At 37.8% G+C, this 72,089-nt stretch overlaps 1 protein-coding gene across 1 annotated transcript; it reads right to left on the reverse strand.

Annotated features, from left to right (window-relative positions):
* Positions 1-21,807: 21,807 nt before the first annotated feature.
* SMIM44 (small integral membrane protein 44) lies at positions 21,808-58,418 on the reverse strand. The gene is made up of 2 exons (XM_053700108.1): positions 58,217-58,418; positions 21,808-22,016 (listed from the first exon to the last, which is right to left on the reverse strand). Exons 1-2 carry the CDS (start codon positions 58,416-58,418, stop codon positions 21,808-21,810), a joined length of 411 nt encoding a protein of 136 aa, XP_053556083.1.
* Positions 58,419-72,089: the final 13,671 nt, after the last annotated feature.

The raw sequence follows: 72,089 nt of genomic DNA on the forward strand, positions 1-72,089 counted from the left end.
AGGGGCTTTTTGAGACGGTCACAACAGACAATAAGTAACCAGAGGACGCAGCAGTTAGATGAGTCAGTGCCAGGACCATATGGGCAGAAACAAAGTGGGGGCTGTTCAGTCTATAGGAAGGAAACATTTCAGTTATCAGCTCCCAGTACAAGAGATGAGGCAGTTTCCGTACCATAAATTAAAGGTGGCACAGGTTTGATGATCAGTCCGTTTGATACTGAGGATGCAATTATGGGATTAGTCCCCAATATACAGACTGAAAGAGCAGCTTGCGTAGGTCGTATATGAGATCTTTACATAGAGATGCCCAGGTGATATAAGCTCAGTTCATACTTTGCCAAACGCGCTAGGCATTCTATATAATGCCCAAGTTTTGCACTTTTCCTGTAACATATGCATGAATTGCAATACAATGCAACGTTTGAAGATATTTTGTGTGTATATATCAACATTATTATAATTAGTTTATAAAATTAATTCATTATATCAATTCTGTTCACCCACTGGTTTAATCAAAATTGAACAGCATCAATTGTTTGCTTTCTCTTTATTTATTATTTGCATTAAAGGGATAGGAAAGTCAAAATTAAACTTGCATGATTCAGATAGACCAGGTCACTTTTAAATTCACTTCTATTTTCAAATGTGCTTCGTTCACTTGGTATCCCATGTTGAAAAAGAATACTCACATATCCTACACTAGTGGGAGCTAGCTGCTGATTGGTGTCTGCACACATTTGTCTTTTGTGATTGGCTAACTAGATGTGGTCATCTAGCTGCCACTAGTGCAATGCTGTTCCTTCAGCAAAGGATAACAAGAGAATGAAGCAAAGTTGATAATAAAAGTAAATTGTATGTTCCATCCAAATCATGAAATAAAATGTTGGGGTTTCACTCTTTATATAGACACTGTATATTATATGAAAATCAAAATGAATCTTTCATGGTTCAGACAGAGCATGCAGTTTAAACAACGTTCCATTTCACTTCTATTGTCAAATTCATTTTGCTTTCATGGTATTCTTTATTCAAGAGCATGTCTGGGTATACACAGGTCAGGTAGGTTCAGGAGAGTGCACGTGTCCTGAGCACTTTATGACAGCAGTGTTTGCAGCAATCTTTTTAACAATGTTACACATTGTTGAGCACTATAGAGCAACAATATATGCAAGAATATATAACATTGTTACACATATTTTTTCAAACCCTGCTGCCATATAATGCTTATTGCTCAGTCACATAAAAGCTACTATGTCTACCTAGGTATGCCATTCAATAAAGAGAATAATGTAATTCAGATAGGGAATGCAATTTTATACAACTTTACAATTTACTTTTATCATCAAATTTGCTTTGTTCTATTGGTATTTTTTGTTGAAAGCTGAACCTAGGTAGCCTAATATGCTAATATCTAAGACCTTAAAGGTCGCCTCTTATCTCAGTGCAGGGTTTTTTTTACAGCTAAACAGTACTAGTCCATGCCATATAGATAACATTGTGCTCACTTCCATGGAGTTACCTAGGAGTCAACACTAATTGGATGAAAGCAAAATAACTTAAATAATGGGGCATTCTGCAGAGGTTTAGATAATCACAGAGGTTAAAAGTGTATTAATATAACTGTGTTGGTTATGCAAAACCGGGGAATGGGCAATAAAAGGATTATCTATCTTTTTTATACAATAAAAATTCTGGAGTAGACTGTCCTTTTAAGAGACATTCTAGAAAAAATTGCAATCCACATGGATCCATTTCAGTGTTGAATAGAAGCAGGTAGCTATGCTTCACATGCACGTGCAGAGACAAATGTTAACACTAAAACAGGGATAACTGTTACTAGAAGCATTTTGCCAATATATGTATATTGCAAATATGTTTCTAGTCAAAGATGTAATTCATCTATGACTGTGCATTTAAATTTTAACCAGAATGTCCCTTTAAATCTTAACTTATAGGTCTAAACTATCTAAACTATTGAGTGAGGTACTGTCAGAAAACATAAACCTGACAATGTCTCAAGCGCTGTTAAATGAACATATAAAACCCTTTAACAAGGCCATAAATACATTCATACGCACTCTATGGACTGCTACTAGGATATGCGTGGCCCGACATTGGAAAACAGGGATACCCACATGGGGAGAAGTAATGGAAAAGATCAAAAACACATATAGGATGTCTGAGTCAGCATTTTTTATACAAGCAAACCACGATCAGTTCTTGAGGGTATGGTACTACTGGATTCTGAAAGGATATTAATAAATTATAAAAATAGAAAATATGGTACATAGACACTACAAAATATAGACATGAAATAAAGATTACATGGGGACATGAGACACTGACTGATTATAGAGACCCATGTTCGGCTTGGGGAAAAGGAACTCCTTTCCCGGATCTGCGATAAGAAAATTATTGAGACAGGCAAGTTAATGTTTAAGTTTTGTTTAACTGTTTATTTTTTATTGTTATAATATACAGTTGGGGGGGAAACAGAGTCTAAATAATATATTTGAGAGATACAGAGAGAGGGGGGAGGTCAAAAGGTTTTATAGACTCTTCTTGTTTGTTGTACACTCCTCTCTCCTGTGGAATGTTCAGCTATGTACTCAGACACACTGAATGGCAGGCCTTTCTGGTCTTATCTACGTAATGATACATGTACTCTCAGAAGGTCCTTATTTTTCTTTTGGACATCACTCTAATTCAAGCACAATGGACATTGGACTGGAGATCTCTTCTTGAGGGAGGGGAGGGGTAAGGGATCTTCCTTGAATGAATAATATGTGATGTAATTTCTGTGTGTTCTGCAATAAAAATAATTTCAACTAAATCTTAACTTATATACCTATAAGTATACCTGGGTTTTTCTTTATTTAAAATTAAGAGCAACTCACTAAAGTAACCTATGTTCTTCCTATTGTTATCTGTATGGTGAAAAAAAGGGAAACTGAACAGGCAATTAACATTGTCAGTGCTGACATTTTTGTGATAGCTTAAAGGGACATGAAACCCAATTTTTTTCTTTCATGATTCAGATAGAGAATACAAATTTAAACAACTTTCTAATTTATTTCTATTATCTAATTTGTTTCATTCTCTTAGTATCATTTGTTGAAGGAGCAGCAATGCACTGCTGGTTTCTAACTGAACTTATGGGTGAGCCAATCACAATCAATATATATATATATGCTGCTCATGAACTTGCCTAGATAAACCTTTCAGCAAAGGATAACAAGCGAAGGAATCAAATTAAATAATAGAAGTAAATTGGAAAGTTGTTTAAAATTGAATTCTCTATCTGAATCATGAAAGAAAAAATTTGGGTTTCATGTCCCTTTAAATCCCAAATATTCTTAAAATGACCTTACAGTATTTGTGAATAAAACCTTCTCTGTAAAGCTATACCACCGTTCCATTAACCTTTCTGACCAACACTCTAAATTGTATACTAGTATGTATATGTTAAAGGGACTTTAAACACTAAATAAATACTAAATAAGATGATGCTCAAGCGTATACTTTCAACTTGTAATAAATATGCTACTTCCGACAAGCTCAAACAAGCGCGGCAAACCCAATATCGTTTGTGCGCAACTGTTAGCACAACACTCGTGAGCTGGTCCTTTATGGGGAATTACATTTTGAGTATAATGTCCTTTTAATACAACTGAAGTAGCACAATACAAAAAGTCAAAAGGTAGAGTATTTATAAATAAATACTAAATAAGATGATGCTCAAGCGTATACTTTCAACTTGTAATAAATGTGCTACTTCCGACAAGCTCAAACAAGCGCGGCAAACCCAATATCGTATTATAAATACTCTACCTTTTGACTTTTTGTATTGTGCTACTTCAGTTGTATTAAAAGGACATTATACTCAAAATGTAATTCCCCATAAAGGGCCAGCTCACGAGTGTTGTGCTAACAGTTGCGCACAAACGATATCGGGTTTGCCGCGCTTGTTTGAGCTTGTCGGAAGTAGCACATTTATTACAAGTTGAAAGTATACGCTTGAGCATCATCTTATTTAGTATTTATTTAGTGTTTAAAGTCCCTTTAACATATACATACTAGTATACAATTTAGAGTGTTGGTCACAAGTGTATAGTTACTATGAGCAATATACAGTGCAAAGTTAAAAAAATATAAATTATCTAGATACTCTGCACAATTCTACAGTGCAATTTCTTTATTATCTATCTAAAGATACTTATGACAATGATACAATGCAGATTGTTTATTATTAGAGTATACTTACGCAGAACCACTATAAAGAACATGACGTTCACTGTGGACTTTGCCTAGTAAATGAATAACGATAACAGCAGCGTAAGCTATTGTTAATTTTATACTCATTAGCTCAAATTACTCTGCCTCATGTTTACCTGGAAAACCAAACAAGATTCAGTGCTCATTAGTGCCTAGAAATGATCTCCCCACCTGTGTCCAGAAACTCTTCCTCATTTTAAAGCTAAATTCATCCCACTTTTCATATGGAATGTATGAGAATTACAGACAGACAGAACTTTATCAGTGTTCCCAGAATTCATTTTCATCATTCACAAAGCCAGATGGGCCTACCAAGGATACCAGGAGATTTCCCAGTGGGCTGCAGCAGCTGGGGCTGGAAAGCTACAATTTCAAAGGGGTGGTTAAAGGGATACTAAACCCAATTTTTTTATTTCATGATTCAGATAGAGCATGAGATTTTAAGCACCTTTCTAATTTACTCCTATTATCAATTTTTCTTTGTTCTCATGCTATCTTGATTTGAAAAAGCAGTACTGTAAGCTTTAGAGCCAGACCATTTTTTGTTCAGCACATGGGTAGAACTTGCTGATTTGTGGCTAAATGTAGCAAACCAATTAGCAAGCTCTACCAAGGTGCTGAACTAAAAATGGGCCGTCTCCTAACCTTTTATTACTGCTTTTTCAAATCAAGATAACATGAGAACAAAGAAAAATTGATAATAGGAGTAAATTAGAAAGTTGCTTAAAATGGCATGCTCTATCTGAATCATGAAATAAAAAATGAGGGGTTACTATCCCTTTAATGGATGAAATTGGGCTTTAGAGAGCAAATAACAACAATCTGGAACTTTTTTTTAAATAAAAACTAATATAATATAATTCTGAAACAAAATATTGGGGGAAGGAGTATCCTAGTAATTTTCTTTGAGAAAAATGGGGTGTGCGCATTATACTGAGTGAACAGAAAATAGGGCTGGTCTCCATATTTTCCAGGGCTGCTTTATATTCCCAGTCCGGCCTTGATCATTCCCATGAAAGAGAAGCATTTGTACATATCAAATTTTATTGTAGTTTGTGTAAAAACGACTAATAATACTTATTGACCCTTTGGCCAATTAGATTTAGGAGAAAGCATACAGCAGTCAATGAGAATTAGGAGGAAGATTTGCAACTTTCAATTCACATTTTGTAAGGCAAAAAAACCCAGCGTATTTAAATGCTTTATTATTCTAAGAATTAAAAAATATTTTTATTATGTTATTACAGCATGATGAAACAACATTGTTGAGAAACTCATTGCTGTGACTTTTTAAATAAATCAATATTTTTATTATATACCCCATTGCTCATTCCAATCCTTTTTTGAGCTTATTTATTTCTGCAGTTTTACAATAACAGCACTTTCTCTTATAGTCCGCACTATATTTATCAAAGGTCTGTCGGACCTGATCCGACAGTGCGGATCAGGTCCGACATACCTCGCTGATTGCGGAGAGCAATACGCTCTCCGTATTCAGCATTGCACCAGCAGCTCTTGTGAGCTGCTGGTGCAACGCCGCCCCCTGCAGACTCGCGGCCAATCAGCCGCCAGCAGGGGGTGTCAATCAACCCAATCGTACTTGATCGGGTTGAATTCCGGCGATCTCTGTCCCCCTCATCAGAGCAGGCGGACAGGGTTATGAAGCAGCTGTCTTTAGACCGCTGCTTCATAACTGCTGTTTCTGGCGAGTCTGAAGACTCGCCAGAAACACGGGCCCTCAAGCTCCATCCTGAGCTTGATAAATAGGCCTCTGTTTGTGGATTCGAGGTGGAGTGATCCAATGACGTCAGAGACAACTGTCGAGACACAACAGTGTGTTCCAATTTGAGATGGAGGAAAGTCGGCTGAAGTTATCTGGTTCCAGCCTTGCTAGGTTGAGTTTGCTGGTTCACTCTGAGTTTCCAGCCGGCATCACGAGCACTACAAGTGGTGCTCTAATTCATGTGAGTGGTTTGGTGCATACTATACATATGATCTTTAAACCTGACATTACTACCCTTTGAGGCGTCTCTTTCTTCTTCTTAAAGGGACAGTCAACACCAAAATTGTTAATTTTTAACATTTAAACCTCTAAATTTCTGCCTGTTTCTAAGCCACTACAGACAGCTTCTTATCACATGCTTTTTTATTAGCTTTTCACAACAAGAGACTGCTAATCCATGTGAGCCATAAAGCTAATATTGTGCTCTCTCCCATGGAGTTGTGGCTGACACTGCACTGCCACTAATTGGCTAAAATGCAAGTCAATAAATAATGAATAAATAGCCATGTGATCAGGGGACTGTCAAAAGAGGCTTAGATAAAAGGTAATCACAGAAGTTAAAAGTATATTAATATAACAGTGTTGGTTGTGCAAATTTGCTTTGTTCTATTGGTATCTTTTGTTGAAGGGTACATGTAGGTAGGCTTAGGAGCTCAGGAGTGGGCATGTGTGTTTACTACTATTTCAGCAATATTTTGCAACATTGTAGCAGTGCTATACATTGTTGTAAACACTGTTGCCATGGAGTAGTAAACACACGTGCACACTCCTGAGAACAACGCAAATTTGACATTAGAAGTAAGTTTTAAAGTTTTTTAATGATGCATGTTTTTCAGAATCATAGAAGTTTAATTTTAACTTTTACTGTCGTTTTCAGGCAAGATCATATTTGAAATTCATTGAGGCTCATTTAACCCATCTTTTTTACCTTATCACCTGTGGGTGTTACTGAAAATAACATCTATAGTTATGTTAAATAGTAAAATACATAATATATATCAAACATCAAACATGATCCACTAGAAAGACGAGAAAAACAATAAATAAACCCATAACACTTTAGAAGCATGTTTGCTAACTGGGATCTGTAAATGTAATTCTTAAATATTCTCGTGTCTGTGTCATTATGTTAAAGGGTCTGAATAGAACAGTATTTGTTTAACCCATTAGCTTGAAAAAGGAAACCATGTGACCGTTGATGTGATCACATGATTTAAAGGCTGGGATTGGATAAAGGGGTAATGAATGTCTATGATGCTAAGCAAGCCCCCTAAGTCAGATTTTCCATTGCCTAAAAGCAGGAGGGAGCAGGACGCTGACAAAGTTAGAACGTTCCATGCTATCCTAAAGGCGTTTTAGCCCAGCGCTTTTTAGGATGGCATGAAACGTCCTAACAACATCTAGTGGTTAAACAATCTTGCAGATTTGAGAAAGGGGTTCAACGTGGCTGTTTCGGGACATTCTTGAGAGGTGGTCAGGATTTTTCAACTAAACAGAAACTCAGCATGTGATTGCCAATGAGAAACATCTCATCTTGTAGTTGTGCCTCACTATATCAAAGTTGACAGGGTTGTCTCTTTTATTTTTATTATATTTTTAAGTTTTCTCTTTTGCACATGTTAGAGCTGGCTGTTTATACACACTTTTTTTATTTATTCTTTTCTTTAATGATCAAAGGAATGTAAACAACACCAAACCTCAATCTCTAATCCATAGAGTGGACAGGGGATGCCACCCTCCCAATGACATTGAAAAAAACAAAGCAGTCTAGCTAAGCAATATGTCTAAAAGGACCCTTATTTGTCCATAGGGGTCCTAAACAAACAATGTTTCCAGCCAATACCTGGTCCTTAATCATGCCTAAGGATTTATTTTTTGTAATGTTTTAAAAACATTTTTGTAATACCAGTATTCTTGACAGTGGAAGTGGTTCTATGCTGCATAAAAATGAACGGCTACATGACAGAAGCAGCTCTATTGATTTCAATTGAGCTGATTGAGCACCTCGCTGCTTTGAATAGCGCCGGTTACACAATCTCTTAGAATGCACTACTGGGTGCTACGTGAACAGATTGGCTAAGCTATTAACAAAAGGCATATATATGCAGTCAGCTAGCTTCCCAGTAGCACACTGCAGCTCCTAAGCCTACCCCGCTGTGCTTTTCAACAAAAAAAATTGTTTAAAATTACATTATCTATCTGAATCCTGAAAGTGACATTTTTACTTTACTGTCCTTTAACATTAAGCAATTATTGCTGCTACTAAACCTCTATACTTACAAAGGGACATGCTATACTAAACTTGTGATTACATACACCATCTTGCTGACTACATACGGTATTATCTACTCCTCTATCATACACCACCTCTATCTATTTCATATCACCTTTTTAGTCTAGTAAAACTACTTGAAAACATAGCAAAACTAACACTATAATGACCACAAGGCCACAATTTGTTTTTCTTTGTTGCATCTAAAAGAGATCATTTTAAAATGTAGTAAAGTATTATTATTTTCATTTGCATTTCTGTTTAACAGATATTCCTGTACTTAGGAAAAAAGAACTGTTTTTATGCTTGTGATGTGAGTCAATGTCCACCAATATAGCAGTGGCAGTTCCTTCTATCAGCCAATGAGGAGTTAGTCCTTAAGGAACAGGTGCACTATATGTTAGTATTAAATTAAAATAAACCACTATAACATATTTATGTTAACGTGTAACATTTAAATAGTATTATTTTATATGCATGCTATAAATACTAAGGGGTATATTTATCATAGTGCGAGCAGACATGATACGATGTAGTGGATCATGTTCGCTGCACATCGATAAATGCCGACAGCATACACTGTCGATATTTATCATTGCACCAGCAGTTCTTGTGAACTGCTGGTGCAATGCCGCCCCCTGCAGATTTGTGACCAATCGGCCACTAGCATGGGGTGTCAATCAAGCCGATCGTATTCGACCGGGTTGATTTCTGTCCGCGGCCTCAGAGCAGGTGGACAGTTTATGGAGCAGTGGTCTTTAGACCGCTGCTTCATAACTTCTGTTTCCGGCGAGCCTGAAGGCTCACCGGAAACAAGGGGCATCAAGCTCCATACAGAGCTTGATAAATCGGCCCCTTAGAGCTTTCTGTACTTTTAATTAATTCCATAACAAGGAACGCTGCAGATATTATAATAATATAATGTAATGTGATCAGACTGACATACTTTAGGAAAGTTCTCCTCTGTAAAAAAGCATAATTGGGCTAGAAGAACCTATAAAAAGAAGGCGCCCATAGCGTAATAAGTTCAAACAGATGGCAAAGTTAATGCAAGGTGGTAGAAATGCACTCACATTTGGGAAAGCACTATCAAGTGCTATACAGGCAGGCCAGAACTTTAGGAGTATGCTGGCTAACTCTCTCTCTCTCTCTCTCTCTCAAAGGCAGCGAACATTATGTGGTTGTTTCTTCCTTGAAATGAATTAAAAACAAACTACCATAGCGTAATATGTAAGGGCATATAGTAGTGTAAAGTAGAAATATTCAACTCACATTTGGTGATGCACTGTCAAGTGCTATAAGTGCAGGCCAGATATTCAGGAGTAGTCTGACTAACTCATTTACTGTGTCAGGAGCATCGGTAGGGAGTGTCTCAATCTTAGAAGCAATAGGATCCACACGATAGCCAAAGTGTTTTCCAAATTGGTGTCAATCAGATAGTGCAGTTTGGAGGGTCCAGCAGTTCTACAGTAAAGTCTCATCGCTAGCTGTCCTTTGGCTTCTGGGTTTGCTACTTATATTCTTATATTCTTATATTTTGACTTCCTAGTACAAGCTGCCTACGAGGAGCCTCGTAGGCAGCTTGTACTAGGAAGTGAAATATATAAGAAATGTTCAGAGTTGCTTGTTACTATAATACTTACTGGAACAAGTAGCAAACCCAGAAGCCAAAGGACAGAGAGAGAGAGAGAGAGAGAGAGAGAGAGAGAGTTAGCCAGCATACTCCTAAAGTTCTGGCCTGCCTGTATAGCACTTGATAGTGCTTTCCCAAATGTGAGTGCATTTCTACCACCTTGCATTAACTTTGCCATCTGTTTGAACTTATTACGCTATGGGCGCCTTCTTTTTATATATTTTTTTATAGGTTACCGTAAGAGTGAGCGGCCATCTCACTTTATGAAGAGATGCCTGCAAACCATTGCTGTATACGCTGTACCTGAGTATTTGATCTTGTGATCACAAAATAACTAAGAGACATTCGCTTTTATTTCCGCTAGGGAATTTATTAATATTGGGACTCTTTATTTGCCCTACTATATCCATTCAGTTTTTGAATTGTGTTAAAATTGTGTTTTTTTAGTGTTGCAACACTATTTGTTATACAGTACTGTATTCACTTATTTTGGCGCACCTATTCACTCTTCTTGTTTTTGGTTGAGCTAGTTTTTGGGCTTTAAGAAGCTACTCGCAGGTAGCCACTGAGCTGTTGTTCATTCCTGGCAGGCTTCTTCTTTTTCTGTTTGTATTTGTTTTATGACCCTGGGGAAAGTCTCCCTAAGGTTGATGGGGGAAACCAGACGTGGTCTCCTTGCCCAATGTGCTTAGATGGATATGGCTGCAGCTCACTGATGAGGCCCAAAGGAGGCTGAAACAATGGTCTGGGGATGTCATGTTCCTTTTTCCGAGGAGAATTGCCTGGTATAATGACCTTTTAGGTGGGATCAGACTGATATACTTTAGGAAAGTTTTCCTCTGTGAAAAGCACATTTAGGCTAAAAACTCCCAGGTGGTAACAAGGCCATAGAACAAGCCAGTGAGCTGTTGTATGTTCCTGGCAGACTTCTACTCTGTATGTAATGTGATTTCTACATTAGTAAGTGTCTTTATGATAGATCCAGACTTATGTGACTTCATTGTAAAATATGTCACTGAAATCATAGGTGCTTAAAGGGACAGTCAAGTCCAAAAAAACCTTTCATGTTTCAAATAGGGCATGCAATTTTAAATAACTTTCTAATTTACTTTTATCACCAATTTTGCTTTGTTCTCTTGATATTCTGAGTTGAAAGCTAAACCTAGGTAGGCTCATATGATAATTTCTAAGACCTTGAAGGCCGCCTCTAATCACATGCTTTTGTATTTGCTTTTCACAACAGGGGAGAGATAGTTCAGGTAAACCATATAGATAACATTGTGAGCACGTCCGTGGATTGTGGCAGACTCTGCACTAATTGGCTAAAATTAAAGTCAACAGATCATAAATAAAATGTCATGTGATCAGGGGGCTGTCAGAAGATGCTTTGATACAAGGGAATCACAGAGCTAAAAAGTATATTAATATAACAGTGTTGGCTGTGCAAAACTAGGGAATGGGTAATAAAAGTATTATCAAGCTGCTGCAGTGCTGGGTTTTCTGCTGACTGATATCTGGCTGGACTTCCGGGGCAGGGCTTAGAGAATCAGGCAGGTTGGAGGCCGACTCGCCAACTAAGCGTTGCTATCAAGCCGCAGTGCCGCTATCCTAGCCGGTAAGGAGGACCTATTACCGAGCGGATACTGAGCTGGGATTTGGCTCATTGGCACAGAAGTCCTAGAGTGGCGTAAGGCCGATTCGCCACGGCCACAGCTTGTGTGCTGGAGACCTTCGGGTCCAACGGAGACACTCCGACGAAGGCCCCACTGCGTCTGGAGTCATCAGACAGACGCCACACTGAAGCGAGCCTAACCGCTGTAGTATTAGAGAAAAGCGCTCTCTACAGAAAGGAGACTATAGCTACAACACTGGTCGGCAGAGCGGTAACAGCCGCAGGGTCGCTAAAGATTTGCAGGTGCCGTATACTCAGCCTATGATGCCTGATGCGTTGAAGACTCACTGCCTGTGAGTATAGAGCTGGAAGATACCCTGCTCTGCGGCTCCCTCGAGGAGGAGGAGAAAGGACGAGAGACGGCTCAACACAGTGCTCATAATGAGCCGGAGACACGGATGACCCGTCAAGAAACCTTTTCTACCTGCTGCCCATTCTCAAGCATGCAAAGCTTTCTCTCCTGAACAGAGTAGCCGACGGATCGAAGAAAGACGCTGGGCAGGGAGACATCCTGTAAAGGAAAGTTGTAATCTGCTGGCCTGGGTCGGTTCTCCCCACTCTATCACGAGGCAGTGGTAATTTTGTTTCCCATCAACCGGCTATCTGTGTATGAGTGCAAGATATTCAGCTCTCCCTATATGATTCCATCAACTGGACATAATCTACCCTCACCACAAAAGGAGGTGTTCCTGTATCTATCTTGGGCTACGCAAGTATTTGGGCCTGTCTGGCCTTTTATTTCTCTGTCTTTGCTTGCTCCTATGAAACACTCAGCATAAACTGAATTGACTATAGTTCTTGCTCTTCCTTTGCATTGGGACATTACCTTCTAAGATTTCTATTGCATTTTCTTGTTGTCAGATACTTGAGTTAAAGTGTCTCATAGAAATCATGTACATAATCATATTGTTCCTATAGGAATTGATACATTACTGTAATAGAATCTATATACAGGTGTTAAATAATTTGTTCTGATCATATTTAAGGTATATAGTAATTTTGGATGGGAAACTAATGATATACTAATATAGAAGCTGAAGGTGTTAGATCTCAGCAGTCTCTGTCTGGGTTTTGTATTTTCTTGCACCCTTTCATTTTTTTTCCCCCTGCTTTATGCAAACATTAACCAGGACCGTCTTTAACACAGGGCAAAAGGGGCAGCTGCCCTGGGCCCAGTCTCTGTTGAGGGGCCCAAGAGTCCTAAAAAAAAAAAAAATTTTTTTTTTTTTTTTTAATGGTTCATACCAGACTGCTGATGTGACATGGGGAACACACACATTCAGTCCTAATACTGTCACAGTCAAAAGTACTGTGCTTATATTTTTTTTAAAAACTGTGCCAGACCGTGCCGGTGTCATGTGACATGCCAAGCTAGTGCCATGTGCTGTTTTAGATGTGCACTGTGCAGCACTGAATGCAAAGCCCTAACTCGGCATCCAGCCATTTCCCACTGCATCAGAAAAGGTCCTACTGGGGTTACCACTGTTACCAGGTAACTGCTCTGGTGGTGGGGATTGTTTCTGGGCTGACTGTAGGTGCATGCAGCAGAAAGCTGGAGCGGCAGGCACATGAGGATTTGAGCATCTGTGCAGCTGCATACACTGCTCTCTTCAGTCTTGAGGCTGTGTGACTCATCTCACACTGTATCCATGCAGCCTTGGACAGACAGCATCCAGTCTACTGGTCCCCTTAGCCCTGCTCTTTCTGCTGTGGCCCTAAGATCAACTAACTGAAGTTTGTTAGGGGAATAGTGCTTTGTAGAAAGGTGTCAGTGGAAAGAATAAGTTAGTGCACACACGCCCCTCCCCATGCAGCATTGTCTAGTTCAGGGTGAGAGGGAACTTGTTCCTAGCAAAGAAGCGACATGTGCTGGTGTGGCTGATGTATAGTGTCCTGCTGATACTTCACACATTAATGTAAGGTTTATTTTTATAGTTTTTATTTTCTCTCTGTCTCAGATTTTACAGCTTCCCATAGTAGTTCTGCTGTTCCAGTCAGTAAACTTATATTTGTCTGCACCTCCATGCTTCCTCCTTTACCTTGCTTTGCTCCTGTTGGCTGCCCTAAATCTCTTTAACCAGCTAACCTCACACCAGAATCACATTCAAAAGAATATTAAATTAATCCACAGTGGAGGAATTTATATATTTATTTACTTATTAGTACTGCTTAGGTCCAGTTTCACATATTGCATTTTTTTTAAATGATTAGCCCAGCAGTGGATGATCCACCGCTGGGCTAATAATAATAAAAAAAATTGATTTAGTTGTTTTTTGGGATGTTGGGGTGGAGAGCAAAATTGCATGGGGTGGGGGGCCCAAGAAAATTTTTGCCCAGGGTCCAATCAATATTAAAGACGGCCCTGACATTAACTATAAGGATAATCAATATATTGCTAATGTATATGCTGTAGATCTACTGCCAATTGTTTTACACAGCTTTCCCAAATTATCAGACATATTGAGGTTCCTAATCTGAAAACATTTGTACTTGTTATATTATAAGTGGTAGCAGATACTCTACCACTCTCATTATTTGCATCTTTCCACTGCTAAATTAAGCCTAGATTTGACAGTTCAGTGGATATTGATGAAACCTAGCAAAATGTATTGTTCCTCTGTTAAATGATTCCACTCAACTCTAGCAGGCTTTAGAAACACTCAACTTGAAAAAAAAAAAAAGATAAGAACACGTGCACTTAATTTTTTTTCTGTATATAACTATTTCTTTTTTTTTTTTCTCTAATATTTTTTGATATTACCTCTCCTGTATAGGGTATTACACGTTTTCCTTTTTTTTATGCACAATAATACTTAAAATTATTTACAAGATTGTATATTGGATAGCTATTTTCACTTAATGGAAAGATTTGTCACTCAGGTGAAACAAAATTCACCCATAATGCCTGCTAAAACTAAAGAGAAAAAAAGTAAACTAATGGAGGTTAGCTCAGACTCTACCTTAGAAACCCAGATCAACCCTCTTGACACACAATCATTAATAACCCAGCTGAGTCAATTGTTCATACCCCAATTTGATGTTATTAAAAAAGATCTATCAAATATTACATCTAGGCTTGAGGTAATCTCTTCAGAGGTTAAACAGTTTGCTTCAAGAATCACTGATGCTGAAACTAGAATTTCAGATTTAGAAGATCTGGTAAACACACAAGAAAGTACCCTACAAAAACAAGGGGATAAAATTTGTAATCTACAAAATCGCCTGGAGGATCTAGAAGATCGCTCCAGGCGTAATAATATTAGAATTGTCGGCTTACCCGATACCCCAGAATTTGAGGATTTGTTGCATTTTCCCTCAACGGTCATTCCACAAGCATTAGGGTTTCCCTCTCATCTTCTCCCTCTTTCAATAGAAAGAGCTTATCGAATAGGCCCCAGAAGGGTCAATCAAGATGGCACAGTTAGAAATAGAATTTGTATCTTTAAAACCCTCAGATTTCAGGATAAACTTCAAATTCTTAAACTATTTAAGAAAATAGAAACATTCACTTTAGCAAGTAAGAAGATTCTGTTATTTCAGGATTTCTCTAATGAAACTGCTCTTAAGAGAAAAAATATGGCCCCCTTTTGTACCCAGCTGATTAATAAAGGAGAAAATGCACGTATGGTTTATCCTGCAAGAATCATAATAATGAAGGAAGGTAATAGGATATCTCTTGGCTCTGTAGAAGAAGCGCAGAAATATTTAACAGATGGCTCCTAATGCTAATTTTAAGTTCTGTATATTGTTTGTTTTGGCTTGTTTTGTTTTGTTTTGTTTTTCTCCCTCCCCCCCCCATCCTATAGCTATTGGGTTCTATATGTATATGCTTGAACTCAAATATCTCTATCTTAGATAATTAATCCTATGGGACTTAGTTTAGTTGAGGAGTTTAAGCTCCTCTCCTGGAATGTAGGAGGAATAACCTCACCAATAAAACGTAAAACAGTTATTCAAAGAATGGGGAAATTAAATCCTACTATTGCTTTCCTCCAAGAAACCCACCTTAAAGATACTGAAATATCCAAACTTCAGTCCAAATGGGTAGGGGAAGTTATAGCTACCCCCTGCTCCTCCAGAAAAAATGGAGTTGCAATCCTAATTAATAAAAACCTGACATATAAGATCTTGAATATAGAAAGAGATCCAGAAGCTATATTCCTTTTAGTACAAATTCAAATTCAAGATGCCAGAGTGTTTCTATGCAATATATATGCTCCTAACAAATTTTCATCTAAATTTTGGAAGCTAATCCAGTCTAAATTATTTCCCTACATTAACCAGAATGTTATAGTTGGGGGTGATTTTAATATGTCCTTATCTACTGAACTTGATAGGTTTGATATTAGAAATAAAAAAGAATATGATCGACAAGCCAAATATTTTAGATCCTTTTGCAATAAGATGAAACTTGTCGATATTTGGAGAATTAAAAATCCTGATTCTCGGATTTTTACTTGTGAATCTAAAACATATAAGACTTTTTCGAGAATTGATTATATTCTAATATCAGAATCATTATCTATACTTAGGCCAGTTCCCCAGATATATGATATTGTCATATCGGACCATGCTAGTATATCGATTATGTTCCCCTCTTTGACCCGATATAAGAGTAACAATTATACGTTTTATTTCCCCAGATATCTGTATAATAACTCCAGATTTTCTATATGGCTGAGACAAATCTGGAAAGAATATTGTGTAAATAATATAGCTTATTTTAATAAAATAGAGATTTTCTGGGAAACTGCTAAAGCAGTCATAAGAGGAGAGATAAAGGCCTATTTGGGTATCATAAAAAAGAAAGCGGTTGCTCAAGAGATTCTTCTAGCTAACCAAGTTAAGACTGCCTATGAAAGATATAATAATCTGCGTAATGATCAAAATTGGAAATAATTTACAGAAGCTAGACAGGAAAGGGATATCTCAATAAAGCAAAAAATTCAAGAGGAAGAAACAAGAAATAGTCTTCATTTTAAAAGCTTTCATGGCTGTTCTGCCAAATTTCTAGCTAAACTAACCAGAAATAGAAAAAAGAAAAACTATATCTTGGCTATAAGGGCAGGGAACAAAAGATAATCAGATCCCCATGAAATTGGTAACTTTTTTCATGCTTATTATCAACAACTATATACTGGAACAGAATCAGATACAATTCAGGAAGAAATGTTCTGGTCTAGGATTAATCCTCCGAAAATGTTAGATACAGATATATCAATATTAAATGCTCCTATAACCCAAGATGAAATCAGAAAAGCCATAATTAAAACTAAATTAAATAAGGCAGCAGGTCCCGACGGCTTCCCAGACGAATTTTTCAAAATCTTATCGAAGGAGATATTAGAAACCTTGGAAAAACTTTTTAATAGCTATTTCATTAATGATCAACCAATTTCAAAAAATTTCACTGCGGCGAATATCTCTCTAATTCTTAAAAAAGATAAAGACCCGGAAGACCCTGCGTCTTACAGACCCATATCTGTTCTTAATACAGATTACAAAATCTTAACTTCAATTATAGCTTCTAGGCTCTCGATTTCTTTCGATAAAATAATTCATCCCGATCAAACGGGCTTTATGAGTACTAGGAATTCCTCAAAAAGTATACGCAAAGTTTTAACATGTATAGATTATATACATAATATTGATCAAGCCCAACACATACAATTAAAACAAGATACAGCTTTAATTAGTCTTGACGCCGAAAAAGCGTTTGACGCAATTTCATGGATTCACTTATTTAGAGTGCTTGAACAATTTGGTTTTAGAAATCAATTTATCCGATTCATACACAATATCTATAGAAATCCAATCTCATATTTACTAGTTAATTCTAAGGTTTCTCCATCGTTGACATTAGGTAGAGGTACCAGGCAAGGTTGCCCACTGTCACCTTTTCTTTTTAATATAGCTTTAGAACCGCTAGCAATCTGGCTTAGAGATACAATTGATGGTATTAGATTTGGCTCGCAAGTCTTAAAACTTCTAATCTATGCAGATGATTTATTGATATTCTTGGGAGATCCTGCTCAAGAAATTTCTTTGGTCTTAAATAGTCTTAACATCTTTAGCTCCTTCTCTGGCTACAAAATCAACTCAAAGAAAAGTGAATTAATGTGGATTAAAAAGGATAGTCTTGCTAAGTTTAATTTTCCGTTCAAAACATCGGAAACATTTAAATATTTAGGTATATATATTCATGCTAATCCCAATTTCTGGTATAAGTTAAATTTCCCCCCTCTTATCCAGAAAATTCAAACTGATCTAGAAAATTGGACTCCATTACCTATTTCAGTATCAGCCCGTGTTAGTATCATCAAGACAATTATATTTCCTCGTTTATTATACCCTTTACAGAATTTACCCCTATTAATTTCCCCGACGGACCAACGTAAACTATATTCTATTTTTTCCAGATTTATTTGGAAAAATAAGAAACCACGTATTGCGCTCAAAAAACTAATGAATTCACGTGATTCTGCGGGACTCGCGTTACCAAATAATCAACTTTACAATATTGCCTGCTTAACTAAAATTGCCATAGACTGGTTAGCTGACACAAATATTTTCTCGTGTTCGATTATGGAAAATTATATGCTATCCCCCTTTTCTGTCAAAGCTAGTTTGCACTATGCACCAAGAGATTTACTCTATAATATTAAGGGAATGATAACTATAAATAATATTATTAAAGCTTGGCAGAAATTCTGCTCAATCATAGGTGTTGATTACTCTTTCTCTGAATTTCTTCCAATAATTGGTATGATTGACTTCTCTCTAGGTTATTCCCAGGCAGTTTTCCAGAAATGGGCAGATAAAGGACTCATTAATTTATATCAAATCTTTCATGATGATGGTTATATACGCACATTTGAGTCTCTTGTTACACAATTTGGCCTACCCAGACAGGATATGTTTGCTTATTTTCAGATAAGACACTATCTTAATAATCATAACTGGGAGTCGAGTCGATGTCTAGCATGGTCTGATATCAAAAAATGTATTTTGAAATTCAAAACAGGATTATCTTCAATCTCTCTCATGTATGATATTATGCTCAATAAACAGAACCTACTCAGCCTTAATAATATTTTTGTTTCATGGTCGCAGGACTGCTCAAATTTGGAAGATGGAGAAATAAAAGCCAGTTGCATCTTAGTAAATAAATGTCGAATTCCATCTAGCTGGAAAGAGTCTCACTTTAAAATTATAAATAGGTCATATATAACACCTGTTAGGCTGTCAAAAATGTATATTTCACAATCTTCTAAATGCCCTCGTTGTGCATATCCCAGGGCTGATCTATTACATATGTTTTACTATTGCCCGAAATTAAAACAAATTATGGAACAAACTCTCTTTCTGGTTAAAAAACTTTTTTGATACTGAGGTTTTATTTAATCCAGAAAACATCATCTTCCTAAATATTCATGTTACTGATTCTCCCCTGAGACCAAAAACTCTAGTATCCATTATTATGTCAATTAGACATCTTATCACAAAAAATTGGAAATCAAAATTTGTTCCACCTTTTTCTAAGGTTATACAGGAAATACAGAATCAAATAATCTTTAAATCTTTTCACCTCAAATCTGCTAAAGAAAAAAAAAGTTTATTTCAGATTGGTTACCTGTAATTAAGTCTTATACCCCGCATATTCAAAAGCGTATTTTGTCCCCATTTTTAAGTTCAGATAGCTTTGCAGAATTTGTATTACATAATGAATTCCCAGCTTCTTGGATCTCCTGTTATAGAGAATAGGAGCCCTATGAACAAAGGTTAGGATTAACTACTATGATAGTATCAGGATGTGGAGAAAGGGGGGAGGGCGATTTTGGTTTCTTTTTTTTTCTTTTTTTTTGTGTTTGACAGGGAATTTGAATTAAGTAAAAGGTAAAAAATTTAAGTAAATTTTGTCTAGATATTTATTGTGTTAAAATGGCAAATTCAAGGTTGTTAAGGTATTTATATTTTGGCATTTATGACTCAAGTTTATTAAGCTAAGATGGTATTTATGTGCTATAGACCTTAACTGTGGCCAAGTTGTCTTCTTGCCTGATTCAGTTTATATTACCTGAGTTGTGATTTCGTGCCCATTGACTTTTGCAATTTATAAGTTTAGTCATTATTTAAAGATGGCTGAAACATTTAAGGTTATCAAGCTTAGGTCATTAACTCAACATTATAGACGGCAATTTCATGTCAATTTCATGCGTATGATACCAATTTTCTTTTTGTTTTATGTGATATATATTTTGATCAAACCTGTCATCTCGCCCTGCGTGGCATATTTGAGTTATGATTTTTCTTTCTTTTTCTTGTTTTGCTTCCTGATTTATTCTCAATAAAAAGAAAAAATTATGTAAAAAAATAAATAAAAGTATTATCTATCTTTTAAAACAGCAAACATTCTGGTGCTGACTGTCCCTTTAAGACAAGTGAATGTTCTGAGCCTATATAAGTATGTTGTTACGGGAAAGAGATATATTTTAACTAAGGATTCAAAGAGAAAAGGGTAAATTTGATAACAAAAATTAAATTGGATTTTGTTTATTATTATACTACTTAATGAATCATAAAAGTTTAATTGTGTCTTCTACATCCCTTTAAAAAGAACTTTAGGAATGTGTATCAATCCAATATGATGAAATGCTTAAAGGGATATTAAACAGTGCTCCTTTGGTAAAAACAAATATGTTAAATCAAAGTAAACATAAAAAGAAACAGATTGTTTTCTTGCAAAATGAGCACTTTCAGTGTAGGCCCTGCCCTCAGGGAGATAAAAGAGATGATATATTGGCAATTTATGTTACTTTCTGACTGATCTGAGCATGAGAAAATCTGACTCCCTGACTATTTAATCTATTCACTTTATAGTAAACCCTCTCATGTTACTCTAGAAGTTTTATGACATCAGATTAGATAAACCTTCCTGCAAAAGTCCCAGGTTCCTTGTAAGGCTGTGACAGGCAGTAATGGACACTGCACAAATGTAGTGTAAAAAAGGAAATAAAAGGTGAAATTAATTTAAAAATGATGAATTATGCACATTGCAATGATTTATTTTCAGTATAAGCCACTGCTGGGTGTGTTTTTATGATGAAACAGACTGTTTAACATCACTTTAAGGATGTAGCTTCTTAAGTAATCAGAAATATATGAATACAAGTCTTTAAGAAGAAATAAAATCCAGGTAAACTGCAGCAGAGTCAAGTAAGCATGTTACTCCTGATGAAGCCTGCAATGGTTTTCAGCACAGCCCACTCTGCTGTACCCCGAAACCCAATATAAATGTACACAGCATAGTAAATATTGAATTATTTTTCTGCTGTTATATAATGTGTAGAACATTCAGATGTCACAACATGCAAGTAAATATATAAAGAAAAACAATAAAGACCATGGGAACGATTTATCAAGGACCGAATGGCCCCTGATGTCCCTGTTTCCGCTCTAGCTTTCAGGCTCGCCGGAAACAGCAGTTATGAAGCAGCGGTCTTAAAACCGCTGCTCCATAACTGGTTCGCTGACTCTGAGGCTGCGGTCTGCAATTCGCCCAATCCTATACGATCGGGTTGATTGACACCCCCTGCTAGCGGCCGATTGACCGCAAATCTGTAGGGGTTGGCATTGCACAAGCAGTTCACCAGAACTGCTTTTGCAATGTTAAATGCAGACAGCGTATGCTGTCGGCATTCAGCGATGTCTGTCGGACATGATACGCTACAGCGTATCATGTCAGACAGACAATGATAAAATGGCCCCCATATGTCTGATTCCCACAGTCAGGCACCTGTGCTAAGTCCATACCTCAGTGTAGATATTGTACAATATGGGACAATATTACAATATTCTACCTTTCTTAACTGTTCACATATTTTTTGCTTTAAGTTTGTGGTGAGAAATATTGTTTTGTTTTGACAATATTATGGTAGCCTGTAAATGACAATAATTGTATCTCCCATTGTATATGTTTTTACTGTAAATTTAAACATAAATAAATACATAAAAGCAGTCTGTTTTTTTTTTTTTATATAAATATGCAGCTGATATTGTAGATAGAATGTCTCAAAGAACAGATCCCATTTTCTAGTTCCTGACTGCATATGGTATTATTTCCTCCTGGTATGTAAATTGTCCTTAATCCTTCAGCATTGGCTTCTTGTACTTCAGAAAAACCTGCTACGACTGGCCTCTTTGAAGGTGATGATGGAGGGGCGGTGTTTGGTTGGTGGATGGATGGGTTCCACATCCAGCAGGTCCCCACTATCCCCCCCACATCCATCCATATTGAGGTTGAACTCATTTTCTCGCCAGTCACCCTTTTCTCTGTGGACTTTTTCTTCTGGGTTATCTAACTTTGGTCCAAATGCCCAATCTGTAGATGGAAAAAAATAAAATAATAATAATAATAATATTTACTGACCCTGTCACACTACAAACCCACCACTTGTTTGACAATCCTCCTGTGTAACATCAGATAGATCACAGGATTTTGCTTCACTTCTCCATTGAAACCTTCAAGTCCCATTGCTCACCTCTTTTTTGTCTTTTGGAGTGAGGGGTTGTGTGCATTTTTCTTGGGATTCTGCTACTTTACCTGGTTGTACTAAATAACTTGACGCTCTCATGCCTCAGGTGCCCTTGTGTGCTGCAGATAGCTACAGCATTAATATGAAGTTGGAGTATTTTTGAGGTGTCCATATGGTGGTATAATATAAAAACATTCATGCTGAACATTTTCAAATGTTTGTATACATCTGTGTGTGTATATATACTGTATGTATATATATATATATATATATATACATATATATATATATACTGTATATATATATATATATATATATATATACTGTATATATATATATATATATATACTGTATATATATATATATATATATATATATATATATATATATATATATATATATATATACACACACATACAGTATATATACACAAACAGATGTATATATACATAATATGTATAATATACCCACAATCCCTCAGTTTGTAAATTATCAATATTTATGTACGTTTTACTTTTGTATTGTAACAAAAAAGCTACAATTTCAGTTCACACTTGTAAATTGTATTGTTATTTAATACTGCATAAAGGGATTATTTACAATACACCTTCACTGCAGATGGCTTTTAAACATCCTGTTAGTGGCAGAGACCCCTCACCTTAAACAGTGAAGTGTAACAAAACTCTACTAAGCAAGACTAATTTATAACAGTGATTTAATCCCTTTAGAACATTTCACCCAATCTCATTTGTGATGCAGAAACGTTTATACAATAACATTATTGTAATGATCCTCTAAGCATTGGGCTCTATGTCAGAATGTATTTTGAGGTGCCTGTGCCATTGAACATTTATTTTATTTATGAATCTATATTGCCTTGAGTTGAGGGTATCATTTAATTCTCAGACCCAAGCGGAACAATGTCTTGATCAGGCTCTGAATTCTGTGAACAGCATAAATGAACTAAAACAGACTGTAACCTGGGTGGATACTACAGTGCAACAAATGTTTGTGCTTTCTGGGGCCTGTCTCTAACATTTAATACAAATGACTAAAAACGTGACCAAGGGTAGGGTGACCAGACGTCCCATTTTTAACGGGATTGTCCTGCTTTTTAACACACTGTCCCTATGTCTTCAGAACTTTTTGAAGGAATGCCCCATTTTTTTATCATGACTGTTAACATATTTAAATTTTTTATTATATATGCGCAATACTCTCAATGGTATTATTTTTATGTCCATCGCTATGTCATGTGACTTGCGAGCAAGGAGAGAATTGAGCAGCAAAGACAGAGCTGATCTGCAGAGAGAGAGAACAAGGGAACATTAGAGATCAGCTGAACATTAGAGTTGAAAAGCAGAGACAGGACTGAACACCGGCAGATAAATTATTCTGTGAGTTTATGGCAAATAATAACTACTAATGTATTTTATTGTGAAGTGAAATCTGTTGTGAATATTATATATATTATATTACTAGATATGTTAGGGTGTGTGAGAGGTAGAAGAAATGCCTTTCAAAATATAAAATAAAAAGGGCCATACAACCCTACTCACTAATAAGGCTCAGCAAATCAAAATAAATCTCTGGAGTCGGCTGTTTTCGTCTACTTGAAGGGGCATAATACTCATATGTTGAAATAATCAAAAGAGAAGAGATGCAGCATAGCTGATAACTGTAAAAAGATGTCAAGAAACTATCACCTGAACATCTCTATGTAAAAAAAAGTTAGATATTTACCTTATCATTTCTCCAGTTTACAGTGCTCAGCCTCTATGAACATTTAACCTTCAGCTACTGTCAGCGGCATGTTGAAAAGAAAAACAGGCAATCCACTTCATCAGTGCTGATGTCACATTTTACTGTGATATCATGATATTTCACTGAAATCTCACAATAGTTCATAGTAAACTTCCTTTAACTTAGTAGGGAAATAACATGACTGTCTGTTTATGCCAGTGGCACACTTCCTTTTAAGTCCCGGGACAGGACTAGCATCCTGATTGGCTGCTTAAAGGGACACTAAACCCAAAAATTTTCTTTCATGATTCAGATAGAGCATGCAATTTTAGGCAATTTTCTAATTTACTCCTATTATAATTTGTATTTGTTCTCTTGCTATCTTTATTTAAAAAGCAGGAATGTGATGCATAGTAGCTGGCCCATTTGTGGTTGAGAACCTGGGTTATGCTTTCTTATTGGTGGGTAAATGTAAGCCTCCAATAAGCAAGTGCTATCCATGGTGCTGAACCTAAAATGGGCTGGCTGCTAAGATTTACATTCCTGCTTTTAAAATAAAGATAGCAAGAGAACGAAGAAAAATTGATATTAGGAGTAAATTAGAAAGTTGCTTAAAATGTTATGCTCTATCTAAATCGTGAAAGAAAAAATTTGGGTTCAGTGTCCCTTTACAATGAGATGTGGCTACTGAGGAATAAGGAATTTTTGAGGTAAAATATCTTCCTTTTTTACATAAAGATGTTCAGGTGATATTTTGTAGTCAGCTTTTTACAGCTATGCTGCATTACAAATGTGTCAACATTTTCATGTCCCTTTAAAGGGGAATAGTCTGGTGTTTTAGGTTGTGTGATTTTATACTGATATTATATTATGATAATTCAAAGAGACTAAACAAATGGGCTATAACCTGAGGGGGGTAACCTAAAAAAAAAGCTATTTAAGCATTTCTTAATTTCTGGTTTTGGTTTGTACTATATTGTTTCAGCATACTTAAAGTTTAATCACAATCTATTGTTTAATGATTATCAGAATGTTAACGGCTGCAGCCTTTTCTGCATCAATATCAAACCAATTTTACATTATTGAAACATGACTCCATACTGATCATGTGCCAGTCCTGTTTGGTAGATCACAATACAAATTCTTAATAAGTAACATATTTACAAGGCCAATATACACTTATTGAATTCTGCATCTAAAATAATGTGATAAATTCCAGGGCAATACCTGATTAAATGGCCACAAGATAGTAAAGGCTATGAATGCATTCCCCTATTGTTTAAAACTACACTGTTTCAAGCTTTTAACCCTTTAACGACCGGTGTACTGTGTATGTTGCACGGCTGTTAAGGGGTTTACTAGCGCAGCTTTGCAGACAGCAAAGTGAAGTTAAAGGGACAGTCAACACCAGAATTTTTGTTGTTTTAAAAGATAGACAATCCCTTTATTACCCATTCCCCAGGTTTGCATAACCAACACAGTTATAATAATACACGTTTTAACCTCTGTAATTACTTTGTATCTATGAGCTCAATGTTATCTATATGACACACATGAAATAAAGCCCTCTAGTGGTGAAAAACTGTCAAAATGCATTCAGATTAGAGGCAGCCTTCAAGGGCTAAGAAATTAGCATATGAGCCTACCTAGGTTTAGCTTTTAACTAAGAATACCAAGAGAACAAAGCAAAATTGCTGATAAAAGTAAAATGGAAAGTTGTTTAAAATTACATGCCCTATTTGAATTATGAAAGTTTATTTTTGACTTGACTGTCCCTTTAAGCGCTTAATGTGAGCGTTACATATGAAAGCAGGTCTCTTTTGTTTTATAGATTGGGTAATTCACAGATTTTGCTTTTTGGCCTCTCTAGAGAGAGGGTGACAAGCACAATTTTTACACAAAGTTTTTAATGTCCCTTTAAGTCTCAAGATCACAAAGTGATCTGGGACTACCTAAACCTTAAAGGGCCAGTAAACCTAGCAAATAATGTTATATAATTCTGCATATAGTGCAGAATTATATAACATTATCTTAGTGCCAGATTTCTAAAGTGAAGGGTTAAATAGATATCTCGCAAAGAAAACAGAACGCCACTCCTGGCTCTACTGAGTGGGTCTGTTTTCTTCTCCAAAGCGCATCGCGGGCACGCTGTCTAGTCACAGCGCGTCCAATCGATTAAACTCAATGTAGCTCGCTTCTGCTCTGGTCTGGTAGCTACATTGAGTTTAATAGCGTGATTGGGCTGGCTGTGATTAGACAGGGTGCCCAAATGCACTTAGGAGAAGAAAACAGACCCGCTCAGCAGAGCCAGGAGCGGCGTTCTGTTTTCTGTGCGAGATATCTATTTAACTCTTCACTTTAGAAATCTGACGCCAAGGTAATGTTTTATAATTCTGCACTATGTGCAGAATTATATAACATTATTTGCTAGGTTTAACCAGCCATGCCCAGCCATGCCCCAACCCCACTTTTGACCTGCTCAGCTACACCTGATGTTTTTGGTAAGCAGAACAGAGTAATAGTGTACTATTTTAAATTGTATAGCTATAACAACTTACACCAACCTTACTCTTTCTGCTCCTAGAAAGTGAACATTGTAAGTGCAGTCACAGATTTTTGTAAAGAAGACCCTACAAATAACATTACAGATCTTAGGAGACAGACATATGCTAAAACTGCGGCTGAGCTAATCAGATGTTATAGCCATTACAGTTCTTTTTTCAAAGGACATAGAAGTCAATGTAATGCAAATTGCACCAAAAAGGCTGCATAAGCTTTTTATATATATATATATATTAACAGTTTATCAGTGCCATGTACATGTGTCTGTTGAATACGAGCCGGTGCCAATGGTAGTGTAGTGATTGGCCCCTCACATACGCATGCAGGGGTGATCTCAGCTTTTAAAAAAATATTTTAATGCATCATTATATTTAATGATGGTTAGCAACATACTACAGAGTAATATGTCCCATTAAAAGGACAGTAAACACCCTGAGATTTTCATATAAAATGTTTTAGTTATGCACAATGAAACTACTTTGCAAAAGTTTCATTATTTATTTTGCAGTTTTCATGTAAATTTAGCTCAGAAAAATCAAACAATTTCTAATCCTCAGAAGATGAAATTCACCTACTGGCTTCTCAAGGCTTACTCTGCTACACATCTGTCCATAATTGGCTTCAACTGCTATCAACTGCAAATAGATGCATTTCCTACTCACTTTATGACCTGCAAAAGATGTTAATATGTTTAAAAAAAAAAAACACAAAGTCTTGGCTGATATGTTATTCTATAGCAACACAACAGAAATGTCTTGTATTTACTCTCCCTTTAATGTCCCTCTCCTAACAATCCAGATATTTGCTTTGGTTAGGAGTCTATATGACAAACAATACATGTGATTATAGAAAACTAATTCTTGACAGTTACTGTACTGTTGCTGCATAGCTTCACATGCAGGCTACCAGCAGCCAGCAGAAGCACAAGATACACTCTGATAGCAGTGTGTATCTAATGAATGGAGGCTCCCCCACTGACAGGCATAGGATCAGAGGGACACCCTGTCCCTGCAAGCGTTATCTTAGGTCACTGTCTTTCTCATGAGGCATGCAGGAATAGCACGGGGCACGCCGACAGGAGACACAGGTGCGCTAACGGGCCCAGGACACAGCCAGCACAGCGCTGGTCCTTAAGGGTTAAACTACCAGCGCTCTTTCATACACATAATTAAAAAAAATAGTAATATGTTATTTTAAAACAAATTGAAGTGGTTTATGAATGACATCACTAAATTACACAAACATGAGTGAAGGTGCTGTTGGGTAATCTACCCACTTTGCCTATTAAGAAATGTTGTTCTGCCTATAGCTTCCCTGTGTGTATAGAAGGTGATGGCAGTGTTCCCTTATGCCGAAGGGATCTTATTCCAACTTGTTAGAACAGCTTTTTGCGTGGGTTTCAAATTCAGATACATTTCAATGCATTGAAAAAACAAAAAACATTTCTTTTTCTAATGGTTTTCAAATTAATGTTCACTGTTTAATGTCACATGCTTTACATTGTCCCCTCACCAACAGTATTTCAATCCATCAAGGAAACTTTTTGCACCAGTTTAAAAATAACTTTTAAAATAGCAAATAAAATATTAAAGGGCCATAATACCCAAATGTTGAAACACTTGAAAGTGGATACAGCATAGCTGTAAAAAGCTGACTAGAAAATATCACCTGAACATCTCAATGTAAAAAAGAAAGATATTTTACCTCAAAAGTTCCTCAGTTGCCACATCCCATTGTAAAGGACTTCTAAGCAACAAATCAGTATGTCTGTCCCGGGACAGCAGAAGGAGCGAGCTTACGTGCACTCTCATCTTATTTCCCTATTCAGCTTAAAGAAGTTTACAATGAAATCCCATGAGAGTTAAGTCCAAATCTCATGAGATCACAGTAAAAGAGTTTGAGACCTCAGCACTGTTGATGCTGATTGGCTGCTGTTCATTTCTTAATTTTTTATTTTTTTTTACCTGCAGCTGAGCAGCAGTTGAGTATAACTTTTTACACAGAACTTTTTTACATTGAGATGCTCAGGTGATATTTTCCCTGTCAGCTTTTTACAGTTATACTGCATCAGTTCAAGTGATTTAGCATATGAGTATTATGTCCCTTTAATAGAAAGTTTTGCTTCTCATTGCAATAAATAGTTCTATACAAAATGTAATCAAATTTGTGATTTTGAACTGGTCTCTGTTCCTATAAAGGGACATGATACCCAAATCTTGAAGCACTTGAAAGTGATGCAGCAGAGCTGTAAAACGCTGACTAGAAAATATCACCTGAACATCTCTATGTAAAAAAACAATATTTTACTTCAAAAGTTCCTAAATATTCACAACCCACTGCAAAGAGACTTTATGCAGCCAATCAGGATGCTAGTCCCAGGACTTGCAAGGGAAGGTGCATCTGGCGTGTGCAGGCACAGTCATGTTATTTTCCTATTCAGTTTAATCAGTGAAATCTCTTGAGGTCACAGCAAATCACAACCTTAGCAGGGCTGATGCTGATTGTTTTTTTTCCCCAACTTGCAGCTGGACATCAGCTGAAGTATAACTGTTCACAGAGCACTTACTCTGGTGAGCTGAAGACATTTTGAAGTAAAATATCTTCCCTTTTTACATAGAGATGTTCAGGTGATATTTTTCATGTCAGCTTTTGAACAGTTATGCTGAATCACTTTCAAGTGATTTAGCATATAAGTATTATGTCCCCTTTTAAAGTGAGCGATAGATCTTACTTCGACCCCTTGTGGTTTAGTACAAATAGTTTCTTTATATGTCTGTTTCTTCATATATAACCATGTCTTTCTGTGTAGCGGATTTGGTGACTGTAACTTTTTAGATTTTTTTTTATTACATTTTCTTAATTAACAATGAGGTGGCAGTATTATAATGTACCTGTATGTGTAAAATAATTGCGTTGTGAGTAAAGAATTAAATATTGTAAATGGCCACTAGATGGCATTGATGTGTACCCCTGTTAGACTACCAAGCCTTTTTTCACCCCCAGTACACTGCTAAGGCAATTTTGAGCTTTTCTTTCTACCCATATTTAAAGGGACACTGAACCCAAATGTTTTTCTTTCATGATTCAGATAGAGCATGCAATTTTAAGCAACTTTCTAATTTACTCCTATTATTAATTGTTCTTCATTCTCTTGCTATCTTTATTTGAAAAGAAGGCATCTAAGCTTCTTTTTTTTTGTTCAGCACTCTGGACAGCACTTTTTTATTGGTGGATGAATTTATCCACCAATCAGCAAGGATAACCCGGGTTGTTCACCAAAAATGGGCATCTAGACTTACATTCTTGCATTTCAAATAAAGATACCAAGGGAATTAAGAAAATTTGATAATAGGAGTAAATTAGAAAGTTGCTTAAAATTGTGTGCTCTATCTGAATCACAAAAATGTTTGGTTCATTGTCCCTTTAAACCCGATTGTAAGTCAAATCAGTGACAGACCCACACAAGTGATATATTGGTTTTTTTTCAGCAGGCCCTGCAGATTTACAATATACCATTATTACATTTATAAATTACTAGTCCTACAGCCTGTGTACATGGGCCAATTTATTTAAGTGCCGCGGTTCCAACCCTTGCTCCCTCTCTCTCCCCCCTCTCTTTTGCTCTCTCTTCCCCGCCCCTCTTCTGCTCTCTCCCCCCCTCTTTTGCTCTCTCTCCCCCTCTTTTGCTCTCTCTCCCCCTCTTTTGCTCTCTCTCCCCCTCTTTTGCTCTCTCTCTCCCCTCTTTTGCTCTCTCTCTCCCCTCTTTTGCTCTCTCTCTCTCCCCCTCTTTTGCGCTCTCTCTTTCCTTCCTCTTTTGCTCTCTCTCCCCCCTCTCTTTAGCGCTCTCTCCCCCCCTCTTTTGCGCTCTCTCCCCCCTCTTTTGCGCTCTCTCTCCCCCTCTCTTTTGCTCTCTCTCCCCCCTCTTTTGCGCTCTCTCTTTCCCTCCTCTTTTGCTCTCTCTCCCCCCTCTCTTTAGCGCTCTCTCCCCCCTCTATTTTGCGCTCTCTCCCCCTTCTCTTTTGAGCTCTCTCTCCCCCTTCTCTTTAGCGCTCTCTCCCCCTTCTCTTTTGCGCTCTCTCTCCCCCCTTCTCTTTGGCGCTCTCTCCCCCCTCTCTTTTGCGCTCTCTCCCCCTTCTCTTTTGCGCTCTCTTTCCCCTTTCTCTTTTGCGCTCTCTCTCCCCCCTCTTTTTTGAGCTCTCTCTCCCACTTTCTTTTGAGCTCTCTCTCTTCCCCTCTTTGACGCCCTCTCTCTCCCCCCTCTCTTTTGAGCTCTCACTCTCCCCCCTCTCTTTTGAGCGCTCTCTCCCCCTCTTTTGTGCTCTCTCCCCCTCTTTTGTGCTCTCTCTCTCCCCCGTCTCTCTTTTGCTCTCTCTCTTCCTCTCTTTTACTCTCTCTTCCCCCCCTCTTTTTGCTCTCTCTCCCCCCTCTCTTTTGCTCTCTCTATGCCCCTCTTTTGCTCTCTCCCCCCTCTATTTTGCTGTCTCTCTCTCCCCTCTCTTTATCCCCCCTCTTCTGCTCTCTCTATCCCCCCTCTTTAGAGCTCTCTATCTCTCACGGCGCATCCGGCCCCGCCCACGCCCCGCCCACTCCACGCCAGATGCCAGGTGAGGTAGGCCAAGTGTGTTTGTCCCTGTGCGCAGTCTCTACTGCGCATGACAGCTTCGGACAAACACACTTGGCCTTTTATTATATAGGATGGCATATGAGATGCTATAGCAAAAACTAAAAAAAAAAAAAGTATAATTTTTTTCTTAGATTTTAGTAAATAATACTGAGAATGGCCAAGTGACAACTGCTGTTACTGTGATCACCTTAATAAATTGTCAACATGGGTAGTTACATGTGAAATAGGGGCCCATACAGCTTTTTGGTGGTTCAGTACAGAAATAAAAGAACTTTTTTTCTTGCAAGGTGTTCAATGTTACCGCAGTAATCATCTGCCTATACAGACAAAATTCAGATCTTTTTTTGAGAGAGGAACTACTATAAAAATAAACTTTATTTGGGGTCGCTACAAGTACCAGATTTTTTTTATTGCACATATAATGAGCCACCCCCCCCCCCCCACCCAGGCAAATCCCCATGCGTTTTTTTCTCATTTATTTTTAACCCCTTAATGACAACTGACGTACCAGGTACGTCATGCATTAACAAGCAGTTAACGATAATAGACGTACCTGGTACGTCAGTTGTCTAACAGAGTGCTGGAAGCGATTGCGATCGCTTCCAGCAGCTCTGAGGGTATTGCAGTGATGCCTCGATATGGAGGCATCCTGCAATACCCCTTTACAAGCCTCCGATGCAGAGAGAGCCACTCCGTGGCCCTCTCTGCACCCGAGCGTCGTTGGTGGGTGGGAGCAAGGCAGGGAGGCGGCCTGCTAAGGGCCTGTTATGTGTAGGGGGGCGGGATCGGAGGCCGGATCGGAGGCGGCAGTGTCCGGGGGCGCTCATGGACGCGCGCGTGCACGGGGGGCGGCGGGCGAGCGCGTGCACGGGGCGGGAGCGGGTGGGAACTGCTACACTACAGAAAAATTTTAATACAAAATTGGGAGAAAAGGGGGGGATTTTAATTTATAAAACAATCAAAGGGTTCTGGGAGGGAGGGGGGGAGATACACTACAGAAAAACATAATTTATGTAAGAACCTACCTGATAAATTCATTTCTTTCATATTGACAAGAGTCCATGAGCTAGTGACATATGGGATATACAATCCTACCAGTAGGGGCAAAGTTTCCCAAACCTCAAAATGCCTATAAATACACCCCTCACCACACCCACAATTCAGTTTAACGAATAGCCAAGCAGTGGGTGATAAAGAAAGGAGTAGAAAGCATCAACAAAGGAAATTTGGAAATAATTGTGCTTTATACAAAAAATCATAACCACCATAAAAAGGGTGGGCCTCATGGACTCTTGCCAATATGAAAGAAATGAATTTCTCAGGTAAGTTCTTACATAAATTATGTTTTTCTTTCATGTAATTGGCAAGAGCCCATGAGCTAGTGACATATGGGATATCAATACCCAAGATGTGGAGTCTTCCACTCAAGAGTCACTAGAGAGGGAGAGAATAAAAATAAAAACAGCCATATTCCGCTGAAAATATTAGTCCACAACCCAAAAAAATAAGTTTATTTCATATTTGAAAGAAAAAACTTAAATCAAAAGCAGAAGAATCAAACTGAAACAGCTGCCTGAAGAATTTTTCAACCAAAAACTGCTTCCGAAGAAGCAAATACATCAAAATGGTAGAATTTAGTAAATGTATGCAAAGAGGACCAAGTTGCTGCTTTGCAAATCTAATCAACTGAAGCTTCATTCTTAAAAGCCCAAGAAGTGGAGACTGATCTAGTAGAATGAGCTGTAATTCTCTGAGGCGGGGTTTGACCCGACTCCAAATAAGCTTGATGAATCAAAAGTTTCAACCAAGAAGCCAAGGAAATAGCAGAAACTTTCTGACCTTTCCTAGGACCAGAAAATAAAACAAATAGACTGGAAGTCTTCCTGAAATTTTTAGTAGCTTCCACATAATATTTCAAAGCTCTTACCACATTCAAAGAATGTAAGGATCTCTCCAAAGAATTCTTAGGATTAGGACATAAAGAAGGGACAACAATTTCTCTACTAATGTTTTTAGAATTCACAACCTTAGGTAAAAATTGAAAAGAAGTCCGCAAAACTGCCTTATCCTGATGAAAAATCAGAAAAGGAGACTCACAAGAAAGAGCAGATAGCTCAGAAACTCTTCTAGCAGAAGAGATAGCCAAAAGGAACAACACTTTCCAGGAAAGTAGTTTAATGTCCAAATAATGCATAGGCTCAAATGGAGGAGCCTGTAACGCCTTCAGAACCAAATTAAGAATCCAAGGAGGAGAAATTGATTTAATGACAGGCTTAATACGAACTAAAGCCTGTACAAAACAGTGAATATCAGGAAGTATAGCAATCTTTCTGTGAAATAAGACAGAAAGAACTGAGATTTTTCCTTTCAAGGAACTTGCAGACAAACCCTTATCCAAACCATCCTGAAGGAACTGTAAAATTCTAGGAATTCTAAAAGAATGCCAGGAGAATTTATGAGAAGAACACCATGAAATGTAAGTCTTCCAAACTCTATAATAAATCTTTCTAGAGACAGATTTACGAGCTTGTAACATAGTATTAATCACTGAGTCAGAGAAACCTCTATGACTTAGAACTAAACGTTCAATTTCCATACCTTCAAATTTAATGATTTGAGATCCTGATGGAAAAACGGAACCTTGAGATAGTAGGTCCGGCCGTAACGGAAGTGGCCAAGGCGGGCAACTGGACATTCGCACCAGATCCACATACCAAAACCTGTGTGGCCATGCTGGAGCCACCAGCAACACAGAAGACTGTTCCATGATGATTTTGGAGATCACTCTTGGAAGGAGGACTAGAGGTGGGAAGATGTAAGCAGGATGATAACACCAAGGAAGTGTCAGTGCATCCACTGCTTCCGCCTGAACATCCCTGGACCTGGACAGGTATCTGGGAAGTTTCTTGTTTAGATGAGAGGCCATGAGATCTATCTCTGGAAGACCCCACATCTGAACAATCTGAGAAAACACATCTGCATGGAGAGACCACTCCCCTGGATGCAAAGTCTGGGGGCTGAGATAATCCGCCTCCCAATTGTCTACACCTGGGATATGCACCGCAGAGATTAGACAGGAGCTGGATTCCGCCCAAGCAAGTATCCGAGATACTTCTTTCATAGCTTGGGGACTGTGAGTCCCACCCTGATGATTGACATAAGCCACGGTTGTGATATTGTCTGTCTGAAAACAAATGAACAGTTCTCTCTTTAGCAGAGGCCAAGACTGAAGAGCCCTGAGAATTGCACTGAGTTCTAAAATATTTATTGGTAATCTCGCCTCTTGAGATTTCCAAACTCCTTATGCTGTCAGAGCTCCCCAAACAGCTCCCCAACCTGAAAGACTCGCATCTGTTGAGATCACAGTCCAGGTTGGCCGAACAAAAGAGGCCCCTTGAACCAAATGATGGTGATATATCCACCATGTCAGAGAGTGTCGTACATTGGGATTCAAGGATATTAATTGTGATATCTTTGCATAATCCCTGCACCATTGATTCAGCATGCAAAGCTGTAGAGGTCTCATGTGAAAACGAGCAAAGGGGATCGCGTCCGATGCTGCAGTCATGAGACCTAAAACTTCCATGCAAATAGCCACAGAAGGGAATGACTGAGACTGAAGGTGCCGGCATGCTGCGACCAATTTTAAATGTCTCTTGTCTGTTAGAGACAGAGTCATGGACACTGAATCTATCTGGAAACCTAAAAAGGTGACCCTTGTCTGAGGAATCAAGAAACTTTTTGGTAAATTGATCCTCCAACCATGTTTCCAAAGAAACAACACTAGTTGATTTGTGTGAGATTCTGCAGTATGTAAAGACTGAGCTAGTACCAAGATATCGTCCAAATAAGGAAACACCGCAATACCCTGTTCTCTGATTACAGATAGTAGGGCACCCAGAACCTTTGAAAAGATTCTTGGAGCTGTTGCTAGGCCAAATGGAAGAGCAACAAATTGGTAATGCTTGTCTAGAAAAGAGAATCTCAGAAACTGATAGTGTTCTGGATGAATCGGAATATGAAGGTATGCATCCTGCAAGTCTATTGTGGACATATAATGTCCTTGCTGAACAAAAGGCAGAATAGTCCTTATAGTCACCATCTTGAAAGTTGGTACTCTTACATAACGATTCAAAATTTTCAGATCCAGAACTGGTCTGAACAAATTTTCTTTCTTTGGTACAATGAATAGGTTTGAATAAAACCCAAACCTTGTTCCTTAAGAGGAATTGGCATTATTACCCCTGAAAACTCCAGGTCTGAAACACACTTCAGAAAAGCCTGAGCTTTTACTGGATTTACAGGGATGTGTGAGAGAAAAAATCTTCTCACAGGAGGTCTTACTTTGAATCCTATTCGATACCCTTGAGAGACAATGCTCTGAATCCAATGATTTTGGACAGATTTTATCCAAAAATCCTTGAAAAACCTTAATCTGCCCCCTACCAGCTGAGCTGGAATGAGGGCCGCACCTTCATGCGGACTTAGGGGCAGACTTTGGTTTCCTAAATGGCTTGGATTTATTCCAATTTGAGGAAGGCTTCCAACTGGAAGCAGATTCCTTGGGAGGAGGATTGAGTTTTTGTTCCTTATTCTGACGAAAGGAACGAAAACGGTTAGAAGCCTTAGATTTACCCTTAGGTTTTTTATCCTGAGGCAAAAAAACTACTTTTCCTCCAGTGATAGTTGAAATAATAGAATCCAACTGAGAACCAAATAAATTATTACCTTGGAAAGAAAGAGATAGTAATCTAGATTTAGATGTCATATCAGCATTCCAAGATTTAAGCCACAAAGCTCTTCTAGCTAATACAGCTAAAGACATGGATCTAACATCAGTTTTGATAATATCAAAAATGGCATCACAAATAAAATGATTAGCATGTTGCAGTAAGCGAACAATGCTAGATATGTCAAAATCCAATTCATGTTGCGCTAAATTTTCCAACCAGAAAGTTGATGCAGCCGCAACATCACCTAAAGAAATAGCAGGTCTGAGAAGATGACCTGAATATAAATAGGCCTTCCTTAGATAAGATTCAAGCTTCCTATCTAAAGGATCCTTAAAGGAAGTGCTATCTTCCATAGGAATAGTGGTACGTTTAGCAAGAGTAGAAATAGCCCCATCAACTTTGGGGATCTTTTCCCAAAACTCTATAGATTTTGCTGGTAAAGGATACAATCTCTTAAACCTTGAAGAAGGAATAAAGGAAGTACCTGGCTTATTCCATTCCCTAGAAATCATATCAGAAATAGCCTCAGGAATGGGAAAAACACCTGGGGAAACCACAGGAGGTTTAAAAACAGCATTTAAATGTTTATTAGACTGAATGTCAATAGGACTGGTTACCTCAATATCCAAAGTAATTAACACTTCTTTTAATAAAGAACGCATATACTCTATTTTAAATAAATAAGTAGATTTGTCAGTGTCAATATCTGAGGAAGGATCTTCTGTTTCAGATAGATCCTCATCAGAAGAGGATGAATTATTATGTTGCTGGTCATTTGAAATTTCATCAGCTAAATGAGAAGTTTTAAAAGACCTTTTACGTTTATTAGAAGGTGGAAATGCAGACAAAGCCTTCATAATAGAATCAGAAACAAATTCTTTAAAATTTACAGGTATATCATGCACATTAGAAGTTGAAGGAACTGCAACTGGCAATGTACTATTACTGATGGATACACTATCTGCATGTAAAAGTTTATCATGACAACTATTACAAATGACATTCGGTGGAATAATTTCTACAATTTTACAACAAATGCACTTAGCTTTGGTAGAACCGATGTCAGGCAGCAATGTTCCAGCAGAAACTTCAGAGACAGGATCAGATTGGGACATCTTGCTCAATGTAAGAGAAAAAACAACATATAAAGCAACATTATCTATTTCCTTAAATGACAGTTTCAGGAATGGGAAAAAATGCAAAAGCATAGGCCTCTTGATAGAGAAGAAAGCAGGAGGCAAACATCAATGGGGCATTGAAATAATGAAAAAAAATTGGCGCCAAGTATGACGCACAACGTAACGTAAACATTTTTGGCGCCAAAAATGACCGGAAATGACACACTTGCGTCACTAATGACACCACGGTGTGAAAGGTCTCGGCGTCACGTATGATGCCGGAAATGACGAAGTTGCGTCATAAACGTATCTTTTCGCGCCAAAAAAAGTTTGCGCCAAAAAGGACGCAATAAACTCTAGCATTTGACGCACCCGCAGGCCTAACACCCGCAATTGCAAAAAAGTAGTCAAATTGAAAAAAGACTAAACCCCAGGTAAGAAATAAAATTCTTAAAGTGTTTACATTCCCAAATATGAAACTGACAGTCTGCAGAAGGAAATACATGAACCTGACTCATGGCAAATATAAGCACAATACATATATTTAGAACTTTATATAATTGCATAAAGTGCCAAACCATAGCTGAGGTGCCTTAAGTAATAAAAAACATACTTACCAAAAGACACCCATCCACATATAGCAGATAGCCAAACCAGTACTAAAACAGTTATTAGTAGAGGTAATGGTAAATTGAGAGTATATCGTCGATCTGAAAAGGGAGGTAGGAGATGAATCTCTACGACCGATAACAGAGAACCCATGAAATAGACCCCCATTAGGGAAATCATCGTATTCAATAAGTGATACTCCCTTCACGTCCCTCTGACATTCACTGTACTCTGAGAGGAATCGGGCTTCAACAATGCTGAGAAGCGCATATCAACGTGGAAATCTTAGCACAAACTTACTTCACCACCTCCATAGGAGGCAAAGTTTGTAAAACTGAATTGTGGGTGTGGTGAGGGGTGTATTTATAGGCATTTTGAGGTTTGGGAAACTTTGCCCCTCCTGGTAGGATTGTATATCCCATATGTCACTAGCTCATGGACTCTTGCCAATTACATGAAAGAAAGCTAAACTACAGCAAAAAAGGCAAAAAAATAATAAAAGCATGTTTTTTTTTACTAAACTGGGTACTGGCAGACACTCAAGATGGCGCCCATTAAGCTAGAGGGGGAGGGTTAGAGAACTGTTTGATGGGGGATCCGTGAGATTGGGGGCTAAGGGGGGATTCTATACAGCAGCATATGTAAATATGCTATAAAACAAAAAAAAAAAAATATACCTTTTATTTTAGTACTGGCAGACTTTCTGCCAGTACTTAAGATGGCGGGAACAATTGTGGGGTGGGGGAGGGAAGAGAGCTGTTTGGGAGGGATCAGGGGGTCTGATGTTTCAGGTGGGAGGCTGAGCTCTACACTAAAGCTAAAATTAACCCTGCAAGCTCCCTACAAGCTACCTAATTAACCCCTTTACTGCTAGCCATAATACACGTGTGATGCGCAGCGGAATTTAGCGGCCTTCTAATTACCAAAAAGCAACGCCAAAGCCATATATGTCTGCTATTTCTGAACAATGGGGATCCCAGAGAAGCATTTACAACCATTTGTGCCATAATTTCAGTAAGAAACCAAAAATTGTGAAAAATTTAAAGGTTTTGTTTTATTTGAAGGTATTTGGCGGTGAAATGGTGGCATGAAATATACCAAAATTTGCCTAGATCAATACTTTGGGTTGTTTACTACACTACACTAAAGCTAAAATTACCCCAAAAAGATCCCTACATGCTCCCTAATTAACCCCTTCACTGCTGGGCATAATACACGTATGTGCGCAGTGGTATTTAGCGGCCTTCTAATTACCAAAAATCAACGCGAAAGCCATATATGTCTGCTATTTCTGAACAAAGGGGATGCAAGAGAAGCATTTACAACCATTTATGCCATAATTGCACAAGCTGTTTGTAAACAATTTCAGTGAGAAACCGAAAGTTTGTGAAAAAAATTGTGAAAAAGTGAACGATTTTTTGTATTTGATCGCATTTGGCGTTGAAATGGTGGCATGAAATATACCAAAATGGGCCTAGATCAATACTTTGGGATGTCTTCTAAAAAAAAATATATACATGTCAAGGGATATTCAGAGATTCCTGAAAGATATCAGTGTACCAATGTAACTAGTGCTAATTTTGAAAAAAAGTGGTTTGGAAATAGCAAAGTGTTACTTGTATTTATGGCCCTATAACTTGCAAAAAAACCAAAGAACATGTAAACATTGGGTATTTCTAAACTCAGGACAAAATTTAGAAATTATTTAGAATGGGTGTTTTTTGGTGGTTGTAGAAGTGTAACAGATTTTGGGGCTAAAGGTTAGAAAACAAAATTTATGCTTACCTGATAAATTTATTTCTCTTGTGGTGTATCCAGTCCACGGATCATCCATTACTTGTGGGATATTCTCCTTCCCAACAGGAAGCTGCAAGAGGATCACCCACAGCAGAGCTGTCTATATAGCTCCTCCTCTAACTGCCACTCCCAGTCATTCGACCGAAGACAAGCAAGAGACAGGAGAAACCATAGGGTGCAGTGGTGACTGTAGTTTAAAAATAAAACACACCTGCCTTAAAATGACAGGGCGGGCCGTGGACTGGATACACCACAAGAGAAATAAATTTATCAGGTAAGCATAAATTTTGTTTTCTCTTGTAAGATGTATCCAGTCCACGGATCATCCATTACTTGTGGGATACCAATACCAAAGCTATAGGACACGGATGAAGGGAGGGACAAGGCAGGTGCTTAAACGGAAGGCACCACTGCGTGCAAAACCTTTCTCCCAAAAATAGCCTCCGAAGAAGCAAAAGTATCAAATTTATAGAATTTTGAAAAAGTATGAAGCGAAGACCAAGTCGCCACCTTACAAATCTGTTCAACAGAAGCCTCATTCTTAAAAGCCCATGTGGAAGCTACCGCTCTAGTAGAATGAGCTGTAATCCTTTCAGGAGGCTGCTGGCCAGCAGTCTCATAAGCTAAGCATATTATACTCCTTAGCCAAAAAGAAAGAGAAGTTGCCGAAGCCTTTTGGCCTCTCCTCTGTCCAGAGTAGACAACAAACAATGCAGATGTTTGACGAAAATCTTTAGTAGCTTGTAAATTGAACTTTAAAGCACGAACCACGTCAAGATTGTGTAAAAGACGTTCCTTCTTTGAAGAAGGATTAGGACACAGTGACGGTACAACAATCTCCTGATTGATATTTTTATTAGATACCACCTTAGATAGAAAACCAGGTTTAGTACGTAACACTACCTTATCGGAATGAAAAATGAGATAAGGAGAATCACATTGTAAAGCAGATAACTCCGAAACTCTTCGAGCCGAGGAGATAGCTACTAATAACAAAACTTTCCAAGATAAGAGCTTAATATCTATGGAATGCAAAGGTTCAAATGGAACCCCTTGAAGAACCTTAAGAACTAAATTTAAACTCCAAGGTGGAGCAACAGGTTTAAACACAGGCTTAATTCTGACTAAAGCCTGACAAAACGCCTGCACGTCTGGAACCTCAGCCAGATGTTTGTGCAAAAGAATAGACAGAGCAGAAATCTGTCCCTTTAAGGAACTTGCTGACAAACCCTTCTCCAATCCATCTTGGAGAAAAGATAATATCCTAGGAATCCTGACCTTACTCCATGAGTAACCCTTGAATTCACACCAATGAAGATATTTACACCATATCTTATGATAGATTTTCCTGGCGACAGGCTTTCACGCCTGTATTAAGGTATCAATGACCGACTCGGAGAAACCACGCTTTGATAAAATCAAGCGTTCAATCTCCAAGCAGTCAGCTGCAGAGAAATTAGATTTGGATGGTTGAAAGGACCCTGAAGTAGAAGGTCCTGCCTCAGAGGCAGAGCCCATGGTGGAAAGGATGACATGTCCACCAGATCTGCATACCAAGTCCTGCGTGGCCACGCAGGTGCTATCAAAATCACTGATGCTCTCTCCTGCTTGACCTTGGCAATCAGACGAGGGAGCAGAGGAAACGGTGGAAACACATAAGCCAGGTTGAAGGACCAAGCTACAGTCGTGATGTTATCCGACTGAAATCTGATGAACCTCACTGCCGCTAGCTGAGGTCAAGCCTGAAGAGCATTGAATATCGCTCTTAGTTCCAGAATGTTTATCAGAAGGAGAGCCTCCTCCTGAGTCCATGACCCCTGAGCCTTCAGAGAGTTCCAGACTGCCCCCCAGCCCAGAAGGCTGGTATCTGTTGTTACTATTGTCCAATCTGGCCTGCGGAAGGTCATACCTTTGGACAGATGGACTCGAGATAGCCACCAGAGAAGAGAATCCCTGGTCTCTTGATCCAGATTTAGTAGAGGGGACAAATCTGTGTAATCCCCATTCCACTGACTGAGCATGCAGAGTTGCAGTGGTCTGAGATGCAAGCGAGCAAACGGCACTATGTCCATTGCCGCTACCATTAAGCCGATTACTTCCATACACTGAGCCACCGAAGGGCGAGAAGTAGAATAAAGAACATGGCAGGAATTTAGAAGTTTTGACAACCTGGCCTCTGCCAGGTAAATCCTAGTTTCTACAGAATCTATCAGAGTTCCCAGGAAGGAAACTCTTGTGAGAGGGGATAGAGAACTCTTCTATTCGTTCACTTTCCACCCATGAGACCTCAGGAATGCCAGAACAATGTCCGTATGGGACTTGGCAATTTGGAAATTCGACGCCTGTATCAGAATGTCGTCTAAGTAAGGGGCTACTGCTATGACCCGCAGCCTTAGGACCGCCAGAAGTGACCCCAGAACCTTCGTAAAGATTCTTGGTGCCGTAGCTAACTGAAAGGGAAGAGCCACAAACTGGTAATGCCTGTCTAGGAAGGCGAACCTGAGAAACCGATGATGATCTTTGTGTATCGGAATGTAAAGATAAGCATCCTTTAAGTCCACGGTAGTCATGTATTGACCCTCCTGGATCATAGGTAGGATGGTTCGAATAGTCTGCATCTTGAAAGATGGGACCCTGAGAAATTTGTTTAGGATCTTGAGATCTAAAAAGAAGAGGGGTGTCCCTTAGGCGCCTGAATACGGAGGCAGGGGGTGGTAATGATATACTTCGGATTGAGTACTTCAAAAGTTTATTACACAATAGGTACAAGTAAATCACATAACTAATGAGAACAATATTAAAATATTAAAATATGATCATGGATCCATGAAACTATATAAATCAATAATATAAGCTTTAAAACCGATACTGTACTTTAAAATACTTAAAATACTTAAAATAGAAAATATACTTGATGATACGTTCTGTAAAACAATAATAGTTTAACACAGGTGTCTAACCCACGGCGGGGTTAGATGGTGATACAAATAAAAAGTGGCACAAAAGGGATTATTATGGAATAGTTCGTGTTGCTCCTATAGTGGTTAGAATGTCTGTATTGTTAGGGTTGGAGAAATTGGACGCAGCAGCACTTCAAGGATGGGGTGTGACCGTTAAGTTTTGAGTGCGACGTGTAGAAAAGGAAGGTGTGGAGCTTGTGGTTTATCCAAAAGCTGCTGTTGAATGTGTGCTAGCAGTGAAGCAAAAAAATATAATAACTGAAGCAAAAAAGAATCCTGGTGGGTGATGGTGTGTATAGTACAAACAGATAAATCCAAAAATATGAAAGAATAGAAAAATATATGGAAAAATCAAAAATCAAAATAGGTGAAAAAAATCAAAGCAATCAAAAATTAAAAATTAAACACAATATTCACAAATCTTAAAAGTGATGTTCGTGAGAAAGTGTGAAAAGGGAATGTGGATTAACACATTAAAAATGTAGATTAGCAGATTAGAGAAATAATATAAGTGGAATAGAAAAATAGGTAAAAACTAAAAATGAAATGTCTCAAATTGGTGATAAATAGCCGGTGGCTATATAGGGTTCTCAAAGAAGAGTCTTAAAAATCTTGAAAATCCAATAGTGACCTAAAAGGAAAAAAAGAACAACAACATTGCCCAATAACGTTTTAACCGAGATGAGAATATTGAAACAAGGCTTACCATCCAGTCAACGCGTTTCGGCCCGTGCTAGGCCTTTATCAAGACTGTGGTTTAGTGGGGACGGTGGCCTTTTAAAGCTTGAGATCCGGAAGTGTTATTCTAGTGCACTTCCGGTTTTCGCTATTTTGTATATTTTGTTATTTTGTATATTGCGTATTTAATACAATTTATGCTTCATTGCTTATTTGTACAATAGGACAGTCATATGTGAATATACATCAAAGTCCTTTATATTAATATGAATATGCATAGAGGATTTCAGTCCGGTTGTTATCATTACGGTGCCAATCCGTTTGTGATGTCACTTCCGGTATCGGTTTTACGGAACTTATAATTGTTCCAACCGTTATCTTTTTTGTTTTCTATATTTTTGCTGTAGCCGTATTTGGTATAAAGTTCTTATTTGCCGAATTTTCGGTTCTATAACTTATACTATGACCATAATTTTTTGGTCCGATATTTGGACCTTGTGATTGGTTGTGACGTCACAATGGGCGTCTGGGGGAGGGTTTGTTTATATTATCTTACGCTCCGAGGTTATTTATTATATTTACATTGACTAACACTGTGCCTTTACTCGGGGGTGGCTGATCGAGTAGTAATTCATGTTGAAACATTATGTCTACGGGAGCTCCTTACAATTCACCTTATATTCATGGAAAGTGGTCCATAAAATATAATACAAGCATTGTTCAATTCTCTTAATTATACGATTGTTGTGTACAGCACCTTTGTGCTTCAATAGTGTCTAAATCTTTGAGTGAAAAAGCACCGGTTTGGAAGTCGCCAATATGTTAATTTTGTGCAGATGTTCAAAACCCCTATTTCCCTTTTGTTTAAATTTGAGGGATAGTAATTCGAATTGGGAGACTTATTTACTTGTGAGCCTGAAAGGAGTCTTATCTAATCTCCTATAGAGGTGGAGTCGATCAGTTTGATATTTGGATATTTCGAACTGCGAAAGGGTGTGACTTGGCTGTAAGCTTAATTTTGCCTGACTTAGCCATGTATTGTTATGGGGAAGAAGGATTTGTCTATTGTTTTTCATCGTTAGATTGGAAATGAGTCAAGTAATAGAGTTGTCGTTTGGTCTCTACAGGTTGATTGTGGGCAATGGAACCTGCCTACAAGCTTAATATCTAGTGTGCCACCAGTAGTTGGAGGATCTAGTTTTAACTAATATCAGTTTTTATATAGAAAACTATAGCTGTTGATCTCAGCTGGGTATAGGGGAAATACACCTTGTATCTTTCTATATCTATTTACTTCCCACTTGTGTAAATATTGAACGTCTGAGGGAATATGTAATATACAATATTAGCATAGTGCTGTGAAATAAGTGACCTGGAAGGGTTGGAGTAGTGGGATGATTGCGGGGGCAACTGGTAGTATATTTGTCAATATGCTTTGAAGATCTCAAGCTGTAACATGATGATGGAGTGGGGGTTTGCAGTGTGTTTTGTGAGCTTTTCTCATCACAAGCCCCAAAAGATTTTTTTGACTCATCTTTTAATTGTTAAAGTATCTTAAATGTTGTTACAGATGCAATTCAGATGGTTTCTTATGGGGATTTTTTTGAGATGGAGAGACTTCTACTTGATACTTAATGGTTTATATCATATTCAGAAGGTGGGAGAGATCTTCTTTATTGTTCAGCCCTTTTGGGTAAAGACAGTCTAGGTTAAAAATCCATTTTGATTCAGCTACTAGTAAGTTTTTTTCAAAATCACCCCCTCTCCATCTTTTGTTCACTTTCTGAATGCCTAGGAATTTCAGATCTTTCACATTTCCATTATGTTTCAGTGTGAAATGTTTGTATAATGGTGTCTCTAGGCTACATTTTCGATTGATAATAGGTGTTCACGTACCCTGTCTCTGAGATATCTTGATGTTTGGCCTACATATTGTAGCCCACACGGGCACTGGAGCATATATATGACACCTTTATCGTGACATCGAATCAGGTCGTGGATTTTGAAATTTTCTCCTGTATTATGACACTTAAATGAGGGGCTAGGTTGGCGCGGACCAACAACTCTTTTCGATCTTGAGATCTAAGATTGGTCTGAAGGTTCCCTCTTTCTTGGGAACCACAAATAGATTTGAATAGAATTCTTGCCCCTGTTCCTCCTTTGGAACTGGGTGGATCACTCCCATAACTAGGAGGTCTTGAACACAATGTAAGAATGCCTCTCTCTTTATCTGGTCTGCAGATAATTGTGAAAGGTGAAATCTTCCTTTTGGGGAAGAAGCTTTGAAGTCCAGAAGATATCCCTGGGACACAATTTCCAACGCCCAGGGATCCTGGACGTCTCTTGCCCAAGCCTGGGCGAAGAGAGAAAGTCTGCCCCCTACTAGATCCGTTACCGGATCGGGGCCAATCTTTCATGCTGTCTTAGAGGCAGCAGCAGGCTTCTTGGCCTGTTTACCTTTGTTCCAAGCCTGGTTAGGTCTCCAGACCGGCTTGGACTGGGCAAAATTTCCCTCTTATTTTGTATTAGAGGAAGATGATGCCGCGCTCGTCTTAAAGTTTCGAAAGGCACGAAAATTAGTTTGTTTGGTCCTTAATTTGTTAGACCTATACTGAGGAAGGGCATGACCTTTTCCTCCAGTAATATCAGAAATGATCTCCTTCAGTCCAGGCCCGAATAGGGTCTGCCCCTTGAAGGGAATATTGAGAAGCTTAGACTTTGAAGTAACGTCAGCTGACCAGGATTTAAGCCATAGCGCCCTACGCGCCTGAATAGCAAAACCTGAGTTCTTAGCCGTTAGTTTAGTTAAATGAACAACGGCGTCAGAAACAAATGAATTGGCTAGCTTAAGCGCTTTAAGCTTGTCAAGTATATCATCCAATGGAGTTTCTACCTGTAAGACCTCTTCCAGAGACTCAAACCAGAAGGCCGCAGCAGCAGTGACCGGGGCAATGCATGCAAGAGGCTGGAGAATAAAACCTTGTTGAATAAACATTTTCTTAAGGTAACCCTCTAACTTTTTATCCATTGGATCTAGGAAAGCACAACTGTCCTCGACGGGGATAGTTGTACGCTTAGCTAGGGTAGAAACTGCTCCCTCCACCTTAGGGACCGTTTGCCATAAGTCCCGTGTAGCGGCATCTATTGGAAACATTTTCTTAAAAATAGGAGGGGGAGAGAACGGTACACCTGGTCTATCCCATTCCTTAGTAATAATTTCTGAAAACCTTTTAGGTATTGGAAAAACATCAGTGTAAACAGGCACTGCATAGTATTTATCCAATCTACACAATTTCTCTGGCACTATAATGGTGTCACAGTTATCCAGAGTAGCTAAAACCTCCCTGAGCAACACGCGGAGGTGTTCAAGCTTAAATTTAAATGTGGACATATCAGAATCAGGTTGAAGCATCTTCCCTGAGTCAGAAAAATCACCCACAGAAAGAAGCTCTCCTGCCTCAGCTTCTGCATATTGTGAGGGGATATCAGACATAGCTACTAAAGTGTCAGAGTGCTCTGTATTTTTTCTAGCCCCAGAGCTGTCTCGCTTTCCTTGTAACCCTGGTAGTTTGGACAATACCGCTGTAAGGGTATGATCCATAACTGCCGCCATGTCTTGTAAAGTAAACGCCATGGGCGCGCTAGATGTACTTGGCGCCTCCTGAGCGGGAGTCCCTTGAGCGGGAGTCAAAGGTTCTGACACGTGGGGCGAGTTAGTTGGCATAACTTCCCCCTTGTCAGTTTCCTCTGGTGATAAATCTTTTAAAGACAGAATATGATCTTTATAACTTAAAGTAAAATCAGTACTAAGAGGGGGTTCCACAATGGCTTCTAAACATAATGAACAAGGAGTTTCCTCTATGTCAGACATGTTTAAACAGACTAGCAATGAGACCAGCAAGCTTGGAAAACACTTTGATAAATGTAAAGAAGCAAAAAATAAAAACGGTACTGTGCCTTTAAGAGAAACAAATTTTGTCAGAAATTGAAAAACAGTGATAAAAAGCAGTAAATCTTACGAAATTTTTACAGTGTTTATAATAGACTAACAGAGCATTGCACCCACTTGCAAATGGATGATTAACCCCTTAGTTTCAAAACCGGATAAAAAAAACGATATAAACGTTTTTCAACAGTCACAACAAACTGCCACAGCTCTGCTGTGGCCCTACCTGCCCATATAACGACTTTGAAAGGCACAAAAACCCTTTAGAGAGGTCCTAAGTGTTCAGGGGACTCCTTCAGGGAAACTGGATGTCTCAAGCTGCAAAATCGAATGCGCATTTAGGCGCGAAAATAGGCCCCTCCCAACCTGTATTCACAGTGAGAGGGCCTAACAAAACTAACCCTAGGCAAAATCTAGCCAGCCATGTGGAAAAAACTGGGCCCCAATAAAGTTTTATCACCAATATGTATAAAAAAACGTTTAAACACTTCCAGCAAACGTTTTATTTTTCAGTAATGTGAGAAAGTAATAAGAATATTACCTTTTACAGCAAGCATGATACTAATCGTTATTAAATCACTGTAATCAGGCTTACCTTAAAGGGACATTAAACCCAAAATGTTTCTTTCATGATTCAGACAGAGAACACAATTTTAAACAAAATTCCAATTTACTTCTATTATCTAATGTGCTTCATTATTTAGATATCCTTTGTTAAAGAAATAGCAATGCACATGGGTGAGCCAATCACATGAGGCAAATATGTGCAGCCACCAATCAGAAGCTGCTGAGCCTATCTAGATATGCTTTTCAGGAAGGAATATCAAGAGAATGAAGCAAATTAGATAACAGAAGTAAATTAAAAAGTTGTTTAAAATGGTATTCTCTATCTGAATCATGAAAGAGAAAATGTGGGTTTAATGTCCCTTTAAATACAGATGGCCCTCGGTTTACGCCGGTTCAATTTGCGGCGTTTCAGAATAACAACCTTTTTTTTCAATCTTGTGACTGCTATTGAAAAGCTTTGGAAAGCAAAGTGCACTAATAAAAATAGCCAGTAGGTGGAGCTGTCCGCTTGTTTTGCAGCAAAGATATGCAATTTAACAGCCTGATATTGATCTGTGTACACAGAGCAGACATTAGCTATCGAGCAAAAAGTTTTAGCAGCCACTTCCCTATTATCTTCCTGTCCAGCAGCTTCAGGTGAGGGTGCCTAACTGCTTAATCACTGCAGATTGAAATGCATAGAATAGGTGCAGACCCAATATTATCTAACATGCTAACAATGCAGAGAACTGATTGCAGAAAAATGCAAGTAAAAAAAACGTTTTTGTTTATTAAACTTAGTTTGATGATGATGCAGTCTGTTGTGTGATTATTTAATTAGGTGCTGTTAGCAAATGTTTTTGTTTATTAAACTTAGTTTGATGATGATACAATCTATATTATTAGGTTTATAATGATGTTTAGCATTTAAAGTCTTCATTTCAAAGCTTTAAAAATAATGTATAAGGTGATACTTATGACAATTTTGAGAGGGGCCTGGAACCTAACCCCCTCACTTCCCATTGACTTACATTATAAACTGGGTTTCAAATTACAACGGTTTCGATTTACAACCATTCCTCCTGGAACCTAACCCCGGCGTAAACTGAGGGCTACCTGTAAATCCGGTATTAACAGCATTTTCTAGCATATTCATTTCTCTAGAAAAATTTAAACTGCACATACCTCATAGCAGGAGACCCTGTACGCCATTCCCCCAGCTGAAGTTACCTCTCTCTTCAGTTATGTGTGAGAACAGCAATGGATCTTAGTTACAACCTGCTAAGATCATCAAAGACCACAGGCAGACTCTTCTTCTACTTTCTGCCTGAGACTAAAATAGTACAACCCCGGTACCATTTGAAAATAACAAACTTTTGATTGAAGATAAACTAAATAAAAACACCACATCTCTCTAGCTACTTCCTTTCTTGTCGAGAGCTGCAAGAGAATGACTGGGAGTGGCAGTTAGAGGAGGAGCTATATAGACAGCTCTGCTGTGGGTGATCCTCTTGCAGCTTCCTGTTGGGAAGGAGAATATCCCACAAGTAATGGATGATCCGTGTACTGGATACACCTTACAAGAGAAAAGTGTTTTTTTCCATTTTTTCCTCATATTTTATAATTTTTTTATAGTAAATTATAATATATGATGAAAATAATGCTATCTTTAGAAAGTCCATTTAATGGCGAGAAAAATGGTATATAATATGTGGGTACAGTAAATGAGTAAGAGGAAAATTACAGCTAAACACAAACACTGCAAAAATGTAAAAATAGCCTTTGTCACAAACGGACAGAAAATGGAAAAGTACTGTTGTCATTAAGGGGTTAAAATCTTTTTTGTGTGGCATTGCTCCAAGAGCAATGGGTTATCATTCAAATGAGGGGTCTTGGAGGTTTGTAGCTGCTATGTGGTGACATCACCGGCACTCCCATAAAGCCTGGAAGTACCGCCCACTAGACCACCAATAACCCCCGGCTTTTAGTGAGGCAATTGGTGATCCCCTCTGCATGACGAGAATTGCTCGTTATATATACCGGTAGCGATGTGCATGACGAGAACTCCTCGTCATGCACATTGAAGGGTTAAGGGTCTTCAGGCTTGAAACGTCACATTTTATCTTGACCCTTTTGACAAAATAAAGGTTTAATTTTATTCTTGTGGCTGGACTTATTCTTGATATTTATGTATTAGGGATTGACCTTCCCGTCTGTGCCTGCAGGTGTGGGGGTGCTCTCTAACCATGTTGTATGTAACATAACAATCATCTAGCAAACACAATGCACTCATCAGCAACAATAAATCAATTATTATTTTTTCCTTCCTCACTATTATTATGTATGATATATATATATATATATATATATATATACACAGTATATCAAAAGTAAAAAAGTGTTAAGGGTGTGTTTCAAGCGCTGTCCAATAATTGGGTATGTTTTTATTTCCCAGAACAATATTTTGGTGAGATACCTTAAAGCTGCTATATTCTATTGTTTATATTTGATACCTCTATCAAATATGAATGTTAAAGTTAAAGGGACAGTCTACAACAGAATTGTTATTGTTTAAAAAGATAGATAATCCCTTTATTACCCATTCCCCAGTTTTGCATAACCAACACAGCTATATTAATATATGTTTTACATCTGTGATTACCTTGTATCTAAGCCTCTGCAGACTGCCTCCTTATCTCAGTGCTTTTGACAGACATGTGGTTTAGCCTATCAGTGCAGACTCCTAAATAACTCCACGGGAGTGAGCACAATGTTATCTATATTACACACATGAACTAGTACTGTCTAACTGAGAAAAACTTTCAAAATGCTCTGAGCTAAGAGGCGGGTTTTAACGGTTTAGAAATCAGTTTGAGCCTAGCAAGGTTTAGCTTTTAAAAAATACCACCAAGGGAACAATGCAAATGTAATGATAAAAGTCAATTGAAAAGTTGTTTAAAATGACATGCCCTATCTGAATCATGAAAGTTTAATTTTGACTAGACTGTCCCTTTAAAAAGAGAAAGGTGAAGAAAAAGCGCTAAAAAGGATCCCAGAAGGATAAAAATGGATATAAAATCCAATTTAAAAATGGTCTTGGCCAGGTATAAAGTGTTGGACTCAGAACAGAGCTTTAATCAATGATTTGTTGAGGACAGCCTAAATGTGCCGAGTTCAGATGCTTAAAACTCAATTTTAATTAATAAACATAAGTAAAAACCAGAATAAAAACCACAACAAGACACTCTTAAATAACCTACAATACAACTAATTAGTTGTTTACAGTGGTTTTCTCTGGGTCCGGGAAGACTGGCTTAGACTAACTTGTAGAAAGTATGTGAAAGTCAGTTCCCGGATCGTTTAACCAAAGTGAGCTGAGAGAAATTGGGGATTCCAATACAGAGTAAAAAATACAAAGTAAAAAATACAACTCAGTATGTGTTTTTAAGGCACAATGTGGTGTGTATTGGTCCTAATTAGAACGAGTAAAAAATTGCATTTAAAAAATTCCACTAGTATAATATCCTTCCTGTAAAATATGCTGCCAAAAATTTGATGCCTATATGATGAATAGCTACATTAAAATCGTGCGGTAAATGAGGGATCAGTAATAAAACCTTACTATTAAATCCTTACTATTGTCCGGAAAAAATGGAGGTACTTATCTGTATAAAACTTTTTCGTTGGTGTATAAAATGGAGGAGCGTGAAAAAAGTGTATACACGCCGGAGTGGTCTGTTTCAGAGAAACCAGAAGTGGATCCTGTGTGCTGAACCGTAAGTGATGTCACTATAAAATAAGAAATCCTGACTGACTGACTGACTCATCAATGCCCAGCTCAAACTGGTTTTTTGTTGTTGTTTTTATGACGTAGGCACCCACTAAGGAAGGATTTTTGGAAATTACATCCCTAAGGGGGTGAAAAAGGGGGGTGAACTTTTTTATAAGGATACCTATATCTCAAAACTCAACGATATTACAGACGTGAAAATTGGTATTTAGATTCTCCTTGAAAAACAAAGAAACACGTGTTTTACCATTTCCCCAAAATCCACTTAAGGGGACGATGATTTATGAGGATACCTAACACAACACAAGCACTGCACATGGACTGGAATACAGTTGGTAAGAAGGCATACATTTAGCTAAGTTAAGCTAAAAACTATTTTGCTATTTTTTTTTTTTATTTTTTTTTAACCAATTGTGTCATCAAGTCTCCGTGGACAAAATTCACTAAAAAAAACAGTTTATTCAGCTTCATGAGTTCCTTTGTTATTTGTTTGAGCTGATTTACTGAAGTTCATCCATCTCTCCATTATTTAGAAAATCTTACATCTTCACTTATAAAAATTCACACAACCTTGGGCAGTATTCATTCTAGGTAAGATGGTGCCTTCTTTTAATGATGGCAAAAATAAAGAGAAATGTTTAAGGAGTCAATGGTGATTACAAGACATTTCCATTGTTTTGCTCTTCAACAACATATCAGTCAAGTATCAGCATTTTATAAACAAATTAACACTGTGCTTGCTGCGTTTTTCAATATCCAAACTCCAGCCACCACTTTCCTTATCCTAAAAGAGCCAATCTGGGTGTGAGCCTGCAGCCAACGCGGTCATTATGTTAGTATAAAGTGCATTATTTTGCCATTCTTATCTATTAAAGCCAATTAGGGAAATATATGTAGCAGGGTTCGCCTTGAAAAGCCTGCAATGTGATTGTTCAGTTCTGAGAATTCGAAAATCTAGAATTTTCAGAGCTAAATTACATGAATATGGGCCAAAATAAATACTGAAAGTATATTGCAAAGTTGTTTCACTATAACTAAACATTTTATATTAAAATCTCAATGTGTTTACAGTCTCTGTAAGTGTAAAACTTAAACATAAAATGTCATCTGGATTATAAATCCATGCAGTGAAACAGCTAATTTTGACACAGCTAATGAATATTTAAAGACTTTAAGATTTACTGACAGTTCTAAATATATCAATTGCATGTTACTTTAATAATGAGATTTCCCTCAATGTAATATTTGTTTTTGTGCTTTGCAGTCTAACATAGGAGATGGATTTGTGAAACAAGTGTTTATAAAATAAGAAGCAGAAGGTGGGAGGTGCTAAACAGATTTACAGAAACACCAGAGTTTTCTTGTTATGTTGTACAGCTATGAAAATGTTGTATCAAGTACTATTATGATGAATATGTAATGTGAGCTAAGTATAGGATTACTGAATTTACACAAGCAGCATATACAACTCTGTAATATCTCTCATTGTGCAAACCAAACATTAGACATATATTAAGGTGTTGAGACTGTCACTAAAATATGTTTAATCCATCTGAATCCATCTAACTAGTATAAGGAGTAGTAATGGTATCAAATGCCACTATCAGATATTATTAATCAATTGATTAACCACAAAAAAAAGGAAAAATGATTGAAAATGTATTTAAACAAAAAAAGTGCCTTAATGAAGAAACAACTTGAAGTACCGAAGCCAGGATGTGTGTTCCACAGGGAGGCAATGTCAGACTAATTTAGTTTCTTTTTTGGGCTATCTAACTAAAGTGATAGATCAGGATAGGGCAGTAGAAGTAGTTTATTTAAATGATAGTAAAGCACCCAACAAGCTAATTCATAAACTGCATTGCCTTGGACTAGACTTGAGAATTAAGAGGGTAGACTGCTGTCTTAAAGGGACATGAAATCCAAACATTTTCTTTCATGATTCATATAAAGAATACAATTTAAAAAAGTTTCCAATTTACATCTATTATCAAATTTACTTTGTTCTCGTGTTATTCTTTGTTGAAGAGTTATCCAGGTAGGTAGCATGCAGATGTCTGAAGCACTACATGACGGGAAAACGTGCTGCCATCTAGTGCTCTTGCTAATGTATAACGCTGCAAAACTGCTGCCATATAGTGATGCAGACACGTGCACACTCCTGAACTTACCTTCTTGCTTTTTAACAAAGGATAGAAAATGAAGAAAATGTGAAAATAAAAGTACATTGGAACGTTGTTTAAAATTGTATGCTCTATCTGAATCATGAAATAAAATGTTGGGATTTTAGTACGCTAAATACATTTTATTAGCATAGTATTGAGGTTATTCCCCACCTCCCTCTAGTTATGAATGCTGCCATGTTGAAATCTGTGTTGCACTACATTCCAGTGCTGATGTGTTTGCACATGTGCAGTAACTCTCCTTCAGATACCTGCAGTGTAACCTAGGTTCCAATATGGCGGCCACCATGATTAGAGGGTGGTGCATAAATGTGTTTTGTGTTTAGTGTCACTTTGAGGATAGAAGGCAGAATCTTTTAATTAGTGCATTTAAATGACAAGACAGTAACTTAGTGGTGGTTATCCGCAGTCAGTTCTTGGGCCATTTTTTTAGCCAATATCAAAGAGAAATATGAAAATAACATTGTTAAAACATTGTAAACCAATGTAACAAAAATGATAACAAAACACAAAAAATATACCTAAGTACACCATGCACTTAAAGGGACATTAAACCCCCCCAAAAAAAAACATTATTTAGATAGAACATGCAATTTTAAACAACTTTCCAATTTACTTCTATCAAATCATTCTCTTGGTATCCATTGTTGAAGAAACAACAATCTTCTACTCGGAGCTAGCTGACCACATTAGATGAGACAATGACAAGAGACATATGTGCCACCAATCACCAGCTAGCTCCCAGTAGTGCATTGCTGTCCAACATCTTATGTGAGACGTGTCAACCTCCCCTTACACTTGAAGTTGTCCATATAGAATCCTTTATAAACACTGTCTCCTCTTTCAGTGATAGCTGATCTGCTATGTATTGTTTTTTACTTATGTTAAATAAAAAGTATTTATATACTTACCTACAGAATTGTATAGAGCAATTGGTATCTCACTGAGCCATCTTTAAAACACACTGATGTTACCTAGTGCTGGGATCAAAAACTGCACGTTATATCCACTTGTGTTTTACTGTATTACTCTATTTTTGTACATTTCTATCTTTCCAGTTAATGAAATCCACCTAAATTTGTAGGAGATTGTAATGAATAACAAAACTGCAGAGAGAAAAAATCTTCGTCTGAATGATGAATATATATCTTTTACGTAAGTGTGCAGTGTATTTAGATGTATTGTTTGTATTTTATCAGGGCTCCAGGAGAAAGTGTGTCTTTTAGCAGATTATACAAAAGATGGAACATAGTTGGACTGTATTCACAAAGAGATGAATTGAAGGCGAATTGTAGATGATTTGAAATCTTTCATTAACTATTCATTATCAAGGACCAAACCCAGAGCTGAGCAAGCCCTGCACAATGCATAGTTAAAGGGACATTCCTGTCAAAATCTAAATGCACATAGATGAATTACATATTTGAATAGAAACATATTTGCAATATATCAGTATTAGCAAATATGCTTCTAGTAAAAGTTATCCCTGTTTTAGTGTTAACATTTTTCTTTGCACGTGTATGTGAAGCATAACTAGATATTGTCACTTTACCCACATTTTAAATACTGCAGCTGCTCAGATCATCACTGGGGCTTGTATTATGTCAGCAATTAACAAATTGAATCATTACCAGATGGTACAAGCACCTTAGGCTCTCTGAGCAAGTACTGTGTTTAAAATGCTGGTGCATGTTGCATATGTAAATACACTTTTAAAACTTTTTTTATTTAGATTTTTAAAACTTTTTTTATTTAGTTTTATTAGAAGCATATTTGCTAATACATGTATATTACAAAAATGCTTCTGTTCAATACTGAAATGCATCCATGTGATTTCCATGCAATTATAGGTGAATTGTACACAGCATTAACTATGCATTGTACAGGGCTAACTCAGCTCTTCTTGCAGGAGATACTCATTGGGTTTGGCCCTTCATAATGCATAGTTAAAGGGACAGTCTACACCAGAATTTTTATTGCTTTAAAAGATAGATAATCCCTTTATTACCCATTTCCCAGTTTTGCATAACCAACACAGTTATAATAATATACTTTTAACCTCTGTGATTATCTTGTATCTAAGCCTCTGCAAACTGCCCCTTTTTTCAGTTCTTTTGACAGACTTGCAGTCTAGCCAATCAGTGCCTGCTCCCAGATTACTTCACGTGCACGAGCACAGTGTTATCTATATGAAAGTGAACTAACACCCTCTAGTGGTGAAAAGCTGTTAAAATGCATTCTGAAAAGAGGTGGGCTTCAAGGTCTAAGAAATTAGCATATGAACATCCTAGGTTAAGCTTTCAATTAAGAATACCAAGAGAACAAAGCAAAATTGGTGATAAAAGTAGATTGGAAAATTGTTTAAAATTACATGCTCTATCTGAATCATGAAAGTTTATTTTGGCCTAGACTGTCCCTTTAATGGCAGGAATTGAAATGAATAGACCCCAGTTGATGTCCCTTGATTGGGTGGAGCAAATGACGTGATACATTTTTTAAAAAAAAACAAAAGGATGAAGGGACAAATGGGAACTAAAAGTTAATGCAAAAATCCAAACGTTAATTATAGACTCAATGTCAATGTCACTTTACCAATTATACAAAAGAAAGGGATTTAGGAATAATAGTTTAAAAATATTTTACATTTAGTAAATAATGCAGTAACACAGCAAATGAGGCCTTTATAATGTTTGGTTGTGTAGAAAGAGGCATTAATAGCAGATATTTATGCCAATTTACTGATCAATATTAAGATGTTAGTGTTCTCCACAGAAAATGTTGACAGCAGGGAGGTATTATGAAGTAGCTGGGTGGGGGCAGTGTATTTTCTAATATTATATAATTTTCTGCTATCCAAAGCACAAATTAATTGCATAATGTAACATAAATGTATTTAATTAGAATTTGTGCAATAAAAACATTTTTAATATCAGTTGTTAGCTTAAAGGGACAGTAAAGTCATAATTAGACATTCATAATTTAGACAGAGCATGTGATTTAAAAAAAACTTTACAATTTACTTCTATTATTTAATTTGCTTCCTTCTCTTGTTTTTCTTTGCTGAAAGGTTTATCTAGGTAAGCTCAGGAGCAGAAAAGAACCTAGATTCTAGCTGCTGATTGGTGGCTGCACAATTATACTGATTGTCATTGGCTCACCCATGTGTTCAGCTAGCTCCCAGTAGTGCATTGCAGCTCCTTCAACAAATGATACCAAGAGAATGAAGCAAATTTGATAATAGAAGTAAACTGGAAAGTTGTTTAAAATTCTATGTTCTACCTAAATCATGAAAGAATTTTTTTGGGTTTCATGTCCCTTTAATATTGGCTAAAATTGTATCCAGGTGGTCAGTAAAATCAGACGGGTGGTGCAACTTCTAAGAAGGTCCTGGAGAGAACTCTGGGTATTATCTTAAAAAGTATGTATTCTGCTGAAGACCATGTCTCCAAAAGTATAAAAATAAACTAGAAAATGTTGAAATGAGGGCTCCGAAATATAACACAACTGCATGATATTATAACTTATATAAAGAGATAAGAGATAAACATTTGAGTATATTAAAGGAACATGAAACTCAAATGTTTCTTTCACTATTCAGATATACCGTTATATACAACCTTACAATTAACTTCTATTATCAAATTTGCTTCATTCTCTTGATATTGGTAAGCCAATCACAAGAGGCTTATATGTGCAGCCACCTATCTCCAGCTAGCTCCAAGTAATGTACTGCTGCTCCTGAGATTACCTAGGTATACTTTTCAACAAAGGATATCAAGTCAACTAAGAGAAGTAAATCAGAAAGTTGTTTAAAATTGCATGCTCTGAGTCATTCAAATTTAATTTTACTGTCCCTTTAAGAGATGGAATAATGCTGAGACTGAAAGCATTTTTCACAAATCAACCACCACCAGAGCAAGGGGTCATGATATCAAGTTAGGGTGCAGTACAGAAATGGTGGTTGATTCATGGAACAGAGTTCCAATAGAGGTGGCAAGGAAAAGACTGTAAGGGAATTAAAGGGAAAATCTACATATAGACAGCAATCAGTATGGACAGGCTTGATGGGCCATTTATTTCTTATCTGTTGCAAAATCTCTGTTTCTATCACATGTCTGTGACATGGTGAAAGATTGAGGCAAACCTCCCAGAAGTCTGTTTAAGACAGCCTATTGAATAGAACTAGTATAATAAGATTTTATGTTGGTTAATGACTTGTCTTTAATACCGTCATGTAATTAGTTAAAGGGACTCTGAACCCAATTTTTTTCTTTCATGATTCACATAGAGCATGCAATTTTAAGAAACTTCCTAATTTACTCCTATTATTAAATTTTCTTCATTCTCTTGGTATCTTTATTTGAAAAGCAAGAATGTAAGTTTAGATGCCGGCCCATTTTTGGTGAACAACCTGGGTTGTTCTTGTCGATTGGTGGATTAATTTAAGCGACCAATAAACAAGTGCTGTCCAGCGCCTAAACCAAAAAATATCTTAGATGCCTTCTTTTTCAAATAAAGATAGCAAGAGAACGAAGAAAAATTGATAATAGGAGTAAATTAGAAAGTTGCTTAAAATTGCATGCTCTATCTGAATCATTAAGAAAACAAATCTGCATGCTCTATCTGAAATAAAAAAATTGGGTTCAGTGTCCCTTTAACATATGTAAAGTGTGAAAGTCAGGGGATGTATACCACAGTAATGTTCTTTTTGTAACAGTGTGAGATGCGCATTTATATGTTACTTTTCAACTACTCACCAGCAAAGTCATGAAGAAGGTCTTTCATCAGATGACCAACAATTGCATATGCCACAGTCACCACCACCAGTGCTGCCATGAGCAGATACAGAATATAAGTGGGCAACTGGATAGCATCCAGGGATGGTGGTTTATAATCTCTGTAGAGGGGTTCTTGCTTATTTTCCTCTAATGAGTGCTGAGCCAGCAGCTGCCCCTCCATAGTCCTCAACCCTGTTGACTCAAAATCTAGCTCAATATATTGTCCTTAATGGGGCTTTCCTTGTAAATGGTACACTCTAAAAAGCAATACCCAGGTATATCTCAGCTTCCTCTGGAATGGCCTGTAGTCTCACCTACACTAGACCAATATTTAAGAAGAACCATATCCACAAGTAATATTGAGAACAGAGGTAATACTGGGTCACATTCTTTGACAGGCATTGTTTGTGCTTATTTCAGGTTCTGTTCCATATTTGTCCCCATAAGATTACAAGCTTCAGTTATTTCTTCACTTGGTGACAGAATGTCAATTTCCCATTAGAACTTGCTGCTCTGTGGTGTCTTATATTTTCTTCTGCTCAATCATATCTACACCTTGAGTGTTTCTTCTGTTTGATGGTTAGGATTTCCATTTTTGCCTCTAGGTATTACATTCTCTCTGCAGAGGTTTTATTCTAAGGTTCCTTCCCTTTGCTGTTGCCTTTCCAAAGGCCGTTACCAGATGATCCTGTGACTTATCCTTTCATCCCTCCCTACTTCCTTTAGCAAAGGTATTAAAACTGTAAACCCTTCTTAGGTAATTCTGCTGCTCTAATTTTCCACTGTTAATAAAATAAGAAAAAAAAGGTTTTCATTTCCACTAAAGACTTTTGAGACTGACTCAGATAGTTATAGATCTTAAATATAATGTTGGCCCTAGCAGCAACAAAAGGTCTATCCAGTTGTACCTAAGGGATTCTGATATGATTTGGGGATAAGATTATCACATATTGGGGGATTTATGTAACTAAAAATTTAATTTCTTAAAATAGTTAAATAATAAACATTTGTGTAGTAATTGAAATGCTAAACATAAAATCGGACAACAAGGATATCAATGTATACTAATTTAAGCATACAAAATAAAATCCTGTATCTAAGAAAAAAAAATGGTATTTCATGTATAAGAAAAATAGTTAAAGGGTTACTTTCTGTTATAATTTTTAAGCTAAACAACTAACATATTAAAGTTAATAAACATTAATTAAAACCTACTGACCTATATTTTCTCCAAAACAAAGTTTCATAACGTTCTAAAAGTTATATCTTTTATTCGCCGATGATGTCACGTTATCCTGCCCACTATTTTCAGCACTGCATGTTCAAAATACTTAAACCAATAACTTTGTGTTTAAAGCGCCATTTTGAAACCTAGGTATTGTAAACGGATTGGTACAGAGCAAAGGATACCCACGGAGTGGGTTTGGAAAACAATTAAATTTGCAGACAAGATTTCTGATATACGTTAGAGATATGTTAATGAAATGCTATTGATAAAAAGCGTATTTGGGGTAGTTAGTTAGTAACAGGCATAGAAAATATTTACTTACAGTGGCCCTTTAACATATTCTGCTGCCGTTGTTTGAACAGTAGCATGATTATACTCGATTAAGCAATCTGTAACAACTGTTTGGGGATAGGAAGCCACAAATATAACAGCATGAGTTGGGCGAATGTAGAAATAAAATAGGCCCAATGGTGTGTTAGCTTTTTGTATTTGTCAAGTACCACATAGGTGTAATATAATTCACTTCCTTTTTAACTGGCATCTGATATGTTAATGAATTGTAGGAGCTCAGAGGATTTATAATATAAGAGGATACAAATAGAAAAAAAGATGATGAGTCCAGGGCACCTCAGCTTTAAGATCTTAAAATAGTTACAGATGAAAGAGGAGTTGAGTACCCATGCACCAGTATTCAAATAGCACACCTCAGAGAACCAGCAGTGGCTTGTATAGCACAAATGAAGCCAGTGAGTCTCATTCTGCTATAAAGGGCCTGTAATTAAAAGGTAGACATTTGCATTTGTAGGTTTTGTTCACCTCAGAATGTGGAAGACGGCGGGTCTTCATGCTGCTCAGTTAATTTTGTTGCCGCATTTATTCTTGTGTAACAGTAATGCACTAAAATCTTGTTTTGCACAGATTTTACTGCGTTGCTGTTGCACAAGAATAAATGAGCGGCAACAAAGAGCTCCCTTCTTCCGCAATCTAAGGGAGGTGAATTAAACCTCAGGATGCACATATCTATTCAAAAGCTTGCCGGCATGGAGAGAAATCTTACAAAATCTTTGGGATTTTTTTATACCTTATATTGTAATATATAGTCTTTTATTCACATCAAGAAACCTGCATAGTGAGATAGACATCTTTCAAAACTAAAAATAGTTTTTCTAACATTTTTTATGAACCTCTCCGTACTGACGAGACGTCTTAGACCATCTCGTCTGAGCGGAGAGCTTTTTAATATCAGGCTCAAAGAGAGAAGCAGGAATGATTTAGCCCATAAAGGCAAAGTATTGTATAGTGTTAGGACCAGTCAACTTTGGGGCACCTTGTAAGTTGATGACTGATCAGAATAGCAATATTGTCTGCTAAGATCCCAATTTTAATATAAAAGCATAGATGATATTTGCAGACTATTTTTGCAGCTTTTAAAAATGTTTTGTTTATTTGCAAGTAGATGTGCGTCAATACCCTGTTTTGTGTAACTATTTGGTTTTATTGACTGCACTCCCATAGATGTATTTAAACTCCTTTTGTAAGGTGTGTTAAACCAAACTTTGTAGATTTACAAATTAAGTCTTCACATGCACAATACCTCCAGTATTCTGAGCTTGAATACTAGTGCTGGGCCCTCATAGCATATGTGCATATGTCGCAGAAAAACAGTAATAACCTTTACTAGAAGCATTTTTTCTAATTGAAGTATTCTGTAAAGATTCTTCTATTTAAACTTGAAATTACCCAATGTACATTTATCTTCTGACCTTTCTATCCCTTTAAAGTCAGTTACAGACCTGCACTACTAGCACCGCTGTAAAAAAGGAAAATGTTCTAATGTTTCAGAGCATTTTTAATTGCACTATTAATTGCATTTAACGGTGTGTTTAATCCCTTTAAATTCAGCTATTGTGAGCTAGCTGAGCACATCTGATGATCCAATGACAAGAGGCATAAATATGTAGCCTCCAATCACCAGCTAACACCCAGATAATACACTGCAGCTCTTAAAGGATCATGCAATGCAGTATAATTACATAATAAGGATTCTACTTAATATCGCTACGGTATTTGTATCACTTCTACTTTCTTTTGGAAGCTTAATCTAACGGCTAATTTCAAATGTCATGTTTTCTCTTGAATATTACTAAACTGACTTTGTCTCTGAAATACTTCTAACATTTGCAACGTATGTTTCATAATTATGTTATAACCATTCTTTGATTCATTTCCATACCGGACAGTAACGGACTTTCTGTGACGTCACACAGCTTCACATATCTCAGCGTGTCAGACAGCTCCTCGCAACTCAGCGTGTCTCACAGCTCTCAATACACTATCTGGTCTGTGTTCAGTTATCCACGCTGCAAACACTATTCAGTGTGCTGTGTCTCGCAGCAGGACACGCACCTGTCAGAACCTGCAGTTTGTATACAACTTGTCTCTCACAATTCAGTGGTTATTACAATGAACTTTATCTCTCCTATATGGGCTTGAACTATGCAAATGTCAAAAGTTGTTATTAATTCCTGCAATTCCTTATAAAAATCACACTGAGTAAACACAGTCTATGCTGATATAATAGCCTGTATTCCAGTTGTGAAAGATATATAATTTATTTAAACTCTGCAGTTGTGATTCAAATAAGCAGGGAACCTTATATAACAAACAGAGAAAGAAATATTGCCAGGCACCTTATGTAGTTTAAAAATAGCAAATTTTATTGAGTCAAATTAAAAATATATAGTGAGAGAGGGGATAGAACACCCCTGAGATTAAGCAGACTGACATGTTTCGGCACAAAACGCCGTAATCATAGTCCCTAAAAACTTTTAAAACAAACCGCCTTTTCAATCCAATGCTCTTATTTCATTGGTGAATTGCTAATTAGAATTTAAAGGCATACAGGGGATGGAGCAATAGTAAATATCCGATTTATGGTAAATAAATATGTTGCCTGTGCATAGATCTATATACATGCAAATACATCTGTCAGGTCAATTAAACAGTACATACACCTTCTCTTAATACAGTTTAAACACTTAGTGAGAGGTAAACTTGCATTTATATATATACATATTCACATATTCATATGGTTTACATAAGCTTGTTAATACTACCTATACAAAAAAGAGAAAAATCTACCTTAAAAGGGGTTAATGTGATACCCCCAAAAAAACTTTTATTTGGGGAAAAGAAACTTATAAGTCTAAAAAGCTAGATGCGAATCCTATAACCCAGAACCCACCATTTAAAAGAAAGAAAGAAAATGGATGTTTGACTGCCAAAATTAATCTGGTGCAGTATATATGCATACCCAAGGACTATAAATCATCCATCTTAAATAGTTGGTTCTGAGCAAGTGGGATTGTAGTGTGGGATAGAATAAAATAAAATAAAGGACACATAGTGTGGGGCTAGAACTGATAACCACAAAAACATGCACTACCAAAGACCAAACATTCCTTTATATCCAGTATATCAAGATTAAGTGTATATAAGGTGGTCCCCATGTACAAAGTAGCTATAGGTCCACATAATTACCAAACAACTAGACCAAACACTATCTAATCTACCTATAGATGTACTTAGAGAAGAGAAATATAACTACTCTATCCTAGTTTTCCTTCAACACCTGTACCTCATATGTAAATATGCGTATATATATACTATATAATATAAATATATTATATACCATACAATATATAATATAAAGATAGGTGGGAATTAATTCCAATGATTAATAAAATCATATTCGGAATTTAGGCCCAAAGGTTTTTTGGTTTGTAGTCTGAAAATCCAATACATTTCCTGTCTGGATAGGATCTTGAAAGTATTCCCCCCTCTCTTTTGTGGAAGGACCTTTTCCACAATCGTCCACTTCAACGAGCGACAATCTTGGTCATGTTGTTGAACAAAATGGGACACCAGGGGTGTACTGCTTTTTCCCACCCGTATGGTCGACAGATATTCTCTGATCCTAGATCTGACATCCCTGGTGGTCAAACCTATGTACTGAAGTTCACAAGTTGAGCACCAGAGTAAGTATATACAATTAGTCGATCTGCAATTAAGACACAAGGTAATTTCGAAATTTTCCCCGGTAACCACCGAAGAAAAGCTGCTACCCACCTGTACATATTCACAGGCCTTACACTGTGAGTAGCCACACCTGTAGGTACCTCTATGTCTAAGCCATGAGGAGGATGGTCCTGCTGTTGAATCAGGTTTCTTGAGCATAGATGGCGAAACTGAATTGCCAATGGTTTTATTTCTCCTATAGGAGAACCTACAGCCTTTCCTAGCAGTCACGGCAAGAGCATCATCCGCCACCAACAGGTGGAAATGATTTCTGACTATTTCACAGATCTCCCCATATTGGGCTGAGTAGTCCGTGACAAAGGTCAGTTTATTCTCTTGATCTTCCCTATAAGGTACTTTGTCTTTTAAAAGTTGTTCTCTAGAGAGGGAATTAACCTCATATCTAGCCTTTTTAATGATCTTTTTACTATACCCTCTTTGTAATAAACGTTGTTCTAATTCGTCTGCATGTCTCTTGTAGCTGAGGGGTAGAGTGCAATTGCGTTTCAATCGCACAAACTGTCCCTTAGCCACCGAATAGGGCATTTGTTTCGGATGACAGCTCTTAGCATGTAGGAGACTGTTTCCTGATATAGGTTTCCTGAAAACTTCAGAGGTGACCATGCCCATTGGCCATCCCCTCAATTCCAAATCCAGATAGTGCACTATGTTCTTATTGAATTCAAGTGTGAACCGTAGGTTCACATCATTTGTTCCCAGATAGTCCACAAAGCATTCAGCCTGTTCTTTCTCTCCCTGCCAGACAAACAGTAGGTCGTCTATGTAGCGTAGGTATAGCAGGATTGCAGGTCTGAAGGGGTTCCCATCTGCATAGATGCTGGACCGCTCCCACCAACCCATGAACAAGTTAGCATAGGTTGGTGCAAACTTGGCACCCATGGCGGTCCTGCGTCTCTGCAGATAGAACTCCCCCTCAAACTGAAAATAGTTGTGTGACAATAAAAACTGTGTCACCTCCAAAACAAAGTTTCTGAATGGCTCACTGTGTGTCGTCCCATTCTCTAAGAAATAAGCAACTGCTTTCAACCCCCAAACATGGGGTATAGAGGAGTATAATGAGACAACATCCACAGTGAGCCATCCACAGTCCGAAGACCATCTCAAGCCTTCAACCTTATACAACACCTGTTTGGAATCCCTAGTATAACTAGGGAGAGATTTGACAAGGGGTTGAAGTTCCCCATCCAGCCACTCAGAAAGGTGTTCCAACATAGAACCTATCCCATTGACTATAGGTCTACCCTGTACATTCACTAGAGACTTATGCACCTTCGGTAGATGATGAAACAGTGGGATAACCGGGTGTTCCACATAAAGGTATTTGGATGTTTCTAAATCGATAAGGCCATCCTCCACTGCTCCATCCAGAAGGTGCATAAGCTCTCGTTGAAACCTATTGGTAGGGTTCTGTCTGAGATGTTCGTAACTTTCTGTATCTTGCAGTTGTCTTAATGCCTCCTTGATGTAATCATCCCTGTCCAATATGACTACTGAACCTCCCTTATCGGCTTGCTTAATCACCAGACTAGGGTTCTGTTCCAGTGATTTAAGAGCTGAACGTTCATTTCTAGTTAAATTATTACCACCTGTTGTACGTATCAATGAAAGTTGTCTTAAGTCATTTTCCACTCGTTTATAAAAGGTTTCAATGATGTTACCCCTGCTCTGTATTGGGTAGAAAGTGGAGGGGTTACGATATCTTTTAATAATATCCTTATTATTAGTCTCATTCATTAAAGTGGACCCCTCCACTTCCAACTCCCCCAGAGCTATCAGGTCACATGTCTCCATGAACCCCAAATCCTTGGGCCAAAAATTGTGGTTCTCATTGTCAGGTATTGTCAAAGTCTGGTCTTGGTTAGTGTCCCCAAAATGTTTACGCAGAGTGATATTGCGTACGAATTTATTCAAATCAAGCATAGTTTTAAAGAGGTTAAAATTCACTGTGGGTACAAAACCAAGGCCATATGACAAAACTTTCTTTTCCTCCTTAGTTAATTCATGACTGGACAGGTTTAGGACGGTACATACTTGGACGGGGCACGAGTCTGCCTCTGTGGGTATCTCCCTTGCTGAGGTACCTGTGCACTCGTGCCCCCCCCATCTCTCGGATGCTGGCCTATCCGAAAAACCTGTTCTAGTTGTAACAATTCCTCATCCCTGACCTGTCCACCAGTAGTACCTTGATGAGTGGAATGATAATTACTGGTCCCTTGCTGAATAGATGGATGGTGATTTTTATCTGGACCAAAATGTGTTGAAACATAATTCTGGCTACCACCACGTTGCTGTATAGAGGGGTGGTAGTGATCAAATTGATCAGCAGTGGATGCTTGATAGCTATTATACTGATTCTGTCTGCCTCTGGTATAACCTGCGTAGTGTGAGGCCCCAGTTCTACCAAAACCTGGTCTATTGCCTCTTCCTCTTGGTGGAAGATTATAGCCCCCTGTCCTATTGTAGTTGGTGTTCATATCTACTAAATCTTGGGGAAAACTCCCTTCATTATCTGACTGTGAGCTCTCTCCTCCTGAGTCAGCCTCACTTTCAGAAAAAGAGACCACTTTGTTGCCTCTACCCCTACGTCTCCTACCTCTCCCACGTCTACCTACTCTAGACTGATTCTGAGACCTTCTAGTTTGTGACCTCTGACTTTTGTTCCATATGTAGACCTTGTTACTATCATAATCAGCCCTATCTCGAATGAACTTAGTGTGTTTAATAGCCACCAACTCATTTTTGATCTCAATCAGAGTGTGTTGTAAAACATTATCAAATTTAGGATAATCCACATCTTTGCAAAACTTATTTAAAAGTAATTGTACATCATCAATCTCAGACCTAATAATGACCAAAAGATTTGTTTTAAATGAAATCAAAAGCTTCATCAACCTCACAGAACAGTCACTGAGTATATTATTCCACATCTCTATAAATTCCTGGTCTTCTGTCTCAAAAGTGGGAAATTTATTCATTCTGAGACCTCTTGGTATCATGTTCTGTGCTAAGTATTTTTCTAAAGTCCAAATGTCCCATTTGAGCTTTTTTTCTTTGGTCAATAGATATTCCATATCATCAAACAACATGGGTAAATTGTAATTATTACGATCCTGTGAAAATACATGCTCCAACTCTCTGTTATCCCCATCTCTCTCATCCACTTTTTTAAGTGAAAAGTATGAGACTACCGCAGTCTCATCCTGTGTATGCTGCATAGTGACAATAATAGATTAAGGCTAGCGGTCAGCCACAAACCACTAATAATATTGAAAGCAAAAAAGGAGGGAGAGCCCAACCTATATGTCACTAATCCAATATGTGTGTAGTATAAAAGCCAGAGTAAAGCTTAATATATCTTGCAGGGGCAAATGTCCATTATGTTCACGAAGATTAGTGCTTCAGTTAATCATATAATTACATAGCTTTGCAACATCCCGCAGTCCTGGAGTATAATAAGCAGACCAGTATAACGTGTTATGTGTTAGATAAAGTAAACCAGATAATATGGATACAGCACACTTGAGCAAGTGTCACTCATGAATGTGGCCCTCTCGCTTGTAAACAGCCCTCATACCCGGTACATAGGTTACAGATGCAGGGAAATGGTAATCCAGGGACAGGTACATAGAACACAAACAGTCCCAAAATATTCAAAATCAAATTCACTCACCGGCTGCCTTGTTACACCGGGATCCAACCCGTCCACTACTCACGGAAGTGAGAAATTTCTCTGGCAGCCTGGGAGTCTTTCCTGTGCGTTTCACCGGGCCCCAGCCCTCCTCACCGATTGGTCCTTGTGGGGAGTCGAGCCTCTGACGTGGTATAGTAGAGTCGGAGGGACACGCTCTTTATTCCAAAACGAAAGTCTTGTATATCAAAGGTAAAAATAAGTAAATTGTACCGGGTATAGGGAAACTTGTATGTCCATATAACGGAGTGCTATTCCATAAATCAACTTGAGTCTTTTGATCTTTGGTCTTTGGTCCTGCGCCTCCAGCCGACAAAAGCAGCCAGGTGCCTGGTAGTGGCAAAAGAGAAATCCAAACAGAGAAAGAAATATTGCCAGGCACCTTATGTAGTTTAAAAATAGCAAATTTTATTGAGTCAAATTAAAAATATATAGTGAGAGAGGGGATAGAACACCCCTGAGATTAAGCAGACTGACATGTTTCGGCACAAAACGCCGTAATCATAGTCCCTAAAAACTTTTAAAACAAACCGCCTTTTCAATCCAATGCTCTTATTTCATTGGTGAATTGCTAATTAGAATTTAAAGGCATACAGGGGATGGAGCAATAGTAAATATCCGATTTATGGTAAATAAATATGTTGCCTGTGCATAGATCTATATACATGCAAATACATCTGTCAGGTCAATTAAACAGTACATACACCTTCTCTTAATACAGTTTAAACACTTAGTGAGAGGTAAACTTGCATTTATATATATACATATTCACATATTCATATGGTTTACATAAGCTTGTTAATACTACCTATACAAAAAAGAGAAAAATCTACCTTAAAAGGGGTTAATGTGATACCCCCAAAAAAACTTTTATTTGGGGAAAAGAAACTTATAAGTCTAAAAAGCTAGATGCGAATCCTATAACCCAGAACCCACCATTTAAAAGAAAGAAAGAAAATGGATGTTTGACTGCCAAAATTAATCTGGTGCAGTATATATGCATACCCAAGGACTATAAATCATCCATCTTAAATAGTTGGTTCTGAGCAAGTGGGATTGTAGTGTGGGATAGAATAAAATAAAATAAAGGACACATAGTGTGGGGCTAGAACTGATAACCACAAAAACATGCACTACCAAAGACCAAACATTCCTTTATATCCAGTATATCAAGATTAAGTGTATATAAGGTGGTCCCCATGTACAAAGTAGCTATAGGTCCACATAATTACCAAACAACTAGACCAAACACTATCTAATCTACCTATAGATGTACTTAGAGAAGAGAAATATAACTACTCTATCCTAGTTTTCCTTCAACACCTGTACCTCATATGTAAATATGCGTATATATATACTATATAATATAAATATATTATATACCATACAATATATAATATAAAGATAGGTGGGAATTAATTCCAATGATTAATAAAATCATATTCGGAATTTAGGCCCAAAGGTTTTTTGGTTTGTAGTCTGAAAATCCAATACATTTCCTGTCTGGATAGGATCTTGAAAGTATTCCCCCCTCTCTTTTGTGGAAGGACCTTTTCCACAATCGTCCACTTCAACGAGCGACAATCTTGGTCATGTTGTTGAACAAAATGGGACACCAGGGGTGTACTGCTTTTTCCCACCCGTATGGTCGACAGATGTTCTCTGATCCTAGATCTGACATCCCTGGTGGTCAAACCTATGTACTGAAGTTCACAAGTTGAGCACCAGAGTAAGTATATACAATTAGTCGATCTGCAATTAAGACACGAGGTAATTTCGAAATTTTCCCCGGTAACCACCGAAGAAAAGCTGCTACCCACCTGTACATATTCACAGGCCTTACACTGTGAGTAGCCACACCTGTAGGTACCTCTATGTCTAAGCCATGAGGAGGATGATCCTGCTGTTGAATCAGGTTTCTTGAGCATAGATGGCGAAACTGAATTGCCAATGGTTTTATTTCTCCTATAGGAGAACCTACAGCCTTTCCTAGCAGTCACGGCAAGAGCATCATCCGCCACCAACAGGTGGAAATGATTTCTGACTATTTCACAGATCTCCCCATATTGGGCTGAGTAGTCCGTGACAAAGGTCAGTTTATTCTCTTGATCTTCCCTATAAGGTACTTTGTCTTTTAAAAGTTGTTCTCTAGAGAGGGAATTAACCTCATATCTAGCCTTTTTAATGATCTTTTTACTATACCCTCTTTGTAATAAACGTTGTTCTAATTCGTCTGCATGTCTCTTGTAGCTGAGGGGTAGAGTGCAATTGCGTTTCAATCGCACAAACTGTCCCTTAGCCACCGAATAGGGCATTTGTTTCGGATGACAGCTCTTAGCATGTAGGAGACTGTTTCCTGATATAGGTTTCCTGAAAACTTCAGAGGTGACCATACCCATTGGCCATCCCCTCAATTCCAAATCCAGATAGTGCACTATGTTCTTATTGAATTCAAGTGTGAACCGTAGGTTCACATAATTTGTTCCCAGATAGTCCACAAAGCATTCAGCCTGTTCTTTCTCTCCCTGCCAGACAAACAGTAGGTCGTCTATGTAGTGTAGGTATAGCAGGATTGCAGGTCTGAAGGGGTTCCCATCTGCATAGATGCTGGACCGCTCCCACCAACCCATGAACAAGTTAGCATAGGTTGGTGCAAACTTGGCACCCATGGCGGTCCCGCATCTCTGCAGATAGAACTCCCCCTCAAACTGAAAATAGTTGTGTGACAATAAAAACTGTGTCACCTCCAAAACAAAGTTTCTGAATGGCTCACTGTGTGTCGTCCCATTCTCTAAGAAATAAGCAACTGCTTTCAACCCCCAAACATGGGGTATAGAGGAGTATAATGAGACAACATCCACAGTGAGCCATCCACAGTCCGAAGACCATCTCAAGCCTTCAACCTTATTCAACACCTGTTTGGAATCCCTAGTATAACTAGGGAGAGATTTGACAAGGGGTTGAAGTACCCCATCCAGCCACTCAGAAAGGTGTTCCAACATAGAACCTATCCCATTGACTATAGGTCTACCCTGTACATTCACTAGAGACTTATGCACCTTCGGTAGATGATGAAACAGTGGGATAACCGGGTGTTCCACATAAAGGTATTTGGATGTTTCTAAATCGATAAGGCCATCCTCCACTGCTCCATCCAGAAGGTGCATAAGCTCTCGTTGAAACCTATTGGTAGGTTTCTGTCTGAGATGTTCGTAACTTTCTGTATCTTGCAGTTGTCTTAATGCCTCCTTGATGTAATCATCCCTGTCCAATATGACTACTGAACCTCCCTTATCGGCTTGCTTAATCACCAGACTAGGGTTCTGTTTCAGTGATTTAAGAGCTGAACGTTCATTTCTAGTTAAATTATTACCACCTGTTGTACGTGTCAATGAAAGTTGTCTTAAGTCATTTTCCACTCGTTTATAAAAGGTTTCAATGATGTTACCCCTGCTCTGTATTGGGTAGAAAGTGGAGGGGTTACGATATCTTTTAATAATATCCTTATTATTAGTCTCATTCATTAAAGTGGACCCCTCCACTTCCAACTCCCCCAGAGCTATCAGGTCACATGTCTCCATGAACCCCAAATCCTTGGGCCAAAATTGTGGTTCTCATTGTCAGGTATTGTCAAAGTCTGGTCTTGGTTAGTGTCCCCAAAATGTTTACGCAGAGTGATATTGCGTACGAATTTATTCAAATCAAGCATAGTTTTAAAGAGGTTAAAATTCACTGTGGGTACAAAACCAAGGCCATATGACAAAACTTTCTTTTCCTCCTTAGTTAATTCATGACTGGACAGGTTTAGGACGGTACATACTTGGACGGGGCACGAGTCTGCCTCTGTGGGTATCTCCCTTGCTGAGGTACCTGTGCACTCGTGCCCCCCCCATCTCTCGGATGCTGGCCTATCCGAAAAACCTGTTCTAGTTGTAACAATTCCTCATCCCTGACCTGTCCACCAGTGGTACCTTGATGAGTGGAATGATAATTACTGGTCCCTTGCTGAATAGATGGATGGTGATTTTTATCTGGACCAAAATGTGTTGAAACATAATTCTGGCTACCACCACGTTGCTGTATAGAGGGGTGGTAGTGATCAAATTGATCAGCAGTGGATGCTTGATAGCTATTATACTGATTCTGTCTGCCTCTGGTATAACCTGCGTAGTGTGAGGCCCCAGTTCTACCAAAACCTGGTCTATTGCCTCTTCCTCTTGGTGGAAGATTATAGCCCCCTGTCCTATTGTAGTTGGTGTTCATATCTACTAAATCTTGGGGAAAACTCCCTTCATTATCTGACTGTGAGCTCTCTCCTCCTGAGTCAGCCTCACTTTCAGAAAAAGAGACCACTTTGTTGCCTCTACCCCTACGTCTCCTAAGCCATATATAATGGATCCAGCAGTGCTTCCTCAAATTGTTTATAATTTAACACAAAGAGTTGATCAACTTAGTCAAGCCTTTAGAGAGTTACAATTAGAAAATGAAACTTTAAGAAAAGTCATAAAAGACACTGTCTCTACTAAACAGAGCCTCCCTGACAATCTGTCAGAACCATTTATTGCACCTCCAGATTTTTTCAATGGAGATAGGAATTTATACCGTCAATTTAAAAATGCTTGTCTGCTTAATTTCACTCTTAAACCTAAAACATACCCAAATGATAGGGTTAAAGTCCTTACAATGATAAGTTATTTAAGAGGTGAACCTCGCATTTGGGCAGACACTCTCTTTGAGACAAATAATCCAGTTCTCTCATCTTTTTCATCTTTTTTGGATATCATGGATGAATTATACTATGATTCTAACCTACAGTATACTGCTGAGAAAAAGAGGAG

Source organism: Bombina bombina, chromosome 2 (assembly GCF_027579735.1).
Source record: "Bombina bombina isolate aBomBom1 chromosome 2, aBomBom1.pri, whole genome shotgun sequence".
Taxonomy (NCBI): domain Eukaryota; kingdom Metazoa; phylum Chordata; class Amphibia; order Anura; family Bombinatoridae; genus Bombina; species Bombina bombina.

What these genes read in the sequence shown, in the direction of transcription:
- SMIM44 (XM_053700108.1), bottom strand. Translation starts at nt 58,418, where the DNA reads ATGGAGGGGCAGCTGCTGGCTCAGCACTCATTAGAGGAAAATAAGCAA. An exon ending in CCTTCTTCATGACTTTGCTG is followed by an intron (nt 22,017 to 58,216) that starts GTGAGTAGTTGA and finishes TTCCATCTACAG; the next exon opens with ATTGGGCATTTGGACCAAAG.